Genomic DNA, 72089 nt, shown 5'->3' with positions numbered 1-72089 from the left:
ATGAAAATATAAACACAGAACGTCTTTCAAAATATGCTGAAAATAAGGTCTTCGCTCGAGCCAACTATTGGTCACTCGAGTGGTCATAAAGGTATACAAAAGTACTGGATGGGTATGATGTGCACTCGAGCCAACTATTTGTCGCTCGAGCGGATGAAAACATATAGTTAGTTCACTCGAGCCAACTATTAGTCGCTCGATATGCAGTTTGCAAAAGTACTGGGAACTCGTCATCTTCGCTCGAGCCACCCTTTGGTCACTCAAGCGGTTTGCAAATTTTCTTGGTTTTTCAGAATTGAAATGAGCTTTAAAACTTGAATTCTAACATGTGGAGGCTTGCTTGGCTATTCCAAACTCATGAAAACACTTTAGTAATTATGAAAACATGTTGTAAAACTTAAAAACATGCTATTTCATAAATCATTTGCTCAAAATTTCGTGAATTCACCAAAATTGAATTCAAACCTTCATGCATGTGAGGATTTACAAACTCTTTTCTCAAACTCCATGACTTTAAGCAAAATTGAGCTCAAAAGCTCCATGCATGTAAGAAGCTCTTTTCCAAAACATGATTTTAAGACATAAAACACGATGAATCAAACATGCATGTGCAAATTAATCCACAATTTCAACATGAATGATAGAATTCAAACTCAAGCACGCTAAAACATAGCAAAATCATGCAAAAGACCATGTATAATCCAAGAATTCAACTCTAAAATACATAATCTTCAAGAATTGAGGGTCAACTTCATACCTAGAGCCTTCAAACACACAAATTCGTGTACAATCTTGATGAACTCTAGCAAAACTTTGAGGTTCTTCTTCAATCTCTCCCTTTCTCTCTCTAGAATGAGAGTTCGCTCTCTCTGTCAAAAAGTCTCAAAGATTTTTGCACTTAGATATGAAGAAGGATGAGCTCAAATGAGCTTAAGGCTCATATATATATATATATAGTTAGGATGTTTTAATACATTAATTAGAACATTAGGCCAAATTAAACACAACTTAGTTAATTAAACTGAATCAATTTTTAATTAAACTTACCAAATGGTTCTAAAAATTCCAATTAGTTTATTCATGTAGCCGATTTTGGTTTCTGACGTCATTTAAGCCATCAATTTTGAATTTTAGATAGGAATCATAACATATCATTTGCAAATCAGACAGCTATGCACAATTAATCTCATGGCACATATCACAATTAAAATTAAACTCATAATTAATTAATTGTAATCATGATATGCATTTTGGGGTCGTTACAGTTACATTTGTTAATAGTTATTGTAAAAATTGTTTTTTCTAGAAATCCCATCATATCTGATAGAGCAAGTATAGGTAGCAAAGACAATATGGACATATATGTGGTAAAAAATCAAGTCTTATGAAGTTTACTACTATGTTCCATATATTCATATTTGTAAATTTACAAATTAATTTTAGATTTTATAAATTTGTCATCAACTTACAAGGAAGTGAGATATTTTTCCTCAGTTTTATAGGCAGCGAATGATACAAAAATTGAAAGCTTGCAAAGATATGTGCAACATTGTTACAAGGTAATCTACTATAGGTTTGTATGTGTAACAAAAGTTACATACTTCATTTTTTGTCAATTCCATCTTATTGTTTTGTAGTTTAATGTTGTCATAGATCTATGTCAAAAATTACATCAAAACAATTTGAAGAGATTGTTGAACGTGACGTTTGGTTTGGACTATGTCAATTCATGTCAAAATGTAAGTTTTTTATTTTTTAATTTTGTTTATAAAAAAATTTCACAATATTTACATTTTGGGCCTTTATATATAATAAGCCAATTATAAAACCAAAGTTATTATTGTACTCTATTAGTTAAAGTACACATGTGTACAATTTTGACTCACTTTAAGACCATGAAATTTTAATTTAATCAATGTACATTATTAGCAAACTAATTTTTACATATATCTTATATATATATATATATATATTGTAGGATTTGCAGGATCTTCAGTCTCATGTTACCAAATTCAGATTTTATATGAATTTTTGTTGTACAGTTTGTTTTAGTTAAGATTAGTAAAGATTGTATTTTTGTAAAGATTTGTACATATTTTAATGTACATATATTTTATTTATCAAATATGTTAATATCAATGTTACATTATACATAATTATTCATATGATTTATATGTATATTATTAGAAAAAATAATATGAAAATCATATTATAATTCTACACGAGTTTGCGTGTGCCCGACCTCTAGTATATATATATATATAATTGAGGGATGGGATGATTAACCACCACCACCTCGTTTCTTTCCTTTCCTTTTCTTTTTCTTTGTTTTTGGTTCAAAATTCGTAAAGTGCACAGTGAATTACTATACACTTTATAATATAATAATATATAAAATATATAAAATGTATTAATTACATTAATTTATGTACGAACACTCAAAATATATAAAAACACACAAAATCATAAAATAATAAAAATAAATAGACTAATAAAATGTATTTTAGCGAGCCAAACATGTAACATTTAGGCTCCAATCAATTTTCAATTTCCGCATTTGAACTAGAGTATCTTTTGGGTTGATGACCTTGTCTGGATCAAATGAAACTTTTGACATTCTATAACTGTACAAGGCTGTCCAATCGTAAAAGTTGCACCACTGAGTTCCTAGATAGTTGACACTTTCTTCATACCATTTTAGGAATAACTTAACGAAAGTATATTATCTTATTTTATTATCGATATCATAAAGGAGTTGAAAAAACAAATATAATTCTTCTAATCATAAAAAAAATTTGGCAACTAAATGGGTGGTCCTCATGAGCTCGTTCACCGAACGGCTCTTCCTTACTGCCTGCATTTTTCTGATAATTTCAGTGCTATCTTGTGTCACTAAGTCCAGGACTTCTTGAGTCTCTGCTAGGAGTGTTACCTTCTCTGGTGGTGTGAGTCTTGTGGATGTGGATGTGGATGTGGAAGCCATCTGCAAGTTCCCGAGTTAAAGTATCTGCTAAACTATTTTTATTACCATTAATATGTTCTATATCAAAGCTAAATTGTTTTAACTAGAGTTGCCATCGTAAAAGCCTCCCTTACTCCTACATGATAGATAAATTATTATTTACGAAGCCTAGTAGGCCTATACAGTCAGTTCTTATTAAAAACAGTTTTGACGCCAAAAATATTTAAAACTTTTCTATTCCTTTTATTAATTCTCTTTCCATGGTGGGGTAATTATATTCAGCTTGATTAAAACTTCCACTACAATACCTATATAGTTGATTATTTTCTTTTATTTTCAACACTGCGCTCCAGTGATTGTTACTTGCATTGGTTTTTAATATTAGTTCATCATTTTCATTAGGAAGTGTTAGGGTAGGCAAATCTTTACACTTTTCTTTTAAAAATTTTGTTAATGCGGAGTCGGTTGAGTTCTAAGTCCAACTCTCATCCTTTTTTAATTTCTTTTGTAATGATTTTCTTATTTTATCTAAATCTTTTATAAAATCTGAGGCATAAGTCAAACATCCTAAAAATCTCTCTAATTGTTTTCTATCCGTGATTTTATCAGGAAATTTATTAATTTTTTCAAGAACACGATTTTGCATTTTTATTGATCCTTGATTTCAAATTTTAAAAATTATGTTTCCTTTTGTGCATATATACATTTGTTTTCACCCAAATCTATTCCATGTTCCTCATGTTTTTCTATTATTGTTTTGATATCTATTCTTTATTGTTCTATAAACCTAGAGAAAATTAAAATATCATCTATATATACAAGACTAATGCTATTTAGTTCTTTAAAGATATTATCCATTCTTCTTTGAAATATTTGAGGTACATTTTTTAATCCAAATGGCATTACAAGCCATTCATAGTCTCCTTGTGGTGCACTAAAGACTGTTAGTGGTATATTTTCTTTATCCATTTGGATTTGCCAGTATCCACTTTTATAGTCTATCTTGCGGAACCAGGAGGCACTTTGTATTCTGTTAAAAAAGACTTGCTTATTTGAAATAACATAACCATCTCTTTTAGTATTATCATTTTATTGTTTGTAATTTATTACCATTATAACTTTTCCTCTTTAATCTCAGTATGATTGCTAACCATAAAGGCTAGACTACTATGCGGACTATTACTATCTATAATTAGACATTTTCATTTGAGATCTTGTATCTCTTTTTTGAATTCTTCTATATCATTATAAGTATATACCATTTTATTACTCTAATTATTTTATTAGGGTCGATTAGGTCTAATTTAGCTATACTTTTATCTTTGTGCTAAAATTTTAAGAGGTCGTCGCTATAAATTTTTACATCTTTCGTGTTGCTCTTTTTGAATTTCTTCCTGAATACTAATTTCTTTAATACTTAACGCAGTTTAGCGCCCCATTGGAGAGATTACCACCTCACCACGCTCGCTGCGGACAAAGTCAATGTTGTGATATGTAATAGTCGTTTTCAGCTTTAAGACTCCAATTGGTTTATTGTTATTTGTAAATATAATAGATTGTAAAGTTTTTTTCCTATGATTACATTGTGACGACCCCAAAATGTAAATCGTGATTTCAATTAATTAGTTATGTGTTAAATTTTAATTGAGAAATGAGCCATGTGATTAATTTGTATGTATATGTTTGATTCAAAAATATCTGTTGAGATTCTTGTCTAGAATTTAAAATTGATGGCCTAAATGACGTCAGGAACCGAAATTGATCACTTTATTGTGATTAGCATAATTTTTAGAGTCAATTGTGAAATTTAATTAAAAATTGATTCAAATCAGATTAATTAGATTAAATTCAATTAAATTAAGCATGTGTGAATCAGTAATTTATACAAGATTAAATTAAATAGTTGTGATAGGCAATTAAAGCCTGATTCATATTAGTGTGATTAAGTTTAGTTCAATTTACATTAGATTATGATGCATATGATGAGAATTGAGTTAAGTAGATTTGACTTATTAATCTAAACTTGGGATTAATTAAGACATATAGGAATTATTAGTAACTAATGAACCCATTAGCTCAATTCAATAAAAGATGAGTCTTGAGGGAAAGAGACTAGTGGGTTTTGTTGGAGAATTGTACAACTTCAAAGAGAGTTCTAGAGAGAGAGAGAGAGAGAGAGAGAGAGAGAGAGAGAAAGGAAGAAAAGAAGAGCAAGAAGAAGAAAAGCTTTGATCTCCATAAATTCAACTCAAGGTAGGAATTCTCTTCTAATTTCATGAATTTGACTTCTGACTTGTTATACTCGTGAACCCATGGAATCTAAGTTTAATTAAGAAGAATTCAAGCTTAATTGGTGGTTTTATGGAGTAATTTGAAGTAGAATATATGTACGAACAAGATAAGGAAGAAAGTGTAAGAATTAGTTCAAAAACATGACATGCATGGCATATTTCATGGAAATTTCCTTCATACATTAGAGTCCTTGCATGATTCATGAAATTGGAGAGAAAACTTCAATGATTTTGAAGTTTGAATTCAAAGTATACATGTTTTGTAATTTTCCATTTTAATTGAAGTTTTGATCCTTCAATTGACAAATTGAGTTCATAATCTTTACATGCATGGCTTCATCCTTGCTCATGCATTTGCAATCTTGCATGGTTCCTCAAATTTGGGGAGAAAATCTCAAGAATTTTGATTATGGAACTCAAGATTGCATGGAATATGATTTTGTATTTAACTTCAAGAGTTTGAGTTCTTTTGCATGGAATTGAGTTTTGATTCAAAGCTATGATTTTTGTTTTAAATTAATTATGTTAAATTCAAGTTGTTTTTAAGAATTTTGGGCCTTGAAATACATGGAATTGAAGTCAAATTTTGAAAAGCTTGAGTTTCAAATATAAGGGAAATTTTCAAACTTGTGCAACTTAGTTCTGCTTGTGTGGCCTAGAGCCCCGCACGTACGGAAAACAAAACACAGAGGCTGAACATTCTGCTTTAATTGCACATGTGGCCCACACGTGCGGTGAAGGTTCTGCATGTGCGGCTTGGGCATTCCGCAAGTGCGATTTTCAAGTTGTTCCTGGCTTCGTTCTCACTCCATTTTTTTGACTTCCGAGTCTCCGTTTGCATGGTTTTCACATGTATTTTACGTCCATATGAATTTCATGGAATTTCATAGACATAAAAGAAAATTAAAGAACGAATAGGAATGACTGAATGAATAGGCAACGAATAAAGCACATAGGATTAACACCAACTGAACGAATTGAATGTAATTTGAGTTGTTGTGCTTGAATATGTTTATGTACGTCGGACGCCGCACTGTCATCACGTGTTTCAAGGAGCCCACTGTGAGTAATAATTTGTAAAGCTATATTCAAGTGTTAATTTATTTCTGAATGATATTGCTAAGTTCTGTTTCTGAAATGATACTATTTATTGAATAAATGATTGCCCTATTTTATGAACTGTATTCGTGGCATCCATAGCATACTACTACTGTTTACGAGTACTATTACAGAGATCTCTGTCAGTTCCAATTCTTGGAATTACTGTTTATTGTATTGATGGCCATCAAATGGTTGTTTGGTCTTTAAGACCTATTGTGCTGTTCTGCTATTAGATGTACCACATATGACTGCTATGATTTCATGACTCTGAAATGTATGAAATACTGCTTTGTGAATTGATTCACTACTGAAACTGACTGTTTTAAATTGTTATAAGGACATCATTCATAAATCCCTTTACATAATTGTTATTCACTAGGCTCTAACTCATTGTTATATATATATATATAGGTGATCAAGATCAAGATCGGACCTAGTGGCGTCGACCTACTCTCTATTTTGTCAAGCCAACTTCTGTGCCTCACTGCAAGGTTCCTATTGGTCAAGCTCTAAGGCTTTTTGGGTGATTTAGAGTTCACCCTTTTGTTTTGCATTTAAACGTTTGAGTATTACTGAGTCAAGTATTTATGTTTTTACGACTGTTGATAGAACTGGTTTTATTATTGGGATTTCAATCCCTATGTTTATGTCCGTATAAGCTTAATGCTTGGACTTATGTGTATATGTATAAAAGTTTATTTTGTTCATTTAAGTCTTCATAGTTCATTGGACGATAAATTGTTTCATTTATAGGCTTCTGCTAGCCCCTATTACTGTATTGCTGTTAAGCAGGCCTTTGGTAATCTGAGATTACTGGCCAGTCACCTCTCTAATTCCTTGGGGCTGGGGGTTGGGTCGTGACATACATCATGTGATGGTTGATAGGTTGCCCAAAGTTTAAGAATGATAAAGGTGATGAAATTAATTTCTATAACTAAGTTTTCATTTTTCCTTTGTTTTATTTTCATGCATTCTCATTCTACCCATTCTTATAGATATCTAATTCTATAACCTAAGGTGTCGCTTGTGGCGTCTCCTAATTTTTTTAACCATTTTTCATATTTTTCTTGTATATTAACATTTATAAAATATGATAATTTATGAAAAAACATAGTTAAGTGAATTTTATGTCTATCTATTTGATAGTAGTAATAGGAGCATTTGCATATATAATTTTCTATATATTCCATATTTCTATATTACTTAATTTTCTGACCCATTCTCTTTTTGTTTTATCCTCATCCCACTCTTTTCCTACTTATTTATCGTCAATATATTTTACAAATAAATTTAACATACCTTTCGAGGTAGTTTCTGCTGTTAATTTTTCTTTGTCACTTTCTCTCAATTTGTACCAGCTTGCTACTATACCCGTGAAGCTATGTTTAATACAATTTAGAAAACTTTTGCGCACTCCAGCTATTGCTATGAATATTTAAGACATGGTGCATGCCTCTTTTCCATTGTTTTATTACCTCACTTGTATTTGTAGCACAACCAATATATAATAAATATCATGTGTTACTTATTGATTTTTAGTAGTACTTCTCTTAAAAATACTTCATTTCTAAGGGTAAAGTTTGCGTAATCCGGTGTTCCTCTAGTGAAAGATCCTCTATAGCGATTCCGATTTTGACTCGATCTTTGTTGTACTCTGGACTCGGGTTTCATGGTTTAGTATTGTGGTTCATCTCTTATTCCCTTTGTTTTCCCTTAAATTTTCCTTTTGGATTGTTGTGGTTGCGTTTGGGACAGGTTGGTTGCTTGTTTTCCAAACTCTTGTTGTCCATAATTTTATTCCTCTGCTCAAGCGGCACTTCTTACACTCGAGCGGGCTTTGCAAACTCTCAGTACTTTTGCAGGCCTGCAAAACTATTGGAAGAGTGTTTTCTACGCTCGAGCGGGTCTTTTTGTGCTCAAGCGGCCACTTCTTGCGCTCGAGCGGTTGGTCAAATGTCTGTAAAACAACTAGATGTGTGTTTTCTACGCTCGAGCGTCACTTCTTGCGCTCGAGTAGTGAGCGTCTCTTTCATTGTGTCTTGGCGCTCGAGCGACACTTCTTGTGCTCGAGCAGAATAGCTTATTGTGTCTAGCGCTCGAGCGTCACTTCTTGTACTTGAGCGGATTGTGCATATATCAAATCACAAAAATGACTTTTTACATCACTTTTTCAGATCTATTTCCTTTTAAACCCTAAAGTTGAGACTCTCTCTCTCTAAAACACTCTCTCTATATATATTTTCACCTAGTTCTAATGATTTCTCCACCCATTTGCCTTTGTTAAAAAGAGTGAGCATCTCAAGATCATCGTTTTGATCCGAATAGACTTTGGTTTCGGCATCATTGGAGTTTCACCTTTACTTTACTCGTCTTCTCTCTTTAAGGTAGGGATTTTCTACACTTTTATATGGTTTGTAACTTAGTTATGGGTTGTTGTGTAAAAATGGTTGAGTTTGGGGTATCGTGAACAAACCTAGGGTTTGGATTTAAAATCAAAAGAGGGGTTTCTAAGAAAACGAGTTATAAATGGTTATAGTGTGACAAAATAGTTGATTTTGACATTTGGGTTGATATTTGGGAAGAGGGGAGTTTGCCCTAAAACATTTCGAATATTTATTTTGTATAAATAAATAAAATTGGTATTGTAAATTTAAAATTAGATAGATGTTGATGTAAATGGTGGAGTTTGATATGTATTACCTCACATCTTTGGGAATTTAAATAAATTACCTGTCTTGAGATAGAATATTTGTTTAGCAACATCTGTATTGGGCTAGCGGTGAAGGATAGCTATGATTGTTGTAGAAATTGCATGAGGATTAGGTGAATTAAAACTAATCTCTTGTTGGTTGTCATTGAATATGACTTTGTTTTAAATACATTATATATGTATGATTGTTTGGGAGGAAAAAGGGATGTACTCCATTGTTTGGGATGAGATAGGGAATGGACTCCATTGAAATTAAGTTAGCCTGTGTGTCCAGGGTAAAAGTCCCAAAACCGCACGTATATATAGGTGTCGATACTGCGGATGAAATTTTCGTAAAATGGCAAATTGAAGTGCTTGTGTGATGATTGTGTTAATTTGGGAACCACTAAGTTATAGTCTCAGATGGGTTGTTTGAAAGATAATGAGATTGGCTCATGAGTTCAGATGAAATGATTCAACTTGAATTGACGAGAAGGAAAAAGGGTTGAGTTATGAATTTTGGTACTTTACAATGATATAGAATATAAATGTTTTCTCACCGGCATTATAAATGCACATTGTACTTATATCTTTGTTAAGATCCATGTACTGTATTAAATTGTTCTTACTGGGCTTTAGCTCACCCTATTTGAAAAAAAAAAAAAAAGAAATTCAGGTATTGGTGATATGTCTCTACCAAGGCAATAGCTTGGAGGGACTTTGAAGCAAAAAACTTCTTTTTGTTGTATTTTCTTTTGTATAGCCAAGGTCTTCATTTGTATTGAGCTAGTCTCACTTTTGTTGTAACCAAGCTAAGACTTGGAAAGATGTAAGCCTTTAGGACATTTAAATATCTGTTTAACTTTCATTCCTTTTTAATATGGGTAGCACATGCTACGGATTCAGGATAAACTATGTATGAATATATATCGCATGTGTCACTTTGGTATATCAATTTAGATAAATGAAAGATTATTATTTCGATCATGTTGTCTTATGTCATTTGTGCTAGGTTGGATTATTGTTAATATTTCGAGACGTTATAACTTGGTATCAGAGCGTACTGGGTTTGAATACTTCGGGTACGTGAGAAGTGGTTATTACCACAATGGGTTTGTCTCACTTAGCTGAGACGTTAGTATGTATTATATACTTATGTGATAACATGTTTATGTGATTATATGGGTTTGAGATTTAATTTTTAGGATATTGATCGAGTCCACGGGTTTCTAGGAGTCTTGTTAGAAAGACACTTGGTCACTGCCATTTCTAACTAGAACTCTGGCAACGCTGCGGAATGGTCATTATTCAAAAATGAAATTCGTATGTGTTCATGTGAATACGTGTTTGCGTAGAGTGAGTTACTGTTGTCCATCGTATTAGGATGCGAGTAAGTTAACCTCGGCACATTTGTAAATGTGCTAATCTCTTTTGTTACCCTTATTAGGATGTCAGGACATGGTCGGTGGTAGTAGGCGTGGTAGGCCTAAGAGGCATGAGGTGCCTATATCGGATGAAATTCCGGCACAAGAAGAAGGGATTGGTTAAGCCAATGTGGTCGAACCGGTTAGTTAACCTGCCATGAGCGCCTTTGTCACGACTTGAACCCGCCCCTATGGGTTAAGGCCATAACCGGCCAGTAATCACGAGATTACCTACGGCCTCAAATCAAACCAAACAAAACTCATCAGAGTAAAGGGGCCAAACGGAAGCAAATTTAAAACTTTGTCCATAGAGTCGTGCTTATATGCACATCATAACATTCCATACATACATATGTTAATAACTCACAACAGAAAGTATAGTAACATAAAGTTCTATACAGACAGGATCATTCAAATCTAAGTCAGCCAAAACAAAGCTATATACAGACGTACACCAAAGTCCTCGCCAACATGACTAAATAACATAGAATGATAGAAGGGCGAAGACGTGTCTCGTGCATAAGACGCAAGGGCTGACTCTTCAAAACCTTAGTTGTTCCATACAGACTTCACTGGGGCTAGGTTTGGACTTTTCTTGGCTCACCTACAAACACATGAATGTGCGTGAGCGAAAGCCCAGTGAATAATATCAAATAAAGAATATACATTGGAACAATATACATCAAACGGCCTTGGGCCCAATTTATATTTCTACTAATACATACATACGTAGACATATATAAGTTAAGTAACTGCGGTTCCAAGCACATCATACGGCCTTGGGCCCAATTCATTAGTGTCAAACTGTTATTCGTGTCAAACTGGCCTTTGGCCTTTTCAAACTTCCATATCAAACTGGCCTTTAGGCCTTTCAAACTTTCATGCATGTCAAACTGGCCTCTGGCCCATTCATGCATGTCAAACTTTCATTTGTGTCAAACCGGCCTTTGGCCCAACCATTTATGTCAATCAGCCTTCGGCCTAATCATTCATGTCAATCGGCCTTCGGCCCAACCACTTATGTCAATCGGCCTTCAGCCCAATCATTCACGTCAATCGACCTTTGGCCCATTCATTCGTTCTTATCAAAACGGCCTCTGGCCTATTCATTTAGTATAACAACCATTGTCCACCAAACGAATCAATGAACTTATAAAACTTACATAAAAGTAAGCAATTTGGACAACAACATATTTCAGATATCAGATATTACTCACAGTAATCGGCTTGTGGATTTGCCCTGGAGCTTGACCCTACACATCATATAACACATATGGGTCACAAATAATTCAATCCGTTCTTTAATTCACATATTCCTCTTTAGGCTTCATTCTTATCTCTTTAATTCAATTACAATGCCGAATGTATGCCTAAGAGTGCTTAGAAGTGAAAGGGAACGGAAAACAGAACACATAATGTATTTTCAAAATTTCAAAAAACAGGTCCCCGCTCGAGCGGACCCAAGAGGCCTGCAAAAGTACTGGATGCATCAAATTTACGCTCGAGCGTGAGTTCAGGCGCTCGATCAGAAGGCCTCTTTACATGGCTCCCCGCTCGAGCGTCAACTTCCCCGCACGAGCGGACACCATGTCTGCAGAAAATGCTGGGAGCCCGTTTTTCACGCTCAAGCGACGGTTTCCCCGCTCGAGCGGGAACCAAACTTTCTGGGTTTTCCAAAACTGTTGTTGAGCTTCAAATACACATTCAAGCTGGTATTTCTTGTATTTCACAGCCTATAACTCTCATACACATATACCAACATGATATAATCACCAAATTACAACATATTGAAACTCAATTCCCATGAATTAATCACATGCAAACCCAAATTATACCAAACTTACTTCCAACACATTAAATTCATGCATTTAAACTTCATATCTTCATCAATCATGCATGCATGTCAATTCTTGACTCCATTTCTATTTCAAATGGTACAAATGGTGCTTATAACCATGAAACTCAACAAAACTATGCTTGCATGTATGATTCAACACTCATATTTCCATATTCAACTTAATACATGCTTGATTATGCAAAATCATGGTGATCCTATACATGCATGTGCATTTTTAACTTCAAATTCATCAATTAAAGCACAAGTCTTGTTCTTGATCACCAATCAATCTTTAATTCACAAATTACAAAAAATATTCATGAATCCATTTACCTAGAGGCTCAAACCTTTCGATCCAAAGCAATTTCTTGAGTAATCTTCCAAAATCTCCAAGCCTCAAGACCAAAACCTCATTCTTCTACACCTTCCCTCTCTAATTCGGCTCTCCCTCTCCTCTCTTGGAGTTGATTTCGACCAAATGAAGAAAAAGAGAGGGGTTGGTGTAAAATGCTCCACTAAATACCATTTCACTTAATTACAATCATCAACATTACATATTTGAGCACTAAGTCATTATTTTAATCCAATTAATTTGATCCGAATCAATTTCCAATTAAATTTCACCGTAGGCTCTAAAAATTATGCCAATCAAAATGGCGTAATCAATTTCGGGTTCTGTGGCCGATAAGGCCTTCAATTTGATTCCCAAAGCAGATAAGCAAACAGATATTCCTACGGTGAACAGATAGAAAGTCAAAATCACACATTTTCACATAATGGCACGCACAATCATATTAGGCATATAATCAAACTCATAATAAGGACCAATTAGCTAATTACAGAACAGGGTTATCACAGCTAGTTGAAGGGAGACGCGGGTCAACGGTGAAAGTATGCGCGAGGGTGCATTGGAGGGACTTGGAAGGCTTTTGTCGACGCCTTCTAGGACAAGTTTTTGCCTCCCACAATTAGGGAGAAGTTGAGAGACCAGTTCTCTAAATTGGTGCAGTTGAACACACCAGTGGCCGAGTTTGAGGCCACATTCACCAGTTTGTCGAGGTTTGCACCAGAACTCGTGGTGACCGAGGAGCGTCATTGTCTGGAGTTCGAGAAGAGGTTGAGGGCTAGACTCATGTTCTGAGTGGTCGGGTCCATGATTAGAGATTATAGACGTCTTGTAGAGGCGGTGACCCCATCTTGAGACCATCATACAGATAGAGAAGGAGAGAATGAGGGACTCCAAGAGGAGTCAGGATAATCAAGGGGACAGCAAGAAGTAGAGGGGTTCTAATCTCCAGTTGTCCTAGGGAGCGCAGTTGAGGTGCACTTTTCCAGTATCGAGTTCAGGTTCTGGGAGATGTGACTTGTTACAAGTGTGGTCAGTTAGGCCACAAGTCTCCAGCTTGCTCGCAGAAAGGAGAAAGGCAACGATCTGCACCATCATTGGCTCGTTCTCAGGTCCAGAGTCAAGGGAGAGGGCAGCCGCTCACTTGTTATCAGTGTGGGGCAGCGCGAGGCACATGAAGAGATTTTGCCCTCAGTTGGGTGGCACGTCCAGTGCATCTGGCTCGAGGCAGACACAGAGCCATCAGCCTGCACAGTCAGCATAGGCCTCGAAGACCAATCAAGGAGCCTCTTCAACTCAGTTAGTATATCAGGCATATGCTCCGAGGGGTGAGCAGGTTGAGCAGAGACCTACCGGGCGTTTGTATGCTGTTACAGTGCCAAATCTAGTACCAACGCCTTCGGTAGTGAGAAGTACTTTCTTGTTTTGTAATTCGGTTGCTAATGTGTTGATTGATACGGGTGCATCCCATTCATTTATTTCATCTACATTTGCATCAATTTTGGAGTTAGAGTTGGCTCAGTTAGCATCTCCTATTTTTGTAGAGTCACCTATTAGTGGTGAGATTGTTCTGAAGCAGGGGTGTCGGGGCTGTGATATAGAGGTCTTCGGTCGCCGACTTCCATTTTCATTTGTGTTGATTGACATGTCTAGCTTTGATGTTATTTTGGATATGGACCGGCTGTCATCATACCAGGCTATTATAGATTGCTACTGTCAGAGGGTTACTGTATGTACCTTGAGCGGTGACTGTTTTCATTTCTTGGGGAACTGGGTGGATAGGTTGTTATCACCAATATATGATCCGCGTGGGCGAAGTGAACTTAGCTATCTTTTAGCAAATTTCTTGAGTGGTGAGTGTGATGAAGTCCCAATCGGGTTGCCCATGGTGGTTTGTGAATACCCAAATGTTTTTCCGGAGGACCTTACTTGTTTGCCACCCCATTGTGAGATTGAGTTCTCCATTGACTTGGTGCTTGGTACGACACTGATCTCCATGGCACCATATAGATTTGTATCGGCCGAGTTGAGTGAGTTGAATATTCAACTCCAGGAGTTATTAGATAAGGGTTTTGTTCACCCTAGTACTTCACCTTGGAGAGCACCGGCTCTCTTTGCTAAAAAGAAAGATAGAGCTTTGCGACTTTGTATTAATTATCGAAAGTTAAACCGGGTAACTGTTAAGAACAAGTACCCAATGCCTCATATAGATGACTTGTTTGATCAGTTGAAGGGGTCTTGTTGCTTCTCTAAGATAGACCTGAGATTAGGTTATCATTAGTTGAGAGTAAGGGAGAAGGACATTCCGAAGACGGCATTCTGTACGTGGTATAGCCATTATGAGTTTCTTGTCATGCCCTTTAAGCTAACTAATGCCCCAGCTATATTTATGGACTTGATGAACCGGATCATCCAAGAGTTCTTAAACCATTTTGTGGTCATCTTAGTGGACGCCATTTTGATTTATTCACCCTCCGAGAAGGAGCACGAGGAACACTTGCGAGTGGTACTTGAGTTGCTTGGAGCCCACAAGCTGTATGCTAAGTTTGGAAAGTGTGAATTCTGGCTAAGGGAAGTTAAGTTCTTAGGCCATGTGGTATCCGAGGAAGGGGTGACTATAGATTCATCCAAGATTGAGACAGTGTAAGATTGAGCGCAACCTAAGAATGCTTTTGTGATCCATAGTTTCTTGGGGTTGGCCGGGTATTACCGTAGACTTGTGAAAGATTTCTCTAGGCTAGCCTCACCGCTGACTAGATTAACAAGGAAAGCGATCAAATTTGTGTGGAGTGAGACTTGTGAGAAGTCATTTCAAGAGCTTAAAGTTAGACTTACCACTGCTCCAGTTTTGATTATTCCGAAGAGAGGTTTAGGTTATTTGGCATATTGTGATGCCTCACGGAAAGGTTTAGGTTATTTGGCATATTGTGATGCTTCACGATTCTGATTTTGACATGATCTTTTTTGTACTCTAGACTCGGGTTTCATGGTTTAGTGTTGTGGTTCACCTCTTATTCCCTTTGTTTTCCCTTAAATTTACCTTTTGGATTGTTGTGGTTGTGTTTGGGACAGGTTGGTTGCTTGTTTTCCAAACTCTTGTTGCCCAAAATTTTTCTCCTTCGCTCAAGCGGCACTTTTTGTGCTCGAGCGAGCTTTGCAAACTCTCAGTACTTTTGCAGGCCTGAAAAACTACTAGGAGAGTGTTTTCTACGCTCAAGCAGTTGGTCAAATGTCTGTAAAACTACTGGATGTGTATTTTCTATGCTCGAGCGTCACTTCTTGCGCTTGAGCGGTGAGCATCTCTTTCATTGTGTCTTGGCACTTGAGCGGCACTTTTTGCCCTCAAGCGAAACAACTTATTGTGTCTGGCACTCAAACGTCACTTCTTGCGCTTGAGCGGACTGTGCGTATATCAGATCGCAAAAATGAATTTTTACATCACTTTTTCATATCTATTTCCTTCTAAACCCTAAAGTTGAGACTCTCTCTCTTTAAAACACTCTCTCTATATATATATTTTCACCTAGTTCTAATGATTTCTCCTCCCATTTGCCTTTGTTAAAAAGAGTGAGCATCTCAAGATCATTGTTTTGATCTGAATGGACTTTGGTTTTGACGTCATTGGAGTTTCATCTTTGCTTTACTCGTCTTCTCTCTTTGAGGTAGGGATTTTCTATACTTTTATATGGTTTTTAACTTAGTTATGAGTTGTTGTGTAAAAATGGTGGAGTTTGGGGTATTGTGAATAAACCTAGGGTTTGGATTTAAAATCAAAAGAGGGGTTTCTAAGCAAATGAGTTATAAATGGTTATATTGTGACAAAATAGTTGATTTTGACATTTGGGTTGATATTTGGGAAGATGAGAGTTTGCCCTAAAACTTTTCAAATATTTATTTTCTATAAATAAATAAAATTGGTATTGTAAATGTAAAATTAGATAGATGTTGATATAAATGGTGAAGTTGGATATGTATTACCTCACACCTTTAGGAATTTGAATAAATTACCTGTCTTGAGATAGAATATTTGTTTAGAAATATCTGTATTGGGCTATCGGTGGAGGATAGCTATGATTGTTGTAGAAATTGCATGAGGATTAGGTGAATTAAAACTAATCTCTTGTTTGTTGTCATTAAATATGACTTTGTTTTAAATACATTGTATATGTATGATTGTTTGGGAGGAAAAAGGGATGTACTCCATTGTTTGGGAGGAGATAAGGAATGGACTCCATTGAAATTAAGTTAGCCTATGTGTCCAGGGTGATATTCCCGAAACCGCACGTATATATAGGTGTTGATCCCACGGATGAAATTTCCATAAAATGGCAAATTGAAGTGCTTGTGTGATGATTGTGTTAATTTGGCAACCACGGAGTTATAGTCTCAGATGGGTTGTTTGAAAGATAATGACATTGGCTCATGAGTTGAGATGAAATGATTCAACTTGAATTGACGAGAAGGAAAAAGGGTTGAGTTATGAATTTTGGTACTTTACAATGATATAGAATATAAATGTTTTCTCACCGGCATTATAAATGTACATTGTACTTATGTCTTTGTTAAGATCCATATACTGTATTAGATTGTTCCTACTAGACTTTGGCTCACCCTATTTGAAAAGAAAATATATATATATATATATATACAGGTATTGGTGATATGCCTCCGTCAAGGCAATAGCTTGGAGGGACTTTGGAGCAAGGAGTTTCTTTTTGTTGTATTTTCTTTTGTATAGCCAAGGGCTTTATTTGTATTGAGCTAGTCTTACTTTTATTGTAATCAAGCTAAGACTTGGAAAGATGTAAGCCTTTAGGGCATTGAAATATCTGTTTAACTTTTATGCCTCTTTAATACAAGTAGCACATGCTGTGGATTCAGGATAAACTATTTATGAATATATATCGTATGTGTCACTTTGGTTTATCAATTCAGATAAATGAAAGATTATTATTTCGATCATGTTGTCTTGTGTCATTTGTGTTGGGTTGGATTCTTGTTAATATTTCGGGATGTTACATCCTCTATTTAAATAACTATAATGCCCTCTTCTTCTTCTTCTTCTATAATCATAATCTCTAGTATAAATTTTCAATTGTTGTCTTGTAAAGTTTTTAAAATCTGGGTGATTTGGATTAAGTAGGGTAGATGAACTACTCCCTTCATGTTTTACCACCGTCATTTCAATATCATTAACGTTATTTATTTCTTCAAAATATTCTAAATTTATTTTTTATTTTTTATTTTATTTTTTTTGTAGCTACCTCCCATTACTTGTTCTAAATCTTCAAGAGGAATGTGTTCCATTTCTCCCAAATTGATTAATCCTATTTTTATATATATATTTTCTTCTAGGAAAAAGATTTGTGCCTCGAATGAGGCTCCCCCGAATGCCCCGAATTGGTGAAATGACGTCGTTTCACCAATTCAATTTTTTTTTTCTTCCTCCAGTCTGAAACGGGTGAGGGAGAGGGAGAGGGAGAGAAAGAGAAAGAGAGGGAGAGGGAGAGGGAGAGAAAGAGAGAGAGGGGAAGCAGAACCGTAGCCGACCGTCGCCGATCGCCGCCGATCGCGTCACCTCCGCCGATCGCTGCGCCTCCGCCTCCGTCGCTAATTGCCATGCCTCTGCCTCGCCTCCGGCCCCCGCCCTCCGCCTCCACCTCCAGCCCCATTTTTTAGGCCCCCTCCAGTCCTTCCTCCCCCTCCTCCTCCTCCTCCTCATCCTCCTCCTCCTCCCTCCTCCGTCTTCTTCTTCCTTCTTCTGCTGAAAAAAAAAAAAACAAAAACAAAAACAAAAACAAAAACGACGTCGTTTTTGTGTTTAGGGGCATTCGGGGGAGCCCAGATTCGGGATCCCAATCGCGATTGTTTCTTCTATTTTTATCCTATTATTATTTATTTATTCTATTATACCTTCATCTATGTTATCTAGTCATTCAATTATTTCAAGAATTATTTTATATTTTATTTCATTATCGTTTTCCTTTTCTACCTTTCTTTTAGCTATTCCAAATTATAATTACTTAACTCCATTATCTTTTTGGTTTGTAGGTGAAACTAATTCAAATAGTTCTTCTGAATTATTTCCTTTATATGGATAGGGATATAGGTCTAATTTTTTTTATTTTTCTTAAAAAATGGCTAACTGATTAATTTTAAGTTGTTTGTTAATTCCTTTTAATAGCCTTAAGGTATTATTTTGTTCTTTATTATTTGTAAAGAAGTATTATTACTTAAGTTATCATATTCTACTTCTTCACTATATTTAATGCTCATGCAAATGTTATTGGTAAGACCCAGAAATCAGGCTCTGATACCAATTTCAATTGTAGGTTTGCTGATCTAATTTAATATTAACTCTTGTAAAAACTTTCGTTGGTAATCTACATTGGCCTTTTCTAAGAAAATTTTATCCTTAATGCTAGCAATTCTATAGCTATAATTTAGGGTAAATTATAAATACATTTCCTGAGATTTGCTTAAAGTACAAATTGCCACTGTAGTTTAAAAAATTACAAATACCCCCTCGTTAAAATTTTTTATTTAACAGAATTAATTCAAAAAAAAGAAATTCGTAATTGCTCTCTTATACAATAATAAAATTACTTAAATTATTAATTGAAACATAATTATAACATCATTAAAAACTGTTAATTGACTTGAAGATTTATTAATAAAAGGGGCGATTTGTTATGAAATTAAAAATCTCAGGGGATGGAATGTAATTTTTAGAACCACAGGGGACGTTTTTTATTTTAATCAAATCTCAGGGGTGCATTTGTAATTTACCCCTATAATTTATTACAAATTGTCATGATGCAATAGTCAAAAAAAAATTAATTTATTTAACTCACTTTCTAATTTGAAAATATAATTTAAACTAATTTTTATTTTAACCCTGAATGTTGTAATTAAACTCATATAATTATTACTTATAAGATTACACACAATATAATTTTCTCTTTTATAATTTTAGTAAGTTTTTCAAACTTTTGGAGTTACTTTATAATATTAAAAATCTTTGATAATGAGGCTTGATGAGTTAGTTTTGGAGCAAGAATCCCATGTCCCTAAATATTCTTGTCCCCCTGTTTCAAATTACTCATAACCATTAGATCATATGAGAATCTCAAGATTTGAGAATTTCAAGGCATATCCAATGGTTGTGAGTGATTTGGGACAGAGGATAAGGATATTTGGGGGCAGGGGATCCTTGGGCTTAGTTTTGGTAGATGAGGTGGATATCCACCTATGTGTCGCGCAACTTTCAGGCAATATGAATTCGGGCGATGAAGGAATTTCTGTTCAACTTCTTTCACTTATTAGATAATTCTAAATTAGAATTTATATATATATATATATATATATATATATGTATAGTTTTTTGCAAAGTATATTATTTAAAATTTAAATTTTTTAATTTTTAATTTTTTATATTTGAGGGATTAATTGATTTTTAAGATATAATTTTGGGATAAAATAAAGTTCCAAATGAAGTTTGGTGCCGTGTTAGCAAAGTTGCGTTTGATTATAAACAAAAATAGGCAGCAGGGGTAAATTAAACAAATCTAAAAAAGTTTAGGGGACAAATTAAAACAATACAAAATTTAGATGCCAAATTGAAAATCACATAGTAGTTTAGTCGGCAAAATAATATTTCCTCTTTTCACTATTTAATATTTTCTAAAAATTAGTAAAAATAAGGTGTGAACATATATTTTGATATGATAAATTCTATTATAACTTAGTATTTCAAAAAAATTTATTTTTGATAATCTTTTGTTTCTAAAGAAATATGTGTCCGTTGTACTATCAAATGAACTTGAAATAGATTAAAATTTATACTACAAATATATTTTAATATTATGCACATATTAGTGAGTTTCAAAAATTAAAATTCTATTTTTTAAGTAATCACATGCTGTGTGATTGCTTAAAATGCAGGATAAAATGGAGTATCAACACTAGTCCAGCCAATCAATCCACTATTGCAAGACAAAAAATACTAGTAGCAACTTACACCCCAACTCTAGCAAAATCCAAAGGCCTCATGTATCGAATCCACGAGCTTCTGGGTGTGCTTGTACCTACCGACCGGATCCACCATCTGTATTCAATTGAAATTTGAGTATCGAGTTCACGATATCTTTGGAATCCACCAGAAACTGAGCACGATCCACCAAACCAACTTTGGAATCCACCAAAGCACCCTTAGAATCCACCAAGGTAGCCACCAATGTACAAACAATGGTATAGAAAAATTGAAGATTGAATGATCCTCAGCACAATGTATTCTCAAGTACTCCAAGCATGTTTTGGTATACCCTCTGGGGTTCTATTTACAGTTGAGGTATCCTAGGATGACTTAAGGACCAATCCCAATTAAATTTTTATTTTGAAATTGCTTCAAATTGACAGATTAACATCTTCCGCTTGAGCGGCCTTGTAATACATACAGACAAAATTGCAACCCTGTTTGGGAAGTGTGATTTGGGCTAAAATAATAATAAAGATAAAATAAGTTAAAATAGTTAATAAAATAAAATATCATACTTAGATTATAATTATTTTACTTTTTCTTTCACAATCATCAAATCAACTACAAAAAAATAAATAAATAAATAAATCAATGATCATCTCAAACACAATTACACAATTTTTTTAACCAAGTTAAAATAGTCTTAAAAAAAATAATAATAATAAAAAATTTAAAATAGCACTATGCTTACGTGGCCCAGGCTAACCAATCAATTTCTTATTGCTAGCTATTCACGTGGGCCTGTATCAATGGAGCAACCTGAATCTCACTTAGAGATTGGTATCTTTGGTTTGAGTTTGGGAGATGAGTTTTAGAAATAAAAAGTACGAAAAGTTGTTTGCTTTGGTTTTTTTCAAAATATGTTTTGAAAAATTATTTTGAGAGAGAATTTTGAAAAAAATGATTGATTTGATGTGTATGAGAGAGAGATTTGTTTGGAAAACTTGTAAACCAAACAAGTTTTGGAAAAAAATTTTGGAAAAATTTGTTTAGTTTGATTACTTTTGAAAATTTATTTGTAAAGAATTTTTTCCAAAAATTTTTGAGAAACACAAACCTCATGTTTAGATTTTTTACCTATACCTATGCTCCTCTAAGTCCACACAGTTAAAGGAGCAACCTGGATCTCACTTTAAGATATCATGTTTATATTTTGTCGCTATGCCCATGCTCCTCCAAGTCCATAATCAGCTTCAAGTCAATTTCAGTAGTCGGAAAACTTAGTGTTGGATATCTCTAGTTGTAACTCCTGGAGATTATCAAAGTTAACCAACAAGCTTTAGCTCTGCATCAACTCCATTAGCCAATCAATTCAGCAAGAACATGCCTTGATGGGACTTATTAATTACAATATCGAAAATTTTTACAAAAATATTTCACGCAAGTTCTTACTATTGATTTCGAGAAACATAAAAAAAAATAATGTTATTTATAATTAGTGTATCATGGACAATATAAAAAAATATGGATATAAGTCTTAAAATAAATTATATAATGATAAATTATTTTTTATAAAAAATTTGATTAAAAATTCAATATAATGATAATATCACGTCATCATTAATATGCGATATCACCAACTAATCGTAAATAAACACATAGAGAGTGAACCTCACTGTTAAATGTAACTAATAATCCAATAAATTTTATATTTTTATAGTGAGATTATTTATACTTCCATGTCAATAATAATGACATCATCATTACATTTAAAATTTTCATAGATAATATGATTTATAATAGTCTCTTCATTTTCAATCAAAATAACTATTATTTATTTCATAATTTTTAAAATATCATTGACATTTCACTTTAATAATATTTTTGTAATTCTTTTATTTAAAATATTTTCTTTATATTTGCAAAAAAAAAAATCACAAAATCCCGAGGGCGGAGAGAAATGTTAGGGATCATGAAATTTTTTTTATGAAAATGATCATGAAAGATTTGTGACCCTTAAATTACCTTGATTAGTGTGTGGTGCTTTATTCTGAGTGTAATCCAAATGTCACAAATCTTTCATGATCATTTTCATAAAAGACTTTCCATGATACCTAGCATTGTTGGGGGGTCGTGACCCCCTGGTCCTTGTGTGTGGCTCTGCCATAATGTGTGGCTCTGCCATAAGGAGCCATGCAAGTTTCACTTCATGTTCTCCATCAGTGGCAGTTCAAGCGAACAAGCTACCTCCACTAGAAGAAAAATTACCTTTGGCGACTAAAAAAAGTCCATTTTTAGTTGCCAAAAGTCAACTTTTTAGTTTTCCTGACTAAAATTTTTAGTTGCCGCTTTTGTCGCGAATACATGGTCGCCGGAGGTATTGGCAACTAAAACGTTTTTAGTCGGCAAAAAACAAGTCTTTAGCGACCAAAGTTTTAGTCGCCAATAGTGATTTACACTTTTGAAAATCATACATTTAGCGACTAATCTTTAGTTGCCAATACTCACTGAATCGCCGACTAAACCGTTTGGTTGCCAAAATAAAGACTTTTGGCGACTAATAATTTTAGTCGCCAAAGGTGCTTCCATGAAAAGAAAAAAAAAAAAACCAACTTTTTTGCTTTTTCTGAGATTTGAACCACCAACCTGTCCCACATTCTAAACGTTTAGCAACACACTCCCTCCACTATGCCACTACAACACCACATGAATATATATGCAATATATATTATTTATTTAGTATATTGACCCGTATTAACATAAAACTATATATATAAATATAATTATTTTTATTCAATATAATTTATGTAAAAAATAAATTATTTACTAAAAAAAATTGAGGCCACTTTTGGCGACTAAATCCATTATTTAGTCGCCAATTCTGTAATTTTGGGCTACTAATTATTTTTAAGTCGCTAAAAAAATAAGTTCCACCTAAAAATAAACAGTTTTGGCGACTAAACTTGTTTTTAGTCGCCAAAAACGTCCCATTTTGGCTACTAAACTGAATTTTAGTCGCCAATTGCCTGTTTTTAGCTACTAAATTTTTTTTAGTAGCCAAAAAGCTTCACTTTCAGCGACCAAACTGTTTTTAGTCGCCAAAACACGTATAATCGGCGACCAAACTGTTTTTTAGTCGCCAAAAACCGTCACTTTTGGCAACTAAAAAACCTTTAGTCGGTAAAACCCATATAATCGACGACTGAATTGATTTTTAGTCGCCAATAACTATACATTTGGCTACTAAATTGTTTCAGTAGCCAAAAGTCTTCACTTTTGGCTACTTATTCCATTTTAGTCGCCGAAAATGACACTTTCAGCGACGAAAATAATTTTTTTAGTTGCCATTTCTGCATTTTCTTGTAGTGCTCCCAAAACTATTAGTGCTGAAGATGAGCTCAATACTACCCATATGGCAATGGTCTTGGCAAAATTGCCTCCATATCAGCAAGTGAAAGTAACCTCCTACTGCACTACCACACCAGCAATGACAATGTCGCTCTCGAAGCACATTACTGCTGCAGCATGTTACCCAATGTGTGCATGCTATTTAAGAAGACTGTCCTATACATGTTTATTCCCCCTATTCCTCGTAAGAGTCTAACTTAAACTTAAGTTTTAACTGCACGCCAAAATCAACCCATCTTGTTGTCATGTTATCTTGCAGTTGTGTTATCATGCATTTATATTTTGCACAATCAACTACAGCTTTGAAGCAGCCGACTTTATCAGCTCTTTACCATTCCATGCCTTATCCAACAGTAACAACATGCTCTGTATTCTTATGTCCTCATTTGCACAACACTCTTGGTGGACATCAAGCGTTGATATCTTTCTTAACAAATATGGGTTGAGAGCCCAACTTTATCGAGTGCTCACATAAGGCTTTTCTCAGTCGACCACACGTCTTAGCCAACTACTACTGAATAATACATTAGCAGCACTCCTGCAGAAGTCAACATCAAATTTATATATATATATATATGTATTTTTAAGAATGGTGCAATGATCCAGCATCTGAAATTACGAATCATAACTTTTTCACATTCAGGGTCTAAGCATTCAAAGAGCTATACATCATCGGAGAAACCACATATAAGAATGTATTGTCTTTTTGCGGAAAGAGCAAACACCTTCACTGGAACATATTCTCAGTTGATAAACCAAAGGAGTAGAACGAATGCTTTACTGGCATATCTTCTCAGCTTCAATAGTGCTATCAAATATTTCAAACTATCAAAGTTTTACCTTGTATTACTGGGGCCTAGTGTGACAAGGCATCTCTCAGAAAAAAAGAGTCAAGCACTTCATTTTCATCATCATTTATAGTACGCCTAAAAGGTACGTCTGAAACAATCTACATTTTAACACTTCAGCCTGTGGCAGCTGGAGACCTGGAACGAAGCATGAATCAATCAGGAGAAAAATCCCTTTTTCTGAAAAGCAAGATCCACAAGTCAAAGTGATGCAGAGTTCATGCTGAACTTGCTCCTTAAAGTGATCTGTATCAGCCAAAAATTTATGATGGTATTCTACTGTAGAAACATGTCTACAGTAGCTTTAAGCTTGTGGCAACAACCTATGTTGCATTTGTTGGAAAAATGGCTTTGTAAACCTTATTTTTTGTTAACTTTGAGCATTAATTAAGGTGGGACCCAAACGTTTTCTGTAACGTTTTTTCTTGGGTTTGTGTTTAATGCCGCGTAGTGAATAAAATCATGTATTTGGTTGCTCAAAACCATTTCCGGATGAATGAGAATTCAACGCGTATTTCGGGTTCATGAAAATGAATTTTGGTGGGTTTACAACACATTTGTGAAATGTGCTTGTCCCACATTGGAAAGGCTTGAGGAATTGTTTGCGTATATGGCCCCGTTTGGTAGAGCTGTGGACAAGTGATTATAACTTATAGCCTAACAGCTTATAGCTTATAACTGTGAATATAAGCTGATTTTTGACTTATAAATTAAGCTTCTCCTCTCCCACTCAAAGAATAAGTTGATTTTTGACTTACAAAAAGTTATAAGCTGTATTATTAAGCTGAACCAAATACATCAAAATAGCTTAAATTAAGCTAAAAGCTGAAATAAGCTGGAAATAAGCCCTACCAAACAGGGCCTATATACCTTAGCTTGGGATACTTGGGATGGGCCCGGGTACTCAAGTTTGTGGAAGGGTGAGGTTATGGGTGTAGTGGATTAGATCCATTAAACCCAAAACTAAAACCACGCGCGCCATCGCCGTCCTTCCGGTCGGGGGGGCTAGGCCTAGGCACGGGTGTGAGGTTAGGTTGGGCTTTCCGGCCCAATACTTATTTTTTTGGGCCAAAAACTTTTGAACTTTATTTATTTATTTTTATTTTCAGTTTTAAAAATCAAAATAAATTGGTTCAATAATTTTTCTTCCACTCAAACAGAGCCCTGATAGGTTAGACCCTCCTGAATTGGTTCATAAAGTTCAACTTGAAACCGAATCTATTCAAACAGATTCAAATATGTTGGTGCCTCTTCAAATCTGTCCAAGCACCTGTTCTATCTGTCCGAATAGGTTTCTACTTGTTCGGAACAGCCACCAGCTTCCGGCAATTCTTAAAGACAATTTAATCATCAGAATGTCGTCATTCTTTTCTTGTGTCTCTCTACATTATTCTGCATTTTATTTTAGGAAGAAAAAGAAAGAGTTACAACATATTTTGGTTCGCCAGACTTGGTTTTATAGTGCTGTAAAATCAAGGTCTAGTCGTTGCATCCTGGGAAGTAGACGACGGTTAAAACTCGAATCACTGGAGTAAGGGAAAAATCTACTTTAAGGAGATTGTGTCCAACACAAGCCTCGACGATTATTTTCTGTAAGTTTTAATTCTGAAAATAATTAAATAATTATTTTCTGAATTATTTTATTTTATTGGTTGTTTTAATTTATACATATAATTTATACACATACACCTTTGTGGGTTCTAACAATCTTAAAGTAGATTTTCTTTTTTATTTTTTTCTGAGTTAGACAGAGGAATATTATTTTTCGGGAAATTAAATAGTAATCATATACTATTTAATTTCTTAAATAGTAGTAATATACTGTTTAAATAATTTCATTGATAACATAGTAGTCATATACTGTTTATCATTTGAATTATTGTTACAAAATATTATTCTGTATATTTTGTGTGTAATTTATTTTGTGTATAAAATTGTGATTGGTACATTATTATTTTTGTCAGAATTATGAGAACTGAAATAAACAGTACTGAGATTGTTATTACTCAAAACCCCACACCTGTTGTGCCAGTGATAACTTCAACAGTACCAGTAAATCATGGGGAGAAGCCAGAAAAATTCAATGGTAATGATTTTAAAATATGCCAACAAAAAATGATGTTTTATCTTACCAATTGAATTTGACTCGCTTCACTCATGAAAAAGCACCGATACTGAATGAGAGAGAAACTGATCGGCAAGTGGTTGCCGCAGTTGATGCATGGAAACATGGTGATTTCTTGTGTCGGAATTATATCCTCAATGGGTTGGACAATACACTGTACAATGTGTATAGTGTCAAAAGCACCGCTAAAGAACTGTGGGAATCTCTGGATCATACGTATAAAACAGAGGAGGCCGGTATAAAGAAATTTGTTGTCGGTCATTTTTTTGATTTTAAAATGATAGATTTCAAAACGATTATTAGCCAAGTTTAATATCTTCAATTAATTCTCCATGGCATACATGCAGAAGGGATGGTTCTCAATGAATCTTTCCAAGTTGCGGCAATCATTGAAAAATTGTCACCATCTTGGAAAGAATTCAAGAATTATCTGAAGCATAAGCGCAAGGAGATGAAATTGGAGGAATTGATAGTGCGACTCAGAATTGAGGAGGACAACTGTGGTTCCGACAAGAAGTCAGGAAACCATGTTATGCAGGCTAAGGCAAATGTTGTGGAACATGGACAAGGGTCAAAATTCAACAACAAGAAGTGGAAGCATCATGGCAATGGTCCCAAACAAGGATCCACAAGTAAAGGGATCAACAACGGGTTCAACAAGAGGTTCAAAGGCAAGTGTTTTGTGTGCGGCAAAGATGGACGTCGTGCTAAGGATTGTCACATTCACAAGGACGAAGGGAGTTTAAAGCTAGCACAAGCCAACATAGCCGAGGATTTTTATCTTTCCGATGGAGGCAGAAATCAATCTTGCTGCAGTAGTCTCTGAAGCAAATTTGGTGAGCAATTCCAAAGAGTGGTGGGTGGATACTAGAGCAACCCGCCACATCTGTGCAGATAAAAAGATGTTCATAACCTACAAAGTGATGGATAGTGGGGAACAACTTTTTATGGAAAACTCTTTTACTTCAACTGTGGAAGGACAAGGAAAGATTGTGCTGAAAATGACTTCGGGGAAAAAACTCACTCTTAACAATGTACTCCATGTGCCAGAAATTCGCAAGAATTTGATTTCTAGGTCATTGTTAATTAAGAATGGGTTTAAATTAGTCTTTGAATCAGACAATGTTGTACTCACCAAGAGTGGCATGTTTGTGGGGTGAGGTTATATGAGTGATGGGCTTTTTATGCTCAATGTAAATACTGTTGTACCTAATTTGGTTTTTAATAATAAGAACACATCTTCTGTTCATATTGCTGAGTCTTCTTCTTTATGGCATGATAAATTAGGACATGCTAATTTTAATTCTTTGTGTAGACTTGTTGCTTTAGAATGTTTACCAAACTTAAAATTTGATCCTAATAATAAATGTGAGATTTGTGTTGAGGCAAAACTCACTAAGACATCATTTAATAAAGTTGAACGAAGTATCGAACCTCTAAGTTTAATTCACACAGATATCTGTGATTTAAAATTTGTTCAAACTAGAGGAGGTAATAAGTACTTTATTACTTTTATTGATGATTGCACTTGTTATTGCTATGTTTACTTATTGAGAAGTAAATATGAAGCCGTAGAAGCTTTTAAGCAATATAAACTTGAGGTTGAAAATCAACTTGGCAAAACTATTAAGAGAGTAAGGAGTGACAGAGGTGGTGAGTATTTGATGCACCATTTGAAGAATTTTGTTCTGAACACGATATCATTCACCAAACCACTGCACCCTATTCTCCTCAGCCAAATGGAGTTGTTGAGAGAAGATTCGAACTCTTAAAAAGATGATGAATGCCATGTTGATTAGTTCAGGCTTACCTCAGAACTTGTGAGGGGAGGCGAGTTTGTCTGCTAACTTTATCCTTAACAGGATACCCCACAAGAAACTTAATCAAACACCTTATGAATTATGAAAAGGTCGACGACCTACCTACAAATACCTCAAAGTGTGGGGGTATTTGGCTAAGGTGGTAGTCCCTAGTCCCAAAACGACTAAGATATGACCAAAAACCGTTGACTGTGTGTTCATTAGTTATGCAAATAATAGTAGTGCATATAGGTTTTTAGTTCATAGATCTGAAAATCCTGATATGCATGTAAATACTATTATTGAGTCAAGAAATGCATCATTTTTTGAACACATTTTTCCTTGTAAGGAAACTGAAGAGAGAAGTTCAAATAAAAGAACCTTTGATACTGCTATGGATAGCAGTGAAGACCAAAATGATAATGAAACAGATGAACCTACACGTAGTAAGAGGGCTAGGATATCTAAATCATTTGGTCCAGATTTTCTGACATACTTGTTAGAAAATGAGCCTCAAAACTTCAAGGAAGCAATGTCAAGTCCTGAAGCTCCATTGTGGAGAGAGGTTATGAATAGTGAAATTGAATCAATACTGCAAACATATACTATTACAAAATCACCACTACCATCATGCCACCGCCGCCACTACCACTATTATATCACCACTGCCACTATCACTACCACCACTACCACTCCTACCATCACCACCTTCATCACCATTATTATTGTTGGTATCGTTTTACTATCACTATTATTATTATTACTACTACTACTACTACTACTACCACTACCACCATCACCACCACCATGTTACCACTACCACCACTACCACCACCATGCCATGGCCACCACTACTACCACCTTTATTACCATTTTTATTGTCGTCATAAGCACCACCATTATTTTATTACCATTACCATCGCTACTGCTACTACTACTACCATGCTGCTACTATCACCACCGCCTTCGCCACCGCCATCTCCATCGCTATCACTACCACTACTACTATCAACACCATCATCATAACATCACCACCACCACTACCACTACCACAACTTTCACAATATAAAAATTGAATTTGATCTTATATATATTAAAAAACTTATTTTAATTTAGTATTTAAATTTTTATCAAATAGTTTTTTAATTTAAAAAAATTTCAATACTAATTTTTAATTTTTTTACTTTATTAATCGCCACCTTATTTAGTGATTTATTGATTATATATATATATATATATATATATAATTACATGAAAGAAATAGAGAAGTAATTTGATAACTTATAATAAATGAGGTAATAAACAACTTATTTTGGTGTACCTAAACCATCCCGGAATCTCAAGATCAAGCCTCTTGGGACAAAAAGGTTTGGAGCAAAAAGCAAAGGGCATTTAATAGGCTTCTGAATATTTAAATAAATAAATAAAAAGTCTAATTATTGGACATAAATGAAAAAATAATTATTTTATTGTATATGATTTTTTTAGAATGATTTTTAATCATTATAAAGATCTTCACATGAACAAGGAATTTGTACAATTGAATGTTAAAAGGGTTATTTTATTGTATGCGATTTTTCTTATAAGATTTATAATCATTATTAGTATCTTCATGTGAACAAAGAAATTTGTGCAACTGAAAGTAAAAAATTGTTGCATGAAACAAACCTTTGTTGTCATATCGTAAGATATTAATTACAAAAATAAAAATAAATTATGTCAAATTAGATAATTATAATAGGACATTTATTCATAAATTCTTTTTTAGCTACTTATATTTTTCATTTAATTTAAATTATTTTATTATATTTCAATAAGTCTTATGGGTTACATAGTTATCAAAACACACCTAATAATAATATTCATAATGACAGCTTGAATGTTTTTGATATGAACATTTATACTATCAAATATGAATGTTCACATCATCAAGTTCTTAAGCGTCTAAAAAATATTTGTAAAGATAAAATTATCCATAAAATACTTTAAATATAAGAATTAGGATTTGGTAAATCAAATATTCAAATAATAGAATTCTTGTTGGGAACTGATGGATCTTCCACCAGGGTATAAAGCCCTTGGATATAAGTGGGTATTCAAGAGAAAAATGAAAGCAAATGGTTCAAAAGATAAATACAAGGTTAGGCTTGTTGTTAAGGGATACAGGCAGAAGGAAGGCCTTGATTGTTTTGACACTTATTCACCAGTGACAAGAATAACATCTATTTGCATGTTAATTGCGATTGCAGCTTTGTATAATCTGAAAATACATCAAATGGATGTTAAAACAACCTTTTTGAATAGCGAGTTAGATGAGAAAATCTATATGGAACAATCGGAAGGATTTAAAGTTCCCGGCCAAGAGAAAAAGGTTTGTAAACTTGTCGAATCCCTTTATGGATTAAAACAAGCTCCGAAACAATGGCATAAAAAATTTGATCACGCTATGCTTTCGGATGGTTTTAAGATAAACGAATGTGGCAAATGCGTCTATGTTAAAAGCACAAACAAAGGCTATGTCATAGTTTATCTTTATATGGATGGCATGCTCATTATTGGAAGCAATAATGACATGATTAAATCTACAAAGAAAATGTTGAACATAAGGTTTGACATGAAAGATTTGGGAGTAGCAGATGTAATTCTAGGAATAAAAATTACTAGAACATCTGAAGGGTATGCTTTATCTCAGTCTCACTATGTTGAGAAGATTCTAAAGAAATTTGGAAAGCATGATAACCGTCCTGCTAAAACACATGTTGACATTAGTCTTCACTTGTCAAAAAATACAGGTGCAAGCATATCACAATTAGAGTATTCTCGGATAATCGGAAGCTTGATGTACTTAATGAATTGCACAAGGCCAGATATAGCCTATGCTGTTAGCAAATTGAGTAGGTACCCAAGTAATCCAAGGTCCGATCATTGGAAAGCGATGATTAGGGTACTTAGGTATCTAAGACATACCCAGAATTATGGCTTACATTATACTAAGTATCCAGCAGTACTCAAGGGGTACAACGATGCAAATTGGATATCGGATACTAAAGACTCAAAATCCACTAGTGGATATGCCTTTACCCTGGGAGGTGCTGTAGTCTCTTGAAAATCTTCTAAGCAGACATGCATAGCAAGGTCTACAATGAAATCTAAGTTTCTTGCATTAGATAAAACAGGAGAATAAGCAGAATGGCTTCGTAATTTCTTAGAAGACATTCCAATGTAGCCTAAACCTATGCCAGCTATATGCATACACTGTGATAGTGAAGCAATAATAGGACGGGCACAGAATCATATGTATAACAGTAAGTTTCGACACATTCGTCGTAGACATAATACCGTTAGGCATTTACTCTCACATGGAATAATTTCCATAGAATATGTAAAGTCAAAGGAGAATATTGCGAATCCATTGACTAAAGGGCTAGCCAGAGTGCAAGTGTACTATTTATCGAGGAGAATGAGATTAAAGCTTGTTACTTAAAAGTCACCATAATGGCAACCCAACCTAGTTGACTGGAGATTCAAAGATTTAGGTTCAAAGGGACAACCGAATTATGGATGACTTCACGTATCACTAAGGAGGTTTACTCCTACCCATTTCTATGATAAGAAGAGTGATACTGTAGCGTTAGTAGGATAATCTTTGCTTTTAATGATTCTTATAGCTTGGACATCCAAGTGGGGTATAGTAGGATACTCTTAATAAGAAATCACATATATGAGTATGAACTGGGCTGGTTCTGTGAGAATTGAGAAGGCTAAATTCTCTAGAGCGCTCGTGAATTACCAAGTGTTGTTCATGGCCAAAATGAACACAACCGTAAGAACCAAACTGTGTCTGAGGATACACCATGTGTAGTCTATTGTCTTAGCTTACACAAACAGCTGAACAATTCAAGGCATCGCGGCCACTAGTTAACCAGTAAGTCCGATAGGCTTTCACTAGAGGAGGTTCAAGGCCAAAAGCTACCTATCTCGATGTGGTGTATCTTCTTAATGTACTCTTTCTTTGTCTGCATCTTGTTGCATGTCCGTTATCGTGAATTCCATTCATGTGGGGGATTGTTGGGAAAATGGTTTTGTAAACCTTATTTTTTGCTAACTTTGAGCATTAATTAAGGTGAGACCTAAACGTTTTTTTGTAACGTTTTTTCTTGGGTTCGTGTTTGATGTCGCGTAGTGAATTAAATCACGTATTTGGTTGCTCAAAACCATTTCCGGATGAATGAGAATTCAACACGCATTCCGGATTCGTGGAAATGAATTTTGGTGGGTTTACAACACATTTGTGAAATGTGCTTGTCCCACATTGGAAAGGCTTGAGGAATTGTTTGGGTATATATACCTTAACTTGGGATACTTGGGATGGGCCCCAAGAGGTACCCAAGTTTGTGGAAGGGTGAGGTTATAGGTATAGTGGGCTAGACCCATTGGACCCAAAACTAAAACCACGCGCACCGCCATCTGTCCGTTCGGTCGAGCGGGCTGGGCCTAGGCACGGGTGTGAGGTTGGGTTGGGCTTTCTGGCCCAATACTTATTTTTTTGGGCCAAAAACTTTTGAACTTTATTTATTTATTTTTATTTTCGATTTTAAAAATCAAAATAAATTGGTTCAATAATTTTTCTTCCACCCAAACAGAGCCCTGATAGGTTAGACCCTCCTGAACTGGTTCACAAAGTTTAACCCGAAACTGAATCTGTTCAAACAGATTCAAATCTGTTGGTGCCTCTTCAAATCTGTCCAGGCACCTGGTCTATCTGTCTGAACAAGTTTCTACCTGTTCGGAACAGCCACTAGCTTCCAGCAATTCTTAAAGACAATTTAATCATCAGAATGTCGTCATTCTTTTCTTGTGTCTCTCTACATTATTCTGCATTTTATTTTAGGAAGAAAAAGAAAGAGTTACAACATATTTTGGTTCGCCAGACTTGGTTTATAGTGCTGTAAAATCAAGGTCTAGTCGTTGCATCCTGGGAAGTAGACAACGGTTAAAACTCGAATCACCGGAGCGAGGGCAAAATCTACTTTAAGGAGATTATGTCCAACACAAGCCTCGATGATTATTTTCTGTAAGTTTTAATTCTGAAAATAATTAAATAATTATTTTCTGAATTATTTTATTTTATTGATTATTTTAATTTATAGATATAATTTACACACATACACCTTTGTGGGTTCTAACAGCATTACTATCCATACTCAAGCTTATAGAAGGTCCTCAACATAAGGGAACCCTGTCTCAAAAGTGGAAGAAAATCCAGATATATCATAATAAGTTTATCAGCGCAATCATTTCAAGAAGATTTCAATAGATCTTGACATTTTTATATATCTATTGTGGGGAGCATTCCAACTCATATGGTATTCTCAGCCAAGAAGTTCAAGGACGCAACATTGTCAAACACTTACAAAGGCTATTCCCAGCAACTGCAAACTTCATTCATTTATTAGTGAATAATACCTCCTCAGCTATAAAATTATCATCCAATTATCATCAATCAATCAGACTATTCAGCATCAAAAATCCTGTAAGCAGGTCTTATACCGTAGAGAAAAAACAAACTTTACCAATGTATCTCGGACGTGCCCGAGTGGGCCTTGCTACCACAGTTCGGACTCAAATGTCACAGTTCTTAATCTGATCTCACAATATGCAATGTGAGATTGATAAATCACCAAAGAGTCCAAATCCGGCAAATCGTTTTGAAAAACAAATTTTTGTAAATAAGTGCCAAACATGGACTGCTTTGCCAGATACAGAGTCGCCACCTAAATATTTTATTTTGGGGGAATTTAGGAAACCCTGACTCGTTTACCTAAGGCCACGTGTCCGTCATCACCAAAGTTGCCTCGGCTCGGGAACTTGGGTACGATTGGGGAAGGTCAACTTTGAGCACCCCCTCTCGCCCAACCCGAAGATCGGCCTTTACTAACCATGATATCTAGTTTTGAAAACATTATGCGTTCTTATTCCGGTTATTAGCCTAGATTTACTACGCGATGCGCACAACAAACAATTATAGACTAAGTCGCCTAAATTGGAACGAAACATGTCATGTTTGTTTATTTGAAAATGGTTTGATGGTGCTACCCGCAAGTAGGCTTAAGACATGAATTTTGCCACCTTCAAGTGGGCTTAAAACTTGCATTCGATGCATTGTTCCAATTTAAGTAACTCAACCTTCACCCACAGGCATTCAGGTAGTTATAACACGTAAGCATATAGTCTCATGGTAAGCATGTTATCATGGCAACACTCACACTCATGCAAGGATGCTAAAACATAAATGCTTACCGAGTAATCATATGCATGATCCTAATTCATGTTAAAAATGGCTAATGCAGCACATGCAAAGATACAATCTAGACAGGCTCGATTACCCTAAACATGGCATGTGAAATGCAACAGATAACACGTATTCAATTTGGAATTGAAATACAATGCAGTTAGCATGATGCGCCGAGCCAGGTGCATGCAAGACAAATGTATGAATGCACGCTTGCATAACATAAGGTATGCTAATTTAAATATGTCCTAATACTAACCATCGAAAGCTAGTAAATAAAAGAGAAGAAAGAAGTGGGGGTTGGAAAACATACACACACTCACACACACTTATTACACAATTGCCCTCGCTCGGAGGGTCCGAATAAATATTACACAACCAAAGGAATACTACTAAATTAATTGTTACAGAACTTCTAATTATTTAACAAATTAAATGCACAAGGAAGGTAGCTACAGCCCTGCCTCGGGATGCGTGAATGATGCATGCTCGATCCGTCTTGTCCGAAAACCCGGTACCATGCCACTATTGCCTCTGTTTACATTGCCTCACCCCTCTAAAAATTATGAAAGTCCCCAGAACTGCCTTGAGCTTCCTTCTAAGTGTTGTGGACTGCCACCGGCCAGAACAAAAGGTCACCGGCCATGGGAACAGGCTTATCGACCAAATATGGTGTCATCGGCTGGACACTGCTGGCCGGTCGGCACTAGAGATGGCCGATCGGCCATTTATTCCTGCAGAAACCTGCAGTTGACAGCAGCAGAGGGCAAGCAGTGTATGGCATGAAATTTTCAAGCGAATGCGTGCATGGCCACTCTTCCAATCATGTTATGGATTCAAGGGAGTGTGGCCCTTGGTACTCGAGCCACCAATCACGCATTCCAATGCATGATGGCCTAAGACACCAAGTTTGCCAATCAATGTAAATGCATGCGACAAAACAAATGAGTGCCAATGCCCTATCATGTTGAGATCAAGGGCATTGGCGACCGAGGATTGAAACGTGTTTCGTCACTTCAAGTACGAACACTTCTCAATCCTCATACTTGGTTCGACACCCCAAACCAAGCAAAATGCAATGCAATATATGCCATATACAATGCAAAGTAATGTACCTAATGCAATGCCATGCTACCTATTCATGCAAGCTAAACATGAACATATCAATCATGCAACAAGACTATGTGATGCAACTAACTAAACAATATGCAAACAAGACATAATGTAAGTATGCAACTAATGGAATGCAACGTGTAACATGCTAAGTATGCAACTATATACAAGGGTGGTCTTAAACTGAAATGGAAGGCCTCAGCCACACCCCAAAACAGTGGCTAAAAGTGCCAAAAATGATGGACAAGTGCTCATGCAAACATGCACACCAATGAGCCAAAAAATCGAAGCATGGAAGGCTACTCTAAAGAACACTCAAAGGTGATATACATGGACATTAAACACTCATGTTAAACTCTGAAAAGCATGCGAAGAATGATGCCAAAACATGCTAGGGGATGGGTGTAAGATAGAAGGCATTCAAGGGCACAAAAGAGGACATTACTCGACACCTACCCCAAGCAAACATGGTATGAACTTTTCAATACAAAACAAAGTTTTAGCATGCAAAAAGGACCTCCAAAACCCACTGATATGGCAGCTAAGGGACACAAACTAAGAGGCATGCATTTAAGACCTATTTCAAGGCATAAAAGAACAATACTTCAAGGCATGAAAGGGATGATGAATGCAAGCATACAAGCACGGATTAGGGACTGAAATGGCATGAGAAATGATTCCAAATCACTAAAACAACCCAACTCAAGCATGCTCATGACTCACACACTAAAGGCTCACAAGCCAAAATGCAAAGAGGTTATACCAAACATGGCAAATATGATCAAATCAGTGCCTAACAGACCTCAAGCATGATGAAATATGACCAAGAACTTCACAAAGTTAGGCAAGAACATGCATGCATGATGGTCTTAAAGGCAAGATGCATTTCTAGGTAAAGAAGAGGAATGCAAAGCAAGTATATTATGCATGAAAAGGGGCATGAATTCGACCAAAAACAGAGATGTAATATGACCCAATAACACCCAAAAACCTCTGAAATGAAGCCAAAAGCAACTAAGCATCCATGCTGTCCTTATGAGCCAAAAATGCAAACAAAAGAGAGACAAAGGGAGAGGGGTGTCCCTCCCTTATGCAAGACCTCAAACCCTCTTCATCACCACTGAAAATCCACTGGATTTCAGTGGTGAGAAGGCCAAAACACAATAGTATTCAAAGCTTAACAAAGAGAGCACAAAAAGAGCCAAACAAGGCCTAAGAGGGGGGGAGGTCGACCCCAAACAACAAAATGTCCTTAATGAAAGATCTTAAGCATGCAAATACAAGACTTTTTCAAGTTATACACAATGTCTAAAACAGCATGCAAAGTGGGTTAAAAACTAGTGCAAGATTGGAGAATATAAAGCAAATAGTGTTACCCTTGAAGAACACTTGAAGAACAGCAACCTCAGCCTCTTCCTTATGATCAAAATCAGCTCAAAACTCCAAGAACAACCTCTCAATACCTCCTAAGTCGAAGTATGGTGTAATAGTAGGTGTTCTAGTGCAAAACTAAGAACAAACTACACTTTTAGGCCCTCAAACACATACAAATGAAGAGAAAGAGGGAGATATATAGAGAGAGATTGATATATATCAAATATATATCATATAAGGTCTGGTTTTGTTGAACCTCTCAAATGGAGAAGAGAGGTCTCATTATATAGGCAAGGCAAAGGCTTGAAGCTTCTTAGAGAAGCTAAATGAAAAGGTCAAAGGGACCAAGCTTCTAAGAGAAGCTATCCCAAAGGTCCAAGCTTCTTGAGGAAGCTAAGACAAAGGGTCAAGCTTCCTCAAGAAGCTTGAGCAAAGGGTGCAATCTTCTAGAAGAAGTTTGGATAAAAAAAAATGGGGCAAAGGGGCCAAAACAGCCACATACGTGTGTGGGGGGAGGGTCTATGCATCCCAACGGGCACAGCTGGCATGCACCATACCTGCAAGAGGCAACAATGTGGTACCGGCCAGAAAAGGAGGCCATCGACCAACTAAATGGTCGGTCGGCCACACAAAGTTCCGACCGGCCATCACCAATGGCCGGTGGCAAAAAGACATGGCCGGTGGCCTCAAGCCATGGCCGGTGAGGAGTGGAGATGGCCAACAAGCCATTCCCTGCCCTCCAAACAAAAACACAAGTGTTTGGTGCAAAACCAAACACAACACAATCGAGTCGAGAGGTCCTAAGGCAAGGCGCGTAGCCGAGACCTCCGGGAACTCAAGACGAACACAAACGTGGATGATCACCGAGTGTTCAAACGGTGACGTCCAAGTCTTGAGGACGGTCAAAAATGGGGTGTCTACACTCACATAATCTTTAGGATAAGGAGTAAACACTACAAGAAAAGGAAGCAGAAAAGACGGAAGCTTTAGCGATGGCCTGTTTCCCATCGCAAAAGATGACCTTTTTGCGACGGCAGATTAACCCGTCGCTAAAAAAGGTATTTAGCGACGGCAGTTTTACCGTCGACAATAAACTGTACGGGGAGTGTCATTATATGGGATTATTAGCGACGGTATTTCCTACCGTCGCAAAAAAACATTGTTTTGGAGACGGCAGAATGTTGCTGTCGCAAATAGTTAGTCATTTGAGATGGCAAAAATGTCCGTCGCAAAAAAATATTAAAAACGAGCCGGATTAGCAATACGTAATTACCATTTGCGACGGTTTAAAATGTGCTGTCGCAAAAAAAATAATGACAAAACTTTTGCCCCGCTCTCCCCAATTTTGGCGCTCGGTGATTTCGATAGAAATCCCTAATTCTTCGAAATCCCTAAATCTATGAATTCCCTCAAACTTCGACTTCAACTTCCAGCAAATATCAGATTAGAAAACCTTTTAAAATCTTTGAATCATTTGGATCAAAATCCCTAAATCTTCGACTTCGCCTATCAGCCGTCGCCAGCCATCTTCAACCCAGCTTTCAAAGCTTCTTCTCCGGCGAAGTTCTTCGGCTTCGGATTTCAGCCATCCTCTCTCTGCATGCTCAAAACCGCAGTTCTTGGAAGCTTCGAAAATCGCAACAATGGTGCTTCTGCTGACTCTTCTCTGAGGACTCAAATTCAACTTCAACTTTAACTTCAACTTCGACTTCAACTTCAACTTCGTTCAGGTATCGGTTCAGGTATCGGTTCACATTCTGAAAATCACATTCTTTTTTATTGTCAACACCAAGCCAAATTTTTTTTATAATAAAGAATGCATTCCATTAGCCGGCAAAACCAAGGGAATAACAGATAATGAAACCTCTTCCATCCATACTTTTAGTTCATCCTCCCTTAAAATTGTGCTCAGAAACTCATTTGGTAACATGCCAAAAGACTTGCAGGAAGCTTCCTTGCTAAATATATATCTAGGTAGGCACATGATGCGAAAAATGGCAGTGTTAGGCTCACATATGAAAAGGAGACAAAATGAATTCATACTGTTGTTGAGCTATCTCACAAGAGAAGTGTACAAGTGTGCTTTTAGAAACTGATCTCTATGCCTTGACTTGGTGTCCTAACCATGAATTCAAACAGTTCGAACTAATAGAGCCTACCTTATATCTTGACTTGGTGTCCTCACATATGAAGGATGTTTTTCAATAACATTAAAAAATAAATAAAACTACCAGAACAAGGTTGATCTCCAAATGGTTGTTGCGTGGTGTATGTTTAATTCACAAGAAGACTTGTTCTGCTGATGAAGAAATTAGGCCAACAAATTAACTTATGAGAGAGTTTCATAATGAGAAAGAAATAAACAACACAATAAAAAATGTACAGTATTATTATATCACAATATGTAACATTATCATTTAATAATTGACATAATAAATCTCTTGATGTAATGATTTATTATTACAAAGAGATATTAGGCGTCAATTATAATGTTATATCATTCTTTTAAATTTTTATATGATTATAATATACACATTCATGTTAAACATGTAATATGACATACATGATATATATGTCCATAATTAAGTTTTGAACAAATAGATAAATAAAATAATGCACCATCACAATCACAATCAAATAAGAAAAATTCCAAAGTGGACATTTGAATTTGATTGTTGAACTAGATTAGCAATTAACAAGTGCAGCCTCTAAAACAAAAGGTTTTACTTGAATAGGGGAGGTGGTCAATGATGAGGTAGGAGATCTAGAAACAATTGACCAGGCTTTTAGAATATATGTTCTAATCTTCAGAACTCCATAATTTAAGAATTATTACATTTGAGTTCAACCAATGATTTAAGTATTAGTAATCTTATCTAAGATTTGAAAAAATATATATAATTAATTCTCTATTTTTTAAGTAATTACGTCGACTTTTCTTAATGATACATTTAGGCTCCAGTTCATCTACTATTTAATTGATTAATAATAATAATAAATAAATACAAACAAAAACAAAAACAAAAACAAAACAAAATTTAATACATGTTTATGTTCTTAAAATTATTTTATAAATTCAATTGTATTTTTGTGCTAAGTATAGCTTATTTTGTGTTTTTTTGTGGGGAGGTTTCTGCCTCACCTTTATTCATGACTGCACAGTTGAGGTCATTCAGGGGGATTCTTTTTTTTTTATTTATTAAGTCCCTCTCTCTCATGCATGCACATCCAGTGCTTACTCTTTATTTATTATTTTTGTGTCTTGTTTTGCCTCTTTTGAAAGGATTCTCTTGCTTTATTCTCATTCCTTTCCCACTCTCTTCAGTAAAGTCCCCTTTCCTCGTTATCCTTTTACTCAATTTACTTTTCTTTTGGAGCTTTGGAATGGATAGCTATATTCATTTCTATGGAATGGAAGTGTACTACTTGTTTTGATAGATGAGAGTGTAATACGTAGGTATTATATTTAGAGTTACTTTGATGAGATATTTTTGTGGATGTGTACAGATGATGGATAAGAGTTGGATTGATTTGCCAAATAGGATGTCCAGCGAATACATTAATGGGATTGATGAATTCCTTGTGTTTGCCTACACCAATAGGGTTGAAGGTTCGATGATCAGTTGTCCGTGTAGGAAGTGTGAGAATCGATACTATTTTGTACGAGAGGGTGTACGGGAGCATTTGATTTTGAATGGTTTTTAAAAAAAATACAAACATTGGATTAATCATGGGGAATCTTACGTATCTGTACATGGAAATCGAGAGAATGAAACATTAGCTAATTTAGACATTGGGGATGATATGATTGGAATGATACAAGGGGCTATGGGAAATCCACATGTCGGTACAAGTGTTGAGGGTGATGAACCACAGGGGCCTGATCCCCATGCATCTGAACCCCAGCTCGGTCCAAATGCAGAGACTGCAAAGTATTTCAAACTTCTTCAAGATGCACAAAGTGAATTGTATCCGGGTTATCAGAAGTTCACATCTTTGTCATTCATTGTTCGACTTCTACATTTGAAGGTGCTTAATCAGTGGACAGACAAGTCTGTTGACATGTTGCTTGAGTTATTGAATAAGGCGTTCCCGTTGGGTGTAAAACTCCCGGACTCATATTATAAAGCTCAAAAGGTCACAACAGATTTGGGCTTTACGTATGAGACGTGGGATGCATGTCCCAACAGTTGCATGTTGTTTCGAAACGAGGACGCCAATCTTGATAAATGTGTCATATGCAACAGTTCTAGATGGAAATCAAATGGTGATGGTGGTTCAAATGGTCCTAACAAAGGTGGCAAACAAATAGCTGCAAAACAGATGAGGTATTTTCCTTTAAAGCCAAGGTTGCAGAGGTTGTTTATGTCATCCAAGACGGCCAAGTTCATGAGATGGCATGCAGAGGAACGAACTGATGATGGTGTCTTCAGGCATCCTGCTGACTCCCTTGCATGGAAAGATTTTGACCGTCGGAATATTGACTTTAGTAATGATTGCCGAAGTGTAAGGCTTGGCTTAGCATCTGATGGTTTTAACCCATTCAGGACGATGAATATAGTTCATAGCACTTGGCCTGTTGTGCTCATTCCATACAACTTGCCGCCATGGATGTGCATGAAGCAACCATTTCTAATTTTATCCGTGCTTATTGACGGCCCGAAAGGACCTGGTGACAAGATTGATGTGTATATGCAACCGTTGATTGAGGAGTTGAACGAACTATGGAATGAGGGTGTGTCAACATTTGATGCATCAACAAATCAAATGTTTCAAATGCATGCAGCTTTACTGTGGACAATTAGTGATTTTCCTGCATACGCAAACTTGTCAGGATGGAGCACTAAAGGCGAATATGCATGTCCTTGTTGTAATACGGAAACTATATCGTGTTGGTTGAAGCATAGTAGGAAACAATCATACTTGGGTCATCGCAGATTTTTACCTACTGGCCATAAATTCCGGAAGGATAAAGTATCATTTGATGGTAGTCGGGAAGTCAGACTCAAACCAAAATTGTTGTCTGGAACTGAGATGTTGCTACAATTAGAATCTGAGGGTATTTTAACCCAATACAAGAGGGATGACCTTAAGGAGAGGCATAGGAGACAGGTAGAGAAGGAGAAAGTTGGACATCGCACCCATAGTTGGAAGAAAAAGAGTATCTTTTATGAATTGCCATATTGGGAGCACAATCTAATAAGACACAACCTCGATGTGATGCATATAGAGAAGAATGTTTGTGATAATGTGTTGTGGACAATATTAGGGGTTGCAGGAAAATCGAAGGATGGTGTTAATGCTCGGCGTGATTTACAAGATATGAATATTAGAAAACCCCTACATTTGCAGTTAAGAGGGTCGAATAAAGCCTATTTACCACCAGCACAATTCACGATGACCAAGGATGAAAAAGATTTGTTCTTGAAAGTGTTGAAGGAAGTAAGAGTTCCCGACGGGTATTCATCCAATATATCACGTCGTGTGCGCTCACATGATAGAAGTATTGGGGGTCTTAAGAGCCACGATAGTCATATTCTGATGCAACAACTTATTCCATTGGCTATTCGAAGATCGTTACCAAAGAATGTAATTGAACCCTTGATTGAATTGAGCAATTTCTTTAGACAATTGTGTTCGAAAGTGAATCGTGCGACGGATTTGCAATATATTCAAGATCGTATCGCTCTAACACTTTGTCATCTAGAGAAAATATTTCCTCCGAGTTTTTTTGATATAATGGAGCACTTGCCTATACATCTAGCTGATGAAGCCTTATTGGGTGGAGTGATTCAGTTTCGATGGATGTATCCAATTGAGAGGTATCTTCTGACTTTGAAGCAATACGTGCGTAATAGAGCTCATCCTGAAGGATCAATTGCTAAAGGATATCTTATGGAAGAATGCATGAATTTTTGTGCACAATATCTTAATGATGTGGAAACCAAATCTAGTCGACCCGTGAGAAACTATAGTGGTGCTGATAATTTGGGTCATGCTATTGGTGAAAACACAAGCTTTTATCTTGATAATACTTCTTGGGTACAAGCTCATCGGTACATCTTATTCAATACAAGCGCGGTTCAACCATTCATAAAGTAGGTTAAGTCACTCACTCAATATGTTATTATGTTTTATTGAATTTTCAACAAATTTTTTTGTATTGCTAAAATCTCAATCTACACAGCAAACACCTTGAAGTACTTCAGCTCAAAATGCCTCGTGTCGACGATCATTAGCTTCGGCATGAACATTTTGAAACTTTTCACATTTGGTTCGAGGAACATGTATGTATTTAACTCTATAGATTCTAGTTACTTAAGTCGATCTACATTTTAAATTTTACATTTTCATGTTAAATAGGTCCAAACTTTGCGAAGGACTACTGATGTCATATTTTCTGAAGAGATTATTCTCTTGGAAAATGGTCCTCATAACCTGGCAAGGAGGTTGAACGGGTATCTACTGAATGGGTTTCGGTATCGAGTAAAGGCCATGGATGATCGTCGAGCCACACAAAATTGTGGTGTAGCTTTGAAGGCAAATACCATAAGTTATGCTAGTCGAAAAGACAAGAATCCTCGTGTGGGATCTGTGTACTATTATGGACAATTGACAGATATTGTTGAGCTTCGATATTCCAATGAGAAGAAACATGTGTTGTTTAAGTGTGATTGGATTGACAATATTCACGGAAAGAAAGAAGATGTCTTCAATTTCACGTTGGTAAACTTCAATCATTTGTTGTATCAAGATGATCGAATTACCAATGAACCTTTCATCTTGGCATCCCAAGCAAAGCAAGTTTGGTATGTTGCAGACCCATTACAACCAGACTGGCAAGTCATGGTGAAGATGTCTCAAAGAGGTTTATTTGATATGAGTTCGACTGATCCACAAATCGAGCCATACATAAGCCAACAATTGGAAGAAAATATAATGCTTCGTGATGAAGAAGTTGGTTGGGTGAGGGAAGCCGCAGAAGGGGAAACAGTTGATGTTCAAATAGGCTGATATTTAATCAACATTAGTAATTCAATTAAGGCCAAGGTTGTAGTTAATCATCAATTTCTTAATTTACTTTGTCTTTGTAATTGTATTAGTTCAATTACTGTCATATTATAGTTGATGACAACCCATTGTCTATGTTTCTAATGTCAATTAATGTTATATTGCTTGCAGATTATTATGGGAAGGAAGAGGAAGCCTGATCATCCCCGGCGCATGATGTCTGATGTGCTACATAACAAGACATCAGTAGCACCACCATCAGAGGACACATCACATCGGCCACCATCGGAGGGGCCATTAGTGCCACCACCATCTGAGGGGCCATTAGTACCACCGCATCGACCACCATCAGTGGCACCACAGCAGCTACCATGTACTCAGCCTCCATGCCTACCATCGGTGCGTCCACCATCAGTGGCACCACAACAGCTAGCATCCCGACTAGAGTCATCAGCTTATGAGCTATCCGCAGGTATATAAATTTGCTTTGATTTGTATGAAAATTATTTAAACATACATTTATTTATGCTTATTATATATAACTTGTTTATTCTCATTGTATTTTGCAGACCCTTCATCTTCTTCACAGCCTACATCAGGTATAAGAATTCGATTTGTATTCACATTATTTAAATTTGCATTTGTTTATTACCGTTGCATATTGTTTATTGTTTTTGTATCTCGCAGGTCATGTTAGTTCTTCATCAATCTCGACTAGGCGTGGTAGAGGATGTGCCAAGGGCATTAAAGAGTGGGGTACTGGTAAAAAGATGGACATACAATTTGATGAAAATTACTGCCCAATAGGGGATAACGTCACTAAGTTAACTACTCAACTTGGCATCATTGTGCGGAATGGTAACATTGTTCCTCTTACTTTTCTTGACTGGAACAATGTGCCTGATGATATTGTTGATGCTATCTGGAAGGATGTGAAGGTAAAAGTATATTTTTGTCCACAAATTCGAATTCCAAAATTGTGTTATTATTATTTACACTTTGAAATTGTGTTTTATAGGACAATTTGAATATATGTCCAGAGGAGTACAAGCCAATCTGCATGAAAAACTGCAACAGCATATGGAAGGATCACAAGAACAAGATTAAGGTTAAGTATTTCAAGCCTAGAAGTTCTGATCCTAATCTGAAGGATGATGTTCCTTTGCACATTGTGCCAAGCCAGTGGGAAGAACTTGTGGAGTATTGGCGTACTTCTGATGCTGAGGTATACAAATAAGTTATATTTATGATATGTAAACATACAAATCATATTTACATACTTACATTTGTTGAACCTGTTATAGAAAATTGCAAGTAGGAATGCTAAAAATCGGCGAGCTCACGGCATAGCTCATACCACAGGGCGTACTAGTTTCTCTCAGATACGACATGAGGTTTACATTTTATTGTTTTATTTTTGTATATAAATAAACATTGAATATTTGCAAATTATTTGGATTCTAATTTTCATATTTCTAAAAAAATGTAGATGACCAATAAGGGGGAGTCTACTGATAAGATGAATGTTTGGCTTATGACACGTAGAGCAGATGACCCAGAGGTTATCCAGACCTTGGTAGTTTCCAAACACCTTTGATTGTATTTGAAGTTTATTTTATGTGTGTCAACCATCTTAATTTGGCATATACTTGTATGTCTTATTCAATACAGGATGAGTTTAATCGTCAACTCTCTATGCTACCTGAGCATGGTCGGACTTTGGAGGCTAGGAATGCCATTTTCCATGAGTTGATAGGTCATGAAGGACATGGATATTGTCGCACATACGGGAGAATTGTGCCTCGGAGAGCGGTGTATAAAGATGGTGCTGGGCCATCACAGTCAACACCCCAACCATCGACTATTGTGCAGATCACGCAGCAGGTTCGTGCAGAGCTAAGGGATGAGTTGAAGGAGGAGCTGCGAGCAGAGTTCTCTACACATTTACAGCAGATGAGAGCTAAGATGATGGCGTTTGTGTCACAGGGGGCGAGTGTGGATCCCAACAGACAGGTTCGATATAAATTAAATTGTTTGATAGTTCAATTTTCACACAAGATTATGTATAAAATTCGAACATGATTAACACATTATGCATTGACTATCATAGGTTCCTGATGCATCGAGTGGCCACCGGGCATTTAGGGAATCTGCAGAAGATGGGAATCCATATACACCACCACCAGAAATATCAGGTATAAAATGTATCTTTGCATTCTAAGCTAAAATGTATCTTTGCATTCTTTACATTGTAAGTTAAGAGACTTGTGGGAAAAGATGAGACGGTTTGGCACGAAACTTGGCACACACGACCGCCTAGGCACGAGAGACTTGTGGGAGAAGACGGGGCTCAAATCGGGCTCCCGGTTTGGGAGTTAGAGGCGGATTTCACTTTAGGCAAACTAGTTCCTTAAGAAACTTGAACTCGAGGTGTTAACGCCCCAAAATCACCAAACGGTGTCGGTTTGGCACGAAACTTGGCACACACGACCGCCTAGGCACGAGAGACTTGTGGGAGAAGACGGGGCTCCAATCGGGTTCTCGGTTTGGGAGTTAGAGCCAGATTTCACTTTAGGCAAACTACTTTCTCAAGAAACTTGAACTCGAGGTGTTAACGCCCCAAAATCATCAAACGGCGTCGATTTCGCACAAAACTTGGCACACACGACCGCCTAGGCACGAGAGACTTGTGGGAGAAGACGGGGCTCGAATCGGGTTCCCGGTTTGGGAGTTATAGCCAGATTTCACATTAGGCAAACTAGTTTCTTAAGAAACTTGAACTCGAGGTGTTAACGCCCCAAAATCACCAAACGGTGTCGGTTTGGCACGAAACTTGGCACACACGACCGCCTAGGCACGAGAGACTTGTGGGAGAAGACGGGGCTCCAATCGGGTTCCCGGTTTGGGAGTTAGAGCCGGATTTTACTTTAGGCAAACTAGTTTCTTAAGAAACTTGAACTCGAGGTGTTAACGCCCCAAAATCATCAAACGGCGTCGGTTTGGCACGAAACTTGGCACACACGACCGCCTAGGCACGAGAGACTTGTGGGAGAAGACGGGGCTCGAATCGGGTTCCCGGTTTTGGAGTTGTAGCCGAATTTCACTTTAGGCAAACTAGTTTCTTAAGAAACTTGAAATCGAGGTGTTAACGCCCCAAAATCACCAAACGGCGTCGGTTTGGCACGAAACGTGGCACACACGACCGCCTAGGCACGAGAGACTTGTGGGACAAGACGGGGCTCGAATCGGGTTCTCGGTTTGGGAGTTAGAGCCGGATTTCACTTTAGGCAAACTAGTTTCTTAAGAAACTTGAACTCGAGGTGTTAACGCCCCAAAATCACCAAACGGCGTCCGTTTGGCACGAAACTTGGCACACACGACCGCCTAGGCACGAGAGACTTGTGGGAGAAGACGGGGCTCGAATCAGGTTCCCGGTATTGGAGTTAGAGCCGGATTTCACTTTAGGCAAACTAGTTTCTTAAGAAACTTGAAATCGAGGTGTTAACGCCCCAAAATCACCAAACGGCGTCGGTTTGGCACGAAACTTGGCACGCACGACCGCCTAGGCACGAGAGACTTGTGGAAGAAGACGGGGCTCCAATCGGGTTCCCGGTTTGGGAGTTATAGCCGGATTTCACTTTTGGCAAACTAGTTTCTTAAGAAACTTGAACTCGAGGTGTTTACGCCCCCAAATCACCAAACGGCGTCGGTTTGGCACGAAACTTGGCACACACGACCGCCTAGGCACGATAGACTTGTGGGAGAAGACGGGGCTCCAATCGGCTTCCCGGTTTGGGAGTTAGAGCCAGATTTCACTTTAGGCAAACTAGTTTCTTAAGAAACTTGAACTCGAGGTGTTAACGCCCCAAAATCACCAAACGGCGTCGGTTTGGCACGAAACTTGGCACACACGACCGCCTAGGCACGAGAGACTTGTGGGAGAAGACGGGGCTCCAATCGGGTTCCCGGTTTGGGAGTTAGAGCCGGATTTCACTTTAGGCAAACTAGTTTCTTAAGAAACTTGAACTCGAGGTGTTAACGCCCCAAAATCACCAAACGGCGTCGGTTTGGCACGAAACTTGGCACACACGACCGCCTAGGCACGAGAGACTTGTGGGAGAAGACGGGGCTCCAATCAGGTTCCCGGTTTGGGAGTTAGAACCGGATTTCACTTTAGGCAAACTAGTTTCTTAAGAAATTTGAACTCGAGGTGTTAACGCCCAAAAATCATCAAACGGCGTCGGTTTGGCATGAAACTTGGCACACACGACCGCCTAGGCACGAGAGACTTGTGGGAGAAGACGGGGCTCCAATCGGGTTCCCGGTTTTGGAGTTATAGCCGGATTTCACTTTAGGCAAACTTGTTTTTTAAGAAACTTGAAATCGAGGTTTTAATGCCCCAAAATCACCAAACGGCGTCGGTTTGGCACGAAACTTGGCACACACGACCGCCTAGGCATGAGAGACTTGTGGGAGAAGACGGGGCTCCAATCGGGTTCCCGGTTTGGGAGTTATAGCCGGATTTCACTTTCGGCAAACTAGTTTCTTAAGAAACTTGAACTCGAGGTGTTAACGCCCAAAATCACCAAACGGCGTCGGTTTGGCACGAAACTTGGCACACACGACCGCCTAGGCACGAGAGACTTGTGGGAGAAGACGGGGCTCAAATCGGGTTCCCGGTTTGGGAGTTTAAGCCGGATTTCACTTTAGGCAAACTAGTTTCTTAAGAAACTTGAATTCGAGGTGTTAACGCCGCAAAATCATGAAACGGCGTCGGTTTGGCACGAAACTTGGCACACACGAGCACCTAGGCACGAGAGACTTGTGGGAGAAGACGGGGCTCCAATCGGCTTCTCGGTTTGGGAGTTATAGCCGGATTTCACTTTAGGCAAACTAGTTTCTTAAGAAACTTGAACTCGAGGTGTTAACGCCCCAAAATCTCCAAACGGAGTCGGTTTGGCACGAAATTTGGCACACACGACCGCCTAGGCACGATAGACTTGTGGGAGAAGACGGGGCTCCAATCGGCTTCCCGGTTTGGGAGTTAGAGCCAGATTTCACTTTAGGCAAACTAGTTTCTTAAGAAACTTGAACTCGAGGTGTTAACGCCCCAAAATCACCAAACGGCGTCGGTTTGACACGAAACTTGGCACACACGACCGCCTAGGCACGAGAGACTTGTGGGAGAAGACGGGGCTCCAATCGGGTTCCCGGTTTGGGAGTTAGAGCCGGATTTCACTTTAGGCAAACTAGTTTCTTAAGAAACTTGAACTCGAGGTGTTAACGCCCCAAAATCACCAAACGGCGTCGGTTTGGCACGAAACTTGGCACACACGACCGCCTAGGCACGAGAGACTTGTGGGAGAAGACGGGGCTCCAATCAGGTTCCCGGTTTGGGAGTTAGAACCGGATTTCACTTTAGGCAAACTAGTTTCTTAAGAAACTTGAACTCGAGGTGTTAACGCCCAAAAATCATCAAACGGCGTCGGTTTGGCATGAAACTTGGCACACACGACCGCCTAGGCACGAGAGACTTGTGGGAGAAGACGGGGCTCCAATCGGGTTCCCGGTTTTGGAGTTATAGCCGGATTTCACTTTAGGCAAACTTGTTTTTTAAGAAACTTGAAATCGAGGTTTTAATGCCCCAAAATCACCAAACGGCGTCGGTTTGGCACGAAACTTGGCACACACGACCGCCTAGGCATGAGAGACTTGTGGGAGAAGACGGGGCTCCAATCGGGTTCCCGGTTTGGGAGTTATAGCCGGATTTCACTTTAGGCAAACTAGTTTCTTAAGAAACTTGAACTCGAGGTGTTAACGCCCAAAATCACCAAACGGCGTCGGTTTGGCACGAAACTTGGCACACACGACCGCCTAGGCACGAGAGACTTGTGGGAGAAGACGGGGCTCAAATCGGGTTCCCGGTTTGGGAGTTTAAGCCGGATTTCACTTTAGGCAAACTAGTTTCTTAAGAAACTTGAATTCGAGGTGTTAACGCCGCAAAATCATGAAACGGCGTCGGTTTGGCACGAAACTTGGCACACACGAGCACCTAGGCACGAGAGACTTGTGGGAGAAGACGGGGCTCCAATCGGCTTCTCGGTTTGGGAGTTATAGCCGGATTTCACTTTAGGCAAACTAGTTTCTTAAGAAACTTGAACTCGAGGTGTTAACGCCCCAAAATCTCCAAACGGAGTCGGTTTGGCACGAAATTTGGCACACACGACCGCCTAGGCACGAGAGACTTGTGGGAGAAGACGGGGCTTCAATCGGGTTCCCGGTTTGGGAGTTAGAGCCGGATTTCACTTTTAGGCAAACTAGTTTCTTAAGAAACTTGAACTCGAGGTGTTAACGCCCCAAAATCATCAAACGGCGTCGGTTTGGCACGAAACTTGGCACACACGACCGCCTAGGCACGAGAGACTTGTGGGAGAAGACGGGGCTCGAATCGGGTACCCGGTTTGGGAGTTATAGCCGGATTTCACTTTAGGCAAACTAGTTTCTTAAGAAACTTGAACTCGAGGTGTTAACGCCCCAAAATCACCAAACGGCGTCGGTTTGGCACGAAACTTGGCACACACGACCGCCTAGGTACGAGAGACTTGTGGGAGAGGACGGGGCTCCAATCGGGTTCCCGGTTTGGGAGTTAGAGTCGGATTTCGGTCTAGTCAAAATTATTTACTAAACTATCTTTGTAATTATATAGTAGTTAATTTTTTTATATTTTTCTGTAATTAAAATATTAACACCATTATATTGTTATTAATTATTTTTAATTTGTTTTTTTTAGATATTTCCTTAGTAGCAGTTTGCTTCTTGTGGAACGCGGACGTATAAAGATTATAACCGGCTTTTATTTTTTTAACCCACGAAGGAAGCAAGACGAAAACTTTTGGTTTTGATTTTGATTTATTTTATTTAAATTTGTGAACAATATTATGTATGTATTATGCGACATTGTGTAGTGGCATAATTTTTATTGTTATGAATTTTTATTTATGTATTGTTATGAATGGAAAAACATTATGAATGTTCATCATGTGCCAACTTTTGTTTATGTATGTATTTATATTATTATGTAATTTTTAGATTTTTTTTTAGTTATTTTTCATTTAATACAGGTTTTTTTTTATATTTTTAATTATTTTAGTACAGGGATTTTTTTTTTAAATTTTTTTTTGAGACGGCGGAGCTCCCCCGTTGCAAAAAGAAAATGGTAGCAAGCTTTTTGCGACGGCTCAAATACTGTCGCAAAAGGTAGGAATTAAACTGAGAATAATACCTTTAGCGACGGCTTAGGTTGCCGTCGCCAATCGTCATTAGCGACGATACTTTTACCGACGGGATTTGGCAGTCGACAAAACTCTTTTAGCGACGGCAAGACTTTACTGTCGCAAAAAATCAGATTTTCGTAGCTTTTTGGCGACAGAAGTTTGCCGTCGCAAAAAAAAAATTTTACCGTCGCAAAAACAAGCCGTCGCTAAAGCCCTTTTGCAACCCCCTCTCTTGCGACCCCCCACTTGCCGTCGCAAAAAACTATTTACCGTCGCAAAAAACTATTAGCGACGGCATTTGGAGTATTTGCGACGGCGTTTTGCCGTCGCAAAAAACAATTTTTTTTTGTAGTGAAAAATGCCTTTACCGGCATATCTTCTCACTTCAGCAGCATTGTGAAATACTTCTTAAACAGTAACAATCATAAAACTATCAGAGTTTTTCCTGGCAATACTGGGGGCCGGTGCAGAAAGACACATCTCATATGAGCAACTTAAGTTCCTTATATTCATGAACGTGTACCATTTGAAGTAATTTGAGTCTAGTTAGCAGTAATGTCCTTCATAGGAATCAAGTCAACAATGGTTTCTTGTTGATCAACAATCACAAGCCTAATAGCAAGGGCTATCTATTCAGAAGTTGTAAAGATGAAAAACCCCATTAATGATTTATGGGTTAACTTGCAGCATCTGTCCAAGTTTGACTCTCCAGCAGCAAACCCACAAATGCTCCAGCAGCAACTTAGCAGACTGCTTTGTCAAAATCAATGGCATTCAGCATCATCCATCATGGCAAAGCCAACTTAAGCACACAACTATTATGCCAAAGTCAAAGTTGGCCCATGTTGCCCTTTATTTTGGTATTTTCCATTCAAAGATAGTTTTACATCTAGCAAGGCATCTAGGCTAACTCTTTCTATTACCAACCCATACATGCCTATGTTCTTATTCATCTTGTTGATCTTTGAACCTTTGGGAACTTCACTCATTATCTTTAAGACATTGATAACATGATTCGGTACCCTTGATACGTCACTGTGGTTCTACATCTATAACAGTTCTTATCCCAATTCATATTTCTTTTCCTTTCCTTTCAGTCTCTTTCTACTTTTGTACTTGGGTCATGGAACCCCAGGACATGCAGGCTCACACAAAGAAAAAGGACGAACTCCTTTGTCGCAATCATCATTAAACTAAGTCATGAAACATGACTCAGTAATGCAACCAATGCTCTCATGACAAGGATTGCAACAAAGAGACCTTTCCCACGCCAAACAGAGTGTTCAGATTTCTTTATTGTATCGAAGTAAAACCCAACATCAATGTCAGTAAATGATCTATAGAGGCCTCCGGAAGCAATTTGGTAGCTCATATATGACGTGTGACATCTAGCATTCAGTTTTGAGCAATAGATCATGATGTTTCAAGCACAACAACTATGCACATCATCTTAGAAGTTCCTGACCCAATGGTGGGACTAACTTTTTTTCTTTTTTTGATCAGCAAAGAAAAATTTCATTAAAAAAATATGAAATTAAAGGTACAGAAAGATGACAAGTATCGAGAGAGATTCGAGAAAGTACAGACTATCCCTACTACTGTTACTCGCAACCAACTAACCAACCTCTTGACCTCACGATATTTAAGTTAAGAAGAACTTAACTCCAAACACCAAACCCAAATCCCCTTTCACACCAAACCAACCACTGCAAACCCAAACAGGACAAACACCAAACCTCCAACACACTTAATACAAGGAGACTGATTTTCACATCACATATGGTTATAATATTTCTCCAGCAGCTACAACTTGTTTGGATTTCTAACCATCCAGCTAGTCTCATCAATTTGAAGGCCTCTAATTATTTAATCAACTACTTAGCATATCGCACAAGCTTCAGATTCTCTACTTGATCAGTCTTTTACTCTAATCTAAGAGCATGTTTGTACGAAGGAATGGAATGAGGGGAGTATGGAAAACAAAGTTGAATGGAATGGAATATCCATTCCCGTTCGATTGTTTGGTTTGCCAACATTGAATGACATAGGAATAGAATGATGTTCTCATTCTCATGTTTGGTTATGCCTATTAAATAAATGGAATAGAATAAGTTTTTATTTATTATTTATTTTTTTAATAAGCTAGTAAAAAACAAGTTAAAAATTCATTTAGATCATGATAGTGTTGATTGTTGGAATATGACCCACATAGCCTAAAATTGCCCTATCTATGCTGGTTATAAAGGTTCTAGTGAGTTCTTATTTTTTATTTTATTTTTTATTTTTGATACTCTGCCTTCTTTCTTCAGCGATAAACTTCTTCAGTTTTTTTTCTTTTTACTTTTTTCAAAATTCTTTTTTTTTTTTTTTTTGCTAAAACTTTGTAGTCCTCGATGAGAAAAGTGAATGATTTCTGGAGGGGGAAAAAATTCTTTTCTTTGACCAGCTGGGACCTTTTTTTTTTTTGGGTGAATAAGCTGGGACCTTATCCTTTCCATCACTTAACAAATTTTTTTTCTTTTATCCACATCACTTGCAGCTTTGATAAGGTGTAATTTTGTTGAATTGTATGATTACTTTCCGGTAGTTTTTGCTTAATTGTATTGTTGTTTAGCTGAATTGCTGTAATTTTGCTAGATTAATTAATTTTTGCTCAATTACTTTCAAAATGCTCTTGATTTGAAAATTCTTAACATTTAGTTGGTTTATTGATATTCAATAATTGGTTAGATGTCGTAGTTAGGCAGAAATAATTGAAAATATCTAGGATGGCAGTACACACAGATTGGTAAATCCCCAAAATGTGTCCAAGTTTGTTTGCAATTTTTGCAAGAAAGAAATGAATGGGGGTGTTTACATGGTCAAGCAATATCTTGCCGGTGGTTACAAAATGTGGTTGCTCGTAAAAGGTTGTCTCACGTAAAAGAAGAGATTAGAGACTTTGGCCTTGCTTGGTTTGTCTCTTGAGAAACAATTTTTGGAATAAAAATTTCAGAATTTTATTTGGTTGAAAATTTTGGAAAAAAAAAAAAAAAAAGTCCAAAATCACTTTTGTCTCTACTACACATCAATCAATCACTTTTTTCTCACACCCATCTATTCAACTAAAAAAAATAAAAAAATTAAATCATCTCAAATTTCAAAACTATTTTCAAAAACTTATAACCAAACAATTTTTCAAATTTTGTAAACTTTTTCCAGAAAACTATTTTTCAAAATTGTATCGCAAATACAAATAACCGACCTCATTTAATGGGACTTAAGGCTTGATTTAGTTTTATTTTGGTTTCACAAATACAAACCAAACATGACCTTTATATATAAGAAAAGTCAACCAAAGGAACAATTGAACTTGTTGCTGAATTTTGATGAGATGTATGCCAATAAGGAGAAGGATACTATTGATGGCAAAAGTCTCTTGGTTACTCCTAGTCAAGTTTCTACTACTCAAGGAAATTATCATCAACATTGAGCAAAGAAGCGGTTGATCAACATCAACAATAACATAATAATGAAAAATAAATAAAGAAGTTGATTTGCTTATGTTGATGATGATATTTTGAGTCTTATGATTGGTGAAAGTACATACATGTTTAGTTGGTTTGCCTTTTGTTGGATATCTTGTGTTTTTTGTCAGACAATGGTAATTGGAAATGTTTGATTTATTTGGTTTGCTTTTGTTGGATATCTTGTGTTTTATGTATATTTAGTATTTTGATATGCTGGATATATCTTGTTTCTGAGCATTTGGATATGTTGGATATATCTTGCTTTTGAAATTATTGAAGATTTTTTTTGTATATGTTAAATAGATTTAAGGTTTGCCTTGCTTCGATGAAGCCCTCGTGCTTAGGCCTTAGGAGGCCTCTCACCTTGGCTCGTTTATAACTTTCAAAAACACTGAACTTTGGAGTAAATGGCAGTCCATACTAATCTTATAATATTAGTTGTACATAGAGGGCATGTTGAAAATAAAGGTGATAAGAATTTGGTATTGACTTCTTTCACTTTTATTTTAGCTTGACACCATGATGCAATTTTCCCAATGAGTCATTCCCCTTGGATGTTTTGTTTTCTAATAATCTATAAAATTAATATGCTTTGTTTGAGCTCAGCAAAAATGGCAGTGGTGTATAAATAATTATAGCAATAAAAAAAAATATATATATATATATAAATAAAAAATTAAGAAAAAATAGAGGAATGAAAATGAAGAGGTACACAAAATTATAACGATGCTTACACCACCAAGCCACCACGAAAAAACTTTAACCCAGAAGCTAAGTAAGATTGACAAGACCAGATAGAGACCTCCAAGGAAATAATTCCACTCTCTGGGTGAAGGTTTCCTGTGGTAACTCGAAGCTTCATACAGTGAAGGCGAGAAATACAATTATCCTTGGACTCCGAACTCTTCATACTCTTGTGCTGCAACACAGAAACCCACAACAAGCAAAAGTTGTCGCCACCTAGATGAGCCAAGTGTGGAGGAGTGTCAACATCTAGCACTCCAAAACGCTCTCCATGGTCATGGATAGGGAAATTGCCCACGAACCACATTTTTGTCACTAAATCATATCCAACTAGGCAGTGATCATCAACTGAATACCAATAAAGCTTACTGTCAACAGACAAAGCTGGCCCAGTTAACACTTTTGGGCCAAACTTGGGGCATATTTTGAACTCTTGTACTTCCCACTGTTGGGTATTTACATGGTAGATTTGGAGGACGCAATCCTCAGGCAAACCCACCACAAAACATTGATTGGGGAACTCTCTGGCAGCTGTGAATATATTGTCAATCTTAATGGGAAGATATGGAGGATCAAGCAGAGACTCCCATTTCTTTTGCCTCATGTCATAAGCCATGATCCACGGTGACTGCCTCTCCAACTCCAACTGCATGTTTTGAGAGGGAAAACGTGGCTTGAAAAATTCTTCAACCGATGGCAACTGTGGCCTGAGGAATTTTTCAACTGGTAACATGTGGAATTCTTCAACTGATGGCTTGTGGAATTCTTCAACTGATGGCTTGTCTTTAAATTCTTTAGTTGATAGCTTGACGAATTTTTCAAATCCTTCAATTAATGCCTTGTGGAATTCTTCAACCCATTCAAATTCTTCAAATGATTTATTGTGGAATTCTACAAATTCAACTAATGGCTTGTGGAATTCTTCAACTGATGGGATGTGGAATTCTTCAACTGATGTCTTGAGGATTTGTTCATATTCTTCAACTGATGGTCTGAAGAATTCTTCAACTAATGAGATTGCTTTTAGAAAGTAATCCATAACAGGATAATTCAGTGACAACGAACATGGCTGAGCATATTTCATTGCTGAGATCAATTTTTTGTGAAAGTATTTTTGGCGAACACAGTTATGGTAAAATAATTTTTCAATATAGTATTTTTGTTGAACGAAGAATATGTAGCTATACAGAGAAGAATAATTGTTGTCAAAGTAGAGCATGTAAATGGTTTTTTCCAAAAGGTAACGCTTTGAGATTGCCACTTCGATTGCTGAGGACAATTGTTTGTGAACGTAACGCTCTGTTTCAGAGTTCGGTGACTGCCCCTCCAACTCCAAGTTTTGAGAGGGCAAATATGGCTTGTGGACCTCTTTAAAGGCTGACAATATTTTGTCAAGGTCAAGGCATGGAGGGGGAGGTGGGGAGGTCCCTGCTTTTAAGCTCAGGTAGTAGGTCATGGCCAACTGTGACTTCCTCACGGACTCCACCTTTTGAGAGCTATGACCACCCCCCAAGCAATAAAACTTGCCGCCGAGAACGCAGGTGTGCGCTGATGCAGTTATCTGATTAGGCATATTTTGAACGGGCTCCCATTCCCACGGGTAGAAACTAATACGGCTAACGTCAATACGATCCACTCGATTGCTTTCTCCGGAAGCCAATGGTCCCTTCCAATCATCAAGAATATACAATTTCTTGAAGCCCAAAATCTCCCAGCCAAGAATCCAATCCATGTTTGCAGTGACTTGGGGTTTGAGATTTACCACTCCGGACTCATCGTCATCGTGAAAAGGAACAGGGTAGTTAATATATTTAGCAGGAGGAGGAGTTTGGTTGTGTTTGATGTCATCGGAGACGTCAAACGCGTACCACTCATACTTATCAATGGTGCATACACAGATATAGGCTACTTTACCTGGTGATCGTAAGGCCGACGACGATGATGATGATGATAGTCCGTATTCAAGGTCGTGAAGGAGGGGATCGATTCCAGCGTAGTGATCGAAGGTATCGATTTCCATCAAACCGGCCGACGATGATGATGATGGTGGTGGTCGGTATTGATCTCGTTGTTTATGATGGTCGGCAAGTTTTTTTAACGATAAGCATATTGCAAACCGCAACACAATACTAACCTTTCTCCAAAGATGGCGCGCTGGCCGGCCGACGTAGTGGCGGAACGTATAGATTTCGCCGACATCCATCAAACCAATTCTCGAAAACCTAAGGACGATTCTTCTGCAAGACGAAGAACCCCTTACAAGATTTTTGCTTTTATATCTTTGCTCACGGACCGTGTAAGCTCTATTTTGGAACCCTAGTTCTTGATGATCCATGATATCTTACATTTAAAATAAAATAAAAAATAGCCCTTTAAAATTGAATTAATTAAATAAAATTAAAATACAGTATAATTTCTTTAAATTAAAGGCTTTGGGATCACTCAAATTCTATTAATTTAGTCACATATCAATTTATCAATAAATTAATAATTATTGATTTACAAATATGTTTTAAATTTTTTTTACTTAACAAAAAACATATTATATTGGAAAACAATTCAACTAATTTCTCATTTATTACACCAAAAAACAAAATTAACCTTTACTTGAATAGATAAATTATTTTAGAACACCAAAATACTCGATTAATTTATTGTATGACAATTAAAATATATTTCTCCATCTTTATTTTTCTCATTTAAACTATTTTTATTAAATAAAATCTTAAAATTAATTTCTCACCTTCATTAATGGTTAGATTTTACTCTTTTTTTTTATTATTTCTTACCATTATTTTGTTCTATTATTATTTACAACGAAATTATTATTTAAATTATCTAATTTTACTTCTTCTGTATATTTAATACTCATATAATTTTATTGACAAGACTGATAAATCAGACTCTAATACTAATTTAAACACACACAACGAAATAAAACATTTTCTAAAGAAAAAAAAATATAAATGTAATTTAATTTACCCTATTAAATATATATGAAATTATTATTTATTTTTCATAATTTTTTTAAATTATAAATGTAATTTGTTGACTATATTTTTTCCACAAGTTTCTGAACTTTTATAAACAAAAAATAAAATAAAAATTCAACCATTAATGATGGTGAGAAATAAATTTTAAGATTTAATTTAATAAAAATAGTTTAAATGAGATAAATAAAGATGGAGACAGATTTTAAGTATCATACATAACAAAGTAATTGAGTGTTTTATTATTCTCAAATAATTTATCCATTCAGGTAAAGATTAATTTTCATTTTAGGTGTAAGAAATAACAAATTGTTTGAATTGTTTATTCTCAAATGATTTCTTAATTTTTCATTCCCTATTAACTAATTTTAATTTATTGAGAGGCGATTAAATTTTTTTTAATTCTATTTTTATTTTTTTAATCATGTAGAAATATTAATCTGCGTTTTTTTTAAAAATATGCATCGTCTAGAAGTTTAATGACTCAAAGACAAAAATTAAAAATTGAGAATAATATATAATTGAGAGAAGATAAAACAATAATTTTTTTTTCTACATACGAATAAATAAGTAATGCAAATTGCCAGAAAAAAACTAAATCTATTTATTTTAACTTTAAAAAAAATTCAAATAATAAAAGCATTTCTTAAAATAATAAATTTTAGGTTATTTATGTGATGTGAAGTAAGTCTTATACTAAATTATTACAATGTTATCTAACATTAATTTTAGAGAGATTATTTATTTTTAAGTATTTTATCAATAAAAATTAAGGTTTTTTTTTTTTTTTTGCATTAAATGATTTAATAATGTCTTAACAATTTAAAGATTTTATTTAATATTGCATGAAATTTAACAATTTTATTAAATAATGGTAAAATATGTTTGAGTTTTTGATAACATATATGCAAAACTTTAGAGGAAGTAAGTGAAATTTCTCATTTAAATAAATAACGTAATTAATGGGCAATTTATCATTTTTGGTGTGATATCAACAAATTCTGTTAAATAGCATAACAGTGGGAGAATTTTGATAATAGTTTCAAAAGTAAAGAGATAGTGTAATTATTAAAACCATACAGGAGGTCACTGTAATTATCAAAAACCTCAAGAAAGGTAAGTGTAATTTACCCTATTTTATTTATTCACTTTTCAAGGTTCAATTTGATTGATCACATCAAGTAACTAAGTTAAGATTCAAAATATTACAAAATATATCTCTATATCTAATCAATTAACAATTTATTGAATTATAATTAGCATAAAGATTCAATTTATTCAACTTATTTAAACAAGTGCATACAATGTATGGAGTATCGCGTGTCCATACTCTGAGAGTACTGAATAATCACCCTATATGTAGTAGAGTTACCTTTTAAAGAAATATTTATAATAATGTTATAGTAATCATATTTTCTTATTATATATTGTTTATTTTCTTATGTGTTAGTGTTATATTAGTATCAAATAAGAGTGGTTAATGTGATAACATTATTCTAGTTCCAAAAACAAAAAAAAATTAACATTATTGAAAAAATTTAATCCAATTCATGTTAAAAACAATATAGTTTACTTGTGAGTTCCTATAATTTATTTAACGGAATAAATTGCAAAACTTTATGTATCTAAGGATATTTTATAATAGATTAATTATATTAACATTACCTTAACCTTTATCTATAAATTCTTACATTTTCACCTCCTTAATCATAAAATTCATACAAATAATATTTAATTAATACTAGTCTCATATAATTTTATTAGTCCATTTGGCATATTTAATAATGATTTAAGTTTCGTTGGGCATTGGCTAATATAGCCAACTTTTTTGGGTTGGGATTTTTTTAGCATGCCTTTTTTCGCCTCGTTTGGTTTGGATTTTTTGACTTTTGTAAGAGAAAAAGTATAATGATTATGGTTTGAATGTATCATTTTGTCTTATTAACTTATATAGCCTATTTTGGACTTTTGTGTTTTTTTTTCCCCAAAATGAAAACCAAACGAGGGCTTAATCAAATGAAACTCCAACAGATCCATTCACGGTTTGGTAGATTTATCCTATATATCTTCTCTTTGGCGAAATGGTCTCTCCACCGGAGAAATCCTGGTTCCGCCCCTGCACACATGGATGGAGCTACCAAAGAGGTTGATCCATGCTTCAAGACCCCGTTTGTTTTCAAAGGTAGAATAGAGGAGATTTATAGTGAGGGGATTGATAGTGAAGAATTAAGTAGAATTGTGTTTGTTTTTGTGATAGTTGTTGGTGTAGGAATTGTTAAATTATTTTTATATAAAATAATAAAACAAATGAAAAAACTACAAAAAACATTAAACATTAATGTTCAAAAAAAAAAAATGCCCAGCATGTAATAAATAAAAATAAAAAAAAAATTCTAAAAAAAATAAAACAAATAAAACAATGATTTTTACTTAACAAAAAATACAAAAAAATTAAACATTAATGTTAAAAAAATGCCCAACATGTAAAAAATAAAAATAAAAATAGTCCGACGGACTATTTTTCTAATACTAAGTGCTGGAGGCCCATTCGAATCCCCTCTCCAAGGGGATTCATAATCCGGAGAAGATTACGAACCCTCTTTCTATCTCCCAAAACAAACATAAAGATAGTAAATCCCACCTCACTATCAATCTCAATCCCCTCTCTATAACCCCAAATAAATGGGGCACAAGATTTGAAGTACATGGTTCAGATGAAGAGGTTCTTCCAATATGTATATGTTGTGATGGTTATATAAACCTTCATAATTCATCAATCCCCTTGTGTGAGTGAAAATCTGACCACACTGCCCGCTTAGTGATCAACTGGAGAGCACAGGCAGAATAGATGGCTTCAGCAACCTGAAACAGAAAGAAAAGACTCTGGTGGTGGTTCTTCCACCCGGGGGCACTCCGACGATCAAGTCAGTATATCTCTCAAAGATAATCAAGTGCAAAACTTAATACTCAAAACATAAATTGCATACCTTAGACCCACGGGGGTGACTCTCTTTTATAATATATTCAATCCAAGTCCTACTAGAAGTATGACTTCTATGAACTTCAATTTAGTGCTTACTTTGGACTCTTTAAGAGATAAAGATAAACTCCCTAAAAGCTTTATCCTTATCTTGGTTAAGTCCCATCTTCGTCTTAGGACTCTTGTCCTTTATTCGCTTATCTCGGATTCCGATATCTTCGGAGATAACCTCGGCTTCTCCGAGATCATCTCGGCCTAACTACCACGACACGTGGCACCTCGGCTGACACGTCGGCATCACCATGCCACGTGTTGGTATTCAGAAAATATATCCCCACAACTGCCCCCTAGGTTCTATTACCTCTGCACTCTAAGGTGATGGAACCTATACCGATATTTCGATATTCCTTTTCTGAGTAATGGCTCAAAAACTGTTTAGCCGAGATAATCCACTTCCAGCCGACGTATTCTCTTCGGAGAACAAGGTTTCGAACGTACTTTCCCACGCGCATGAGCTGTCATGCATATCTAACCGTTCCTTTCACGAGTTTTGTCTTCATTGGAGCGTGTCTGTGACGCGCCTGAAAGCTGTCTGTCATTCGTCTGCGCCGTCTGACGTGTGCGTTGCTCTAGGCGTAATAAATGCCCTATTTTTGCCGCCGTTTCACGTTTTTGACAAAACGTTTCCTTGCCTCTTTCTTTCTTCACTTTCTTCATTCTGATTTCTTGCTCTCTCTCTCTTCGAAAGCTCTTTTTTTCTTCGAATCTGCCATTACTTCAATCTTCTGAAACTGTCTTTAATCTTCCATTCTTGCGAAGCTTTCTTTGCTGTCACGACCGATTTCTGATCTCGGCGAATATTGTCCCGGCTTCATTTGTTCTGGTAAGATTCTGCTCCTTTCACTCTTAGCTCTCTTTATGTGCTTTCGTTTGCCTGTTGCTATTATCGCTTTTGTCCAAAGCCTTGGATTTGTTTGTATCTTGAATCGTGGCTACGTCTTGAACACTTGCACTATTTCACCACTTTTCTTGCCACTGTTCTTGATTTTTTTACTTCTGTATTTCTTTTGTTTCTAAGAACTATACCTCTGTTCTTGAATCTGAAACTATGTCTCTGTTTTCTATTTTTCGTATCTGTCCCAGATCTGTGCCTTCGATCTTGATCTTTATAGTTCTTAGGCTTGGGATTTGTGTGTAGAACCTTTAAGTTTTAGGGAAAACTGAAACAAGCCTTATCAGTCCTTTCCTAGGTCTTTGCCGAGGTTCTTGCAACCCTTCTTTAAACGCCCATCTTCTGAAACACATTCTTCTTTTGTTTAAGTCGACATAATGGGTATGTGGAGGCATAGGGTAAATACCCCAACAAAACTCGAATACTTTAGGCAGGAATTCTCTATCCCAGCCGATGTTCACCTTAAGCTAGCTGGGGATGGTGATACCATCATGCCCACAGACCATACGATGCCCTTTCCTATAGTAGCCTTTACTGAATGTGGACTTCGGCTTCCACTTGATCCCTTGTTTCGCGAAGTTCTTCATTTCTACAGGCTGAACCCCATGCAACTTACTATCAACTCCTACAGGGTGATTAATGGTATTATAGCTTTAGCTAGGCAGGAGAATCTTAGGATCACCCTGGCCGACCTTCAGTACTGTTATACAATGTGCCCCCTTAACCTGAAGGATAGGGGCTTTGTTTATTACCTTAAGCCGAGGTCTACTGAGTTCAAAATTGTAGCCGACCTCCCAGACTCCAACAAGGGGGCTGGGGATGACTTTCTTATTGCTTCGGGAAATTGGGAATTTGGCCCAGATGAAGATGTCCACCTCTACCCTCTTCCTCGAACAATTACAGAGGGCAAGGGTAAGAGCCCAGTGCCAACGCTTAGCTATTTTTATTTAAGTCTTTAAAATTTGTTTGTTTCTAATGTCTGTTTGCTTGTCCTACAGATCTTCATCAACCACCAAAGAACTTCTGTCAATCCTTCTTCCCTGGTCAAGATTTAAAGAAGCTTTTTGGTCTTCCAATCCATAAGCGCAAGGCTCCCCTGTTGCTGAACTTCATTCCGACATATAAATCCACTTTACCCGATGTCCCGAAAAGGAAGAAAAAGAGTCTTTCTCCTCCTACTGCCACAACTGTAACTGTGTCTTCATCCTGAACAGATCGAGGATCCACCTTTGACCCAGCCGATCTTCCATCCACTTCGGCCCCCTACTTAATCCCAATTCCAGAACGTAAACGTCGACGAAGACTTGTAAAGACTGCCGAGATGGTTCGTCCAAGGCCTGTCGTTCAAGATCTTCTTGCCGACCTTCCAACCGACGCTGATGCTGTACCATCGCCTGCGATGCCCCCACCAAAGCCGAAGAGAGTAAAAAAGGCTCAGCCCAAAGCCAAGGCTGCTGACGCCGAGACTGAGGATGCTTTGCCTATCTCTCGACTGGCTGAGAGCAAAAAGGCTACCTCCGCTTCCACAAAAAGATCCGCTGAAACCCAACCCTCGGGGTCCACATAATCAAAGAGGCCAAGGTCATCGTCTGCGACGACCTCGGCGTCCAAGAAGCCCGACGTTCCATGGGCCCCTGAACTAACCCTGGAGGATAGGCCTATTATGGCTAGTGAAAGTGCCGACGATATTAACGTTGGTGTCGCCCTCAGCACTGCTCTTCTCCTTCCAAAGGATTTGGAACGAAATGCTGAGCTCAGCGAGTATGAGAATTACGCTCTCATGCTCCAACACTCCGTTCAAGTAAGTGTTCCTGTTTGCACTTGCGATTTTTCCTTCTGTTTCTTACTGAGAATATTTTCTAACACTTGTGTTTTTCCTTAGGCCATTCAGCACGCCCATTCATTTTCAATGCAATCTTTTGAAAATCGACAAAGATTGGTTGATATGAAGAGGGAAGCATCTTCCATGAAGAAGGAGATCAAATCTCTTGAATTAAAGATGAAAAAACTGGAGGATCAGGCCGAGGCTACTACTAAGGCCCAGCAGCTGGCCGAAGAGAAAGCAGAGTCTGCTGAAGCTATCTGCAAAGTAGCTGAAGCTGAGAAAAAAGACGCCGAAGTAAGAAAGGCCCAGGCTGATAAGGAGCTCCAGCAAGCTTTGGCCACCAAGGAGGCCGAAGTCAAAGAGGCTGATGAAAAGGCCTATGCCTAGGGTATGGCCGACGTCGCAGAGGATTATAAACTTCAAGTCAAGCAGGCATGCAACAGGGGTTTTTCCCTAGGTTGGATGTCCCTGATAAAAAAGCTTGATCTCCCTGTTGACTCGTCCTTTCGTAATGCCGATGCCATTCCTTTACCATTTCCTCCTCCAAGTCAGGTTGAAGACAATTCAGAGACTGAGGCTGATGCCGAGGATGAGGATGGAGAGAAAAATGATGATGAGGCCTTGGTGAGGAAACCCAAGGATGTTGCTGAAGCCAAGTCCCCTCCTCCTGCTGAGCAAGAGATGGATTTAACCTTGGATGAGGAGGGTGATGAGGTTGGGGGGGCACCCAAGGAAATTGCCATCGGGCAACTATCATCCGACCTTCTTTTGGCTGAAAGAAATCTAGACAATACGCTGGCTGAGATTGATGCTGAGATTGAAGCAGAAAAGGTTGCCGAGGAGGTTCCACCAGAATCGTCCGAGGTCCCAGTCCTTGCAGCGGCTAACACTGAAGAATCTTGAAAAAATGTCTTTTGTACTTTTTTCTTCTTTTTCTGCACTTTGCAATTTATACTCTCTTTTAATTTCTGGACAATGAAAAACTCCTTTTTATGGCCGACGTAGCCTTTTCTCTATGTAACTGCAACTGTTCCTTCTATGAATGTTTTTAATCTTCTGATGTTCTGTTGATTGCTTCTACATAGTTCTATACTTAGAAATTTTTGCATGCTTTTTCATTTTGCTTCCTTTGTGTAATCTTCTCGGGGTTATATACCTCGGGTACAACTATAAAACTTTTACTTTGGCAAGATACTGACCTGCAAACTTTTCATAAATTTTAACAAGTATAAAACATATACTACTTAATGTAAACTTTCCAAGTTTCTTCTCAAGTTTCAACAAGTATTGAACAGTGATCTCGGTCTAACCTACTTGTAAATTGCTACAAATTTCAACAAGTGTTTAAATAATATACTTATCCTTTACTTCAACCTGTAAATTTCTGTATACCTCAGCGGGTGATCATATGTCGGTTTAACATAAACTTGTAAATTGCTACAAATTTCAACAAGTGTTAAGCATCTTCCTTAGGGTTAAGCAACCCACATATTGCTATGAGAACTTGAGCAATAACCTCGGCTTAACTTCAACTTGTAAATTGCTACAAATTTCAACAGTGAAGATAAGGAATCGGCTTAATTCCAACTTGTAAATTGCTACAAATTTCAACAAGTGAATTAAGGAATAATCTCGGCTTAGCTTCAACTTGTAAATTGCTACAAATTTCAACAAGTGAAGATAAGGAATCAGCTTAATTCCAACTTGTAAATTGCTACAAATTTCAACAAGTGAATTAAGGAATAATCTCGGCGTAGCTTCAACTTGTAAATTGCTACAAATTTCAACAAGTGAAGATAAGGAATCAGCTTAATTCCAACTTGTAAATTGCTACAAATTTCAACAAGTGAATTAAGGAATAATCTCTGCCTAGCTTCAACTTGTAAATTGCTACAAATTTCAACAAGTGAATTAAGGAATAATCTCTTCCTTTTCTTTGCCCCCAATGTGAACCTGAGTTTGACTTGGGTTCACATTAATTATGTCTTCAATAAACATCAATGCATAACTTTCTCAATCATATGTGTTGAAAGAATTCTGAAAAGACTTTATTGATGATATCGGCCAAAATATGATGTACATCTAATGATAGAAAAATTTCAAATTACAAGTATTCCAAGGTCTGGGCAATGCTTTGCCCTCATTGTCCTCAAGCCGATAGGCTCCATTGCCTAATACTGAAGTAATTCTGTAGGGTCCTTCCCAGTTTGGGCCAAGCTTGCCTTCCCTGGGATCCTTCTTGTTCCCGACGACTTTTCTCAAGACTAGGTCACCGACTTGAAAATCTCTTGGATTGACCTTCTTGTTGTAAGCTCTGGCAAGCTGTTGCTGGTATACTGCAAGCTGAATTGCAGCTTTCTCTCTTCGTTCTTGTAATACCCCTGTTCCGTAGTATGCCAATTGGTCCTTAAATTGAGTATGTTTACGTGTTTACTATGATTTTATGTGCCATTATGTGAATATATGTGATTTTGAAATTTTATCTGTTCACCGTAGGAATATCTGTTTGAATAATCAGCTTTGGAAATATAATTGAGGGCCTTATCGGCCACAGAACCCGAAATTGATTATGCCATTGTGATTGGCATAATTTTTAGAGCCTACGGTGAAATTTAATCGAAAAATTGATTCGGGCCAGATTAAATTGAATTATTTAATGGCATTGTGCTCAAATTGTTTAATATCTTAAATGTGGCTAGTGGGGCTTCTTGTATTTGAGCACTACACTCCTCATTCTCTCATATACCTTCATTTTTGGCTGATCAAACTCTAAGAAAGGGAGGAGGTCGGCTGTTAGAGAGAGAGTGAGGGAGAAAGTTGTGTAATTTTTGGCCCAAGGTTATGAATTTGAAGTCCAACTCAAGAACTGACCATAGATTGAGCTTCTAGGTAAGTGATTGTTTATGAATTCATGAGTTTGAACTTGTGATTTTGTGAATTAAAGGTTAATTGGTGATCAAGAACAAGAGTTGTACTCTACTTGATGAATTTGAAGTTAAAATGCACATGCATGTATAGGATCACCATGTTTTTGCATAATCAAGCATGTATTGGGATGAATATGGAAATATGAGTGTTAAATCCTACATGCAAGCATGTTTTGTTGTGTTCCATGAGAATGAACACCATTTGCATTGATGGAGTTAAGAATTGACATGCATGCACAAATTGAGAAGATATAAGCATGAATTTGTTATGTTAATGATTGAGGTTGACACATTTTGGGACATGCATGTAGATAAATTATGAAATTGAGCTTCAATATGTTGTAATCCTATGTTTGTACCATGATAGTATATAATTTTGTGAAGTTTGGACCGAAATCATGCATTTAGAGCCTTTGAATGTTAAGATGAAGCTCAAGAACTCAATCTGGAAAACCCAGATTTCCGATGTCCGCTCGAGCGGGTGAAGTTACGCTCGAGCGGAGAAATCGAGTTCCCAGCATTTCCTGCAGACATGGTTTCCGCTCGAGCGGGAAAGTTGACGCTCGAGCGTGGGAGCTATTTTGATGGGCCTTCCGCTCGAGCGACCTATTTAACGCTCGAGCGTAATTTTCAGGCAACCAGTACTTTTGCAGGCCTATAGTGTCCGCTCGAGCGGGGACCCTGTTTTCTGAAATTTTGTTCATGCGTTCTGTGTTTCGTTTTCCATTCTCTTTCACTTATAAGCACTCTTAGGCATATGTTAAGCATTGTAAATGAGTTGATAAGATAAGAATAAAGCCTAAAGAGGAATATGTGAATTAAGGAACGGATTGAACTGTTAATGACCCTTTTGTGTTCATGAAACGTGTAGGGTCAAGCTCCAGGGCAAATCAACAAGCCGATCACTGTGAGTAATATCAACATTCGAAAGCTTGTCAATGTCTAATTGTTTACTCCCTTATAAACCTTATGAGTTGTTAATTGGGATTGTGGCTAAAAGCCGTTTTGATATGAATGAATAGGCGAAAAGCCGTTTTGATATGAATGAATAGGCGAAAAGCCGTTTTGATATGAATGAATAGGCTAAAAGCCGTTTTGATGTAAATGAATGGACCAAAGGTCGTTTTGATAAGAATGAATGGACCAAAGGTCGTTTTGATAAGAATGAATGGACCAAAGGTCGTTTTGATATAAATGAGTGGACCAAAGGTCGTTTTAACATGAATGAGTGGGCCGAAGGCCGTTTTGACATGAAAGAGTGGGCCAAAGGCCGTTTTGACATGAATGAATGGGCCGAAGGCCGTTTCGATATAAGTGAATGGGCCGAAGGCCGTTTTGCCATGAATGGAAACCCGAATGGGCCAAAGGCCAGAATGTTTAGAGTTACTTGATTTGCATCTCGTATAGTCATATATCTTTGTTAAATAGAAGTATAAATTGGGCCCAAGGCCGTTTGGAGCATGTTGTTCTACAAATTGTTATGTAACTGTCATGTTTGATATTATTCACTGGGCTATCGCTCACGCTCATTCATGTGTTTGTAGGTGAGCCAAGGGAAGTCCAAACCCAGCCCCAGTGAAGTCTGCTAGGAAAATCCGAGTTTTGAGGAAGTCAGCCTTGTGTCTCACTTTTGAGACCTACCTTGCCTTTTTGCTACGTACTTATGTTTTTTCTTGTTGGCAAGGGCCTCGTGTATATATGTAAATAGTCTGTTATAGGATGGCTCGTTTTGAATGATCCTGTCTGTAATGAATTTTGTGAAACTGTATATTTGATGTGGGTTATTAACGTATCTGAACATGGTTTGTTTGATGTGCATATAAGCACGGCTCTATGGACAAAGTTTTTAATTATTGCTTCCGTTTGGCCCCTTTACTCTGACAAGTCATCATGTTTTGTTTTGAGGTCGTAGGTGATCTCAGGATTACTGGCCGGTTATGTCCTTAACCCATAGGGGCGGGTTCGGGTCATGACAGAGTGGTATCAGAGCACGAGTTAATAACTCACACACTTGTCCAAAAAGAGCAATAGGCGTCTAGATAAGATCTAGGATGCGTTCATGTGATAAGTACGAGTTTGGAAGCATTGATTATATGTTTAAATGTTTTGTTATAAATAATTATATGTGTAAGTTGTGAACTACTTGCATTGCAAATTATCTGGAAATATGTGCTTCTTAGTGTATGCGTGCTTGTGTACCTTTTGTATGAAATATAATGCAAGTTTAATCAGATGGTGAGGACCAGAGGTGATGAGTTAGAGGAATCCTCTACTGCCAGACTGGACAGAATGGAAAGACTGATCCAAGAAATGGCAGAAGCCTTGAGACAGCAACAGGAGTGGCAACAACAGTGGCAGCAACCACACCCGCCACCTCCACCTCCGGTACCACCTGTGCCAGATAATCCAAATGATGATCGAATAATCGCTCTCACCAAGGAATTCAAGAAAATGAAACCACCACAGTTCCATGGCGGACTGGATCCTTTGAAAGCTGAGGCTTGGGTTCTTGGGATCGAAAAACTGTTTGAGGTGTTTCCGTGCTCGGATACACAGAAGTGCTTCTAGCCACCTTTATGCTAGAAGATGAAGCGAGAAGATGGTGGATGTTGATGAGGGAAAACCACAGAGATGTTGATTGGACGAAGTTCTTGGAAATCTTCTATGACAAGTACTTCCCGTAGTGTGTCCGGGATAGGAAAGTGGCAGAGTTCATGGAACTCAAACAAGACAGCATGACTGTAGCTGAGTATGAGGCCAAATTTACTGAGTTGGCTAGGTTTGCACCACACGTAATTGACACTGATTATAAGAAGGCAAGGCATTTTGAAGGTGGGCTCCGAAGTGACATCCTAGAGCGAGTGAATGTCCTGAAGTTGGAAACCTACATTGGGGTGCTTGACCGGGCCATCATATCAGAGGCTAACATAGCTAGACAAGCTAAGCCAACAACAGCATGGAAAGGCAACAAAAGACAAGGCTTCTTTTCAAAGAAGAAATTTCTGAAAAATCAAAACACGGGCTCCTCAACTACTTCAAGTTCTTCCCGAGACACAGCTCCCATGTGCAACACTTGTGGCAAAAGGCACCGTGGAGTCTGTTACCGTGCATCGGGAGCCTGTTTTAAGTGTGGGAAACAGGGGCATATAGCCCGAGATTGTAATCAGAATAGTGGAAAGATAGCTGCTAGCTCCACTGCATCGATCCCAAAGCCGGGAAACACTTTGAGATCTGCTACTACTGGGGATACAGTGCGACAAGGGAGAGTTTTTGCACTCGTTCCGGGCGATACGCGGAACGCCAATGCCGTTGTCTCAGGTACTATCTCAATATGTAATCAGGATGCTTTTGTGTTAATTGATTCTGGATCGACGCACTCATTTGTGACATATGCATTTGCATCTAGACTGAAAAGACCCCTAGAACTGTTGCCATATTTGTTATGTGTGTCTGCTCCGTCGAGGGAATCTGTGTTATGTGACTATATATATCGGTTTTGTGACATGCATATTGAGGATGCTACCCTATATGTAGATTTGTTGCCCTTAAACTTTAGACACTTCGATGTAATTTTGGGCATGGATTGGTTGACCAAATATTGTGCCACTATAGATTGTGTGACAAAGAGGGTTGTGTTTAAACCCTCAGAACAAAAAGAGATGTGTTTGTGGGAAATGGGGTAGTGCCTCCACCATACTTGATATCTGCAATGAAAGCATGTAAATTGATCAGGAAAGGGGGTCAGGGTTATTTGTGTTATGTATTGACTGAACAATCTGCGAATATTGAATTGAATGATATTCCCATTGTTAGAGAGTTCCCAGATGTGTTTCCAAATGAATTACCAGGGGAATTGGTAGACAGGGAGATAGAGTTTACTATTGAGACCGTGCCGGGCACCCAACCTATTTCTAAAACTCCCTACAGAATGGCTACCGCCGAAATGAAAGAATTGAAGGAACAGTTGCAAGACCTTCTTGATAAAGCGTTTATCCGGCCTAGCACTTCGCCCTGGGGTGCACCAGTGTTATTTGTAAAGAAGAAGGATGGTACTTTGCGCCTGTGTATTGATTACCGGGAACTGAACAAGGTAACGATAAAGAACAAATATCCTTTACCCCGTATTGATGACTTATTTGACCAGCTGCAGGGATCACAGGTGTTTTCTAAGATCGATTTGAGATCCGGGTATCATCAGCTGAAGGTTAAAGCAGAGGATGTTGAAAAAACCGCATTCAGAACGAGGTATGGTCATTTTGAGTTTCTTGTTATGCCATTTGGAGTGACTAA

General features: G+C 37.0%; 1 protein-coding gene across 1 annotated transcript; it reads left to right on the top strand.

Moving 5' to 3' along the window:
* The first annotated feature begins 45259 nt into the window (after nucleotides 1-45259).
* LOC145798413 (uncharacterized) lies at nucleotides 45260-46281 on the top strand. The gene is made up of 4 exons (XM_082885950.1): nucleotides 45260-45536; nucleotides 45617-45823; nucleotides 45903-45992; nucleotides 46088-46281. Exons 1-4 carry the CDS (start codon nucleotides 45369-45371, stop codon nucleotides 46193-46195), a joined length of 573 nt encoding a protein of 190 aa, XP_082742076.1. The 5' UTR covers nucleotides 45260-45368; the 3' UTR covers nucleotides 46196-46281.
* The last annotated feature ends 25808 nt before the right edge of the window (nucleotides 46282-72089 follow it).

This window comes from Camellia sinensis, chromosome 8 (assembly GCF_055761805.1).
Source record: "Camellia sinensis isolate YWXY chromosome 8, ASM5576180v1, whole genome shotgun sequence".
Taxonomy (NCBI): Eukaryota; Viridiplantae; Streptophyta; class Magnoliopsida; order Ericales; family Theaceae; genus Camellia; species Camellia sinensis.
This window is presented reverse-complemented; position numbering and strand designations above follow the sequence as displayed.

What these genes read in the sequence shown, in the direction of transcription:
- LOC145798413 (XM_082885950.1), top strand. Translation starts at nt 45,369, where the DNA reads ATGGACATACAATTTGATGAAAATTACTGCCCAATAGGGGATAACGTC. An exon ending in CTATCTGGAAGGATGTGAAG is followed by an intron (nt 45,537 to 45,616) that starts GTAAAAGTATAT and finishes TGTGTTTTATAG; the next exon opens with GACAATTTGAATATATGTCC. An exon ending in TCTCTCAGATACGACATGAG is followed by an intron (nt 45,993 to 46,087) that starts GTTTACATTTTA and finishes AAAAAAATGTAG; the next exon opens with ATGACCAATAAGGGGGAGTC.